Source organism: Leiobunum rupestre, chromosome 2 (assembly GCF_980474605.1).
Source record: "Leiobunum rupestre chromosome 2, qqLeiRupe1.1.hap1, whole genome shotgun sequence".
NCBI classification, from domain to species: Eukaryota; Metazoa; Arthropoda; class Arachnida; order Opiliones; family Sclerosomatidae; genus Leiobunum; species Leiobunum rupestre.
This window is the reverse complement of record NC_143385.1, coordinates 18,553,626-18,625,714: the sequence shown is the minus strand read 5'-3', so window position 1 is coordinate 18,625,714 and position 72,089 is coordinate 18,553,626. Positions and strand designations below refer to the sequence as shown.

At 35.5% G+C, this 72,089-nt stretch overlaps 1 protein-coding gene and 1 long non-coding RNA gene across 2 annotated transcripts in view; one reads left to right on the top strand and one right to left on the bottom strand.

Annotated features, from left to right (window-relative positions):
• Positions 1-40,167: 40,167 nt before the first annotated feature.
• LOC149956283 (uncharacterized) lies at positions 40,168-43,014 on the bottom strand. The gene is made up of 3 exons (XR_016478187.1): positions 42,912-43,014; positions 41,667-41,828; positions 40,168-40,300 (listed from the first exon to the last, which is right to left on the bottom strand). It is a non-coding gene; the product is annotated as an uncharacterized LOC149956283 (long non-coding RNA).
• Positions 43,015-70,831: 27,817 nt separating this feature from the next.
• Positions 70,832-72,089, top strand: part of LOC149956282 (uncharacterized) — a 1,329-nt gene continuing 71 nt past the window's right edge. The window contains exon 1 of the mRNA XM_090166830.1: positions 70,832-72,089. This exon is cut by the window's right edge and continues 71 nt beyond it. Within this exon, the coding sequence (XP_090022956.1) occupies positions 70,832-72,089 (1,258 nt within the window).

The window sequence follows — 72,089 nt, the reverse complement described above, 5'->3', positions numbered from 1 at the left end:
TCGCACGGTAAAATCTAAAATTTTTAAAATAATTACAAAGACCGGCGATTTACATTATCTTAATAAACTACCATTAATTGCAAAATCTTATAACGCCCGAAAACATTCTACAACGGGAATCGCGCCTAAAGATGTCAATAAAAACAATGAATCGGCAATTTGGAAAAAAAAATTATGGTAACCTTAGCATGATTTAAAGTTCGCTTAGCCGTTGCAAAATCATTATTTGATAAAGCATACAGGGGAACGTTTACAGCCGAAATATTTGAAATTCATAGAGTGATTACAAGAGATCCCTGTATGTATATTGTGAAAGATTTGACCGGCAATATAATTAAAGGGGGGTTTTACGCTCAAGAAATAGTTAAAATTCAAGTGTAGAGCGCTACAGTCTTTATTCAACATTTTGTTAACCATGGGTTAAGTACACATTTTCCTGGGTCTCGCGATCGTAATATTTGGTGTTAGTGCCACAATAGTGTCATCCGCGATGAAATTCAAAACACGAAGTCCCGAATATAGCCTAGACATTGGAGTTTGTGACAAAGCATACGATCTAGGAAGAAACACGTACCTCGTAAAATGTAACGAGACTTTCGACGTGCGACATTTTAAGAAAGAAGACGGAAGTTTGAAGCCATCTATCAGGGGAATCAACTTAACGAAAGATCAATATGAAAAATTATGCATTTTGACAGTGACGTGAAAGATGAACACTAATCAAATCCAATCTATACTTAAGTGTGACCCCCGCTCGAGAGAAAAATTTATCGGAGTATTTCCCGCTAATAGATTACCAAAAGTTCCAATTAAAAAAATCATATTGTTTCGTAATCAACACCGATCCTGATACGCTTCCAGTGTGTCATTGGACGGCTGTTTACAAATCGGGCGACACTGGACTCTTTTGTTCTCTAGGAAGATCACATCATGACTATGGATTTTTGCTAGAACGATATGGCAAGCGTATTCGATACAATACTCATAAATTGCAATCAAATAAAATCCAAAACTGCGGACCTCATGTAATTTATTTTCTAACCTCGAGATGTATGGGGATTTCTTACAGTAAAATAATTAACAAATTGTATAATTTAAATTTAAAAGAAATGATAGTTTAGCGTTGTTGAATATATGTATTCATTTGATGAAAGAGTGGAAAAGGAAATAAATCGATTTGTTTAGAATAAAAAAATGTATATTTATTTTATACATATTTATTGTTACACATTTTTATTATTTTTGCCAGCGAGTAGGAGGCCTGGTCTGTCTTTTTGGCCTGGGAGATTTTTTAGGCGATGGTGATTTTAATTTTTTTTGCGGTGATGTTAGAACGCCACCAACAGCACCCTCCTCCAAAGATAGCTCTCGATCCCAATCATCTTCCTTGCTTAATTGACTTCCAATATCGGTATTTTCTAAGTACTCTTCAAATATTTCATTTTCTTGATTTAATCGTTTATGCATTCTATCATCAGTAATTGTCTTTTGTTGCTTAACAATCAGCGTAGATGATTTCCTTTTCCAAGAATCTACAGTCTTTAAGAGACTCGGGAATTTGGCCTCTCCCCAAGTCTGTTCGTTTTCTCTCTCGCTGAGATAGTCTTTCATTTTGCGTGTCATAGTATTTATACGCAGCTCTGCAGCTTCGCCAGCGTTAACTCCCTCGGGCGTTTTGAAGGGTGAATAAATTTGCGAGGTGAACGGGGAATTTAATGGGGCAACAGGTACGGGTGCTTGAAAGTTTGTAATTTCAACTTTAGGTACGGGTATCGCTTTCCTCATTTCTCTGGCCTCGCTCAGTATTTTTATAAATTCTCGTAATTTGGAGCGGCTGTTTAAATTAGAAGTTAATATATTTTGCAGCTCATTATCTAATAAGTTATAATATGTTTCCTGGGGAGAAACAAGCTGTTTATTTTCTTGAGATATTTGTCCGACCCTCGATGCGGGAACTAAAATCATTTTTTTCATTTTATCTTTTATTGAATAAATTGGCAATTAAAGGAACGATAGATCCTAGTAGAGCTGGTATGAAGAATCCCGTACCTTTCTGAATTATTAAAGCACGCTCCCTTTTTTGTGAAATTTTCGGACTGGCCAAAAACCGTATTGTTTTTTTATATTTAGATAATTGTTTTTTTTTGGCTTTAGATAATATAATTCCACCCCCTTTCAAGTTTTTGCAAACGGTCTGTAAGGCTTTTAATTGCGTTGGAGAACTGTTCGCTAATTAATTTTTACGTATCCCTCCTTTAGATTTATACAATAAATTTAAATATGGATAGTGTGTTTTAAACCTGTCAGAGGGATTTGCAATAGGAGTCGTTTTTTTACGTACGGTCTTTTTTGGAGCCATTGTCTTTAATGAAGTTGCTAATGATATAGTAAATTATTTATTATTGGAAAAAACTACCATTTGTGGTCCGTTTTGATTAAATGTGTACGATCTTAATCGTAAGTTATCTGGAGTGGTGACAGATGTGTCTATAAATAGGGAATTGTAAGGTTCGCTAGTAGCCATATCGTAGGCCATTTTAATTATTTTTGTATTATTTGGAGATATTTAATTGGCTAAATATTGAACTTGACTTAAATCTCGAGGAGATTTAAACAGATTTAGATATGACATATTAAGAGAGATTAAACGAGATTGTTTCCCTCGAGGAAATAGGGTTTGTGAGATTAATACGACTGAAATTTCACAATGATGACTGTCGACGGTAACCAATTTAGCAATTTGGTCATTTTTGTAAAGTTCATCTGCTAGATCATCAATAATAAGTAATGAATTTCTATTTGATTCCCAAAACTCGCTGTTCATTGGAGGTAGTCCTTGAATAAACTCTATATCGGTTAAAAGTTGAGATAAAACCTGGTAACCTGATTGCCAAAGCGAATAACAATAAATAATTTTAATAGGAGGGTTATCGATTAATTCATTCCTCCATCTAATTAGCGAGTTCGTCCAAAATGATTTGCCTGACATAGTAGGCCCTGACACCATCATTCGAAACGGCGAAAGAAATTTTATATAAGACATTACTGTTTAAACAAAGACAACATACTACGTAGTTTGTTAGTAAATTGACTGTTTTATAGAATATATATAAAAATAAACAAACACATTTTAAATTTAAAAAATTATTTTATTAAAGTATAATATGTCTCTTATCAAAAACCATTCCTTCACCAGTTATATAAACTTTCAAAAAATAACATACAAAAATAACATTTTTGAATAAAAAATAAATCATAACAATTCTTTCACCAAAAAATTATACATTTATTCCCGTTTTTTAGTAAAAATTCAATTTTAGAAGTTAAAAGTTTAAATCTTAGGTTATTTAAAAATAAAGTATTTACTCGATTTTCGGAAGAGATTTCATTTACGATAATTATGTGATTGAATGCACCTGTTTTGCAAGTTTTTTTGTTACATGTTTTTTAGACTTATAATTAAAAGATGGTAATTTTATTTTACAATTCGCCATCTTCACATTCTAAATAGCCGTAGGGGACACTAGAGATATTCTCTTTTAGTACACGTTTACAAAATGTTTTTTTTGAAAGTTTTACTTAAGTTCCCAACACGTAAAAGCATTTTGTACTTATCTTTTATTACGTTAAAAGAAATTTTCACCTTAAACTCGGTATTTGGTACAAAAATCATCTGTTTAAAAGAATCGAAATGGATGATTTCTGAATTCTCCCTGGTAAGAGCTATCCCTTTTAATTTTATAATTATCTGATTATTTTCAAGTTGAAAGCTGTAACTTTTTGGCCCGGTTGATACGAATTTTGTTATATATGTATTCGGGTTCTCGCACGGAAGTTCACCGAAATTACCACCGAGGGGGGGGGGGTAGCCAATCGTTTGGTAGATGTGTAAATTTCACTCCGTCTGTGTCAAAATAAATTACACGCTTTCCCAACTTTTTAATTAACTTATGCATTAGAATACGCCCGTAACTGGTGACAAAGGCAGCAATTATTACATTACCTTTAGTAAATGTGGGTGCCAGCTCACCTTTTTTATATAACCTACCATGGCAACCTCGTTGTTGATTAGATGAAAGTCTGTTAATTTATTCGTTGTGTCTGCTATAATCTCGGTTAATTGGGAGTACCGATGGATGATTTTAGTTGTTGATTTATCCATTCTTAAGGCCATTCTTCCATATAATGAATTTTGCGCCAATTTCGCGAAAGTTCTTAAGGATGGGTTATCAACAATTTCTTCAGGTTCTAATCTTACTCCATCTGCTTCGTATATCGCGTCTAAATACTCGTTTTGCTCTTGATATGTTTTAATATTAGGTGGAAATCCTGAATTTTTAACTTTTGCTCTAAAAAATTGTCAATATATGGTTTGAAAAAATTGGTTGTAATATTGTAATGGTACACCTCGAAAATTTCTAACAGTTGGTAATTACACTCTTTTATTGAGTAGTAGATTTCCACCGAGGGTAAGACTACCGTTATAGCTCGTTCGTCAATACTATGGGTACATTTTTCATCATTATTTATCACACAACTACCACATAAAGGATAATAAAGTTTCTTATTAAAACGGTAGGGAAGCACGGGTAAGTAGAGGTCTCTGGGGGGAGGATTCGACCACTTATTATTCCAAAATAGGCGTCAGGTGCATAATCAAAGTTGTGTGTGAGAACTTTAACATTTTTACAACCATATTCCATTTTTTGTAAGCAATACGCATACAGACTAAAAAAGTCAAAATATCGGATTTGTTCTCCAACTGAGGGGTCTATTTCATGGTACAACTTAATTGTTTCTACACGCCCTCCAACTAAAGAACCTCTAGGGTTAATTTTAGGAATAATTTTAATTATATTAAAAAAAGCTTTAACTTCGACATTTTTTCTCGCAAGTCTAATATCTCACAATCAAAAATTTTAATATATGTGTGGTTTGGTAAATTTTCTTCTATAAATTCTTTTCGGTCTAATTCTCTTTCTCTAATTTCTTTAAATGTTTTTCCGATAATTGGATTAAAGCTCGAGCCAGAAAAATGTTTTGGACAACCGTGCCAGAAATCACCCATTACATCAATTACTATGGGTGGATTTTCACAGTAGCCATCTACGAAATACGGACCTACAGCCTGTTCCCCGGCCGCGGATCTGACCGTTTGCAAAATTAAATTATTTTCCTTCTCGTACCAAGATAAATATTTTAATGCAATCTCACTTTGATTCTGTCTACTTGCCAAACTTGTCAATAAAAACATTGTTAAGTGCCCCAGAAAGAGAAATACCCCCATAATTACTGATATCAATTTCAATTAGTTCTTTATATAAGATGCGAAATTTCTGCATAGCTAAGCGTAATAAATTACAATCTAAAAGACAATACGCTCTGGATTCTGATTTAATACAATAGACCGGTTCGAGCTGTTTGTGTGAATACCAATATTTAAATTCTCGGTATTCCAACTCTTTCATTTTATTGGGCTCAAAATATTTTTCGTCCGGAATTGGTCCTGAATAATTTAAAGTGTCTTTTGTCCAAAAAATATAGGGAAAATATCCTACATTTTAGGAAAATGTCTTAGTGGAGCACTAATGTAATTTAAAGAATCTACAAAACGAATGTCTACCCCTTTAATATAAATAGTAAGAATTTTGGCTCCATCGTAAATAACCTCGGGAATGACATGATTAATTAATTTAGAAATAATAAACATTCCGTCGAAAGATCTCAGATTATGGGCCATTACGATGAGGTTGGTAAATTTCGGTCTAATTGTTTTTCTTTTCCGTTTCCCTTCCGTAAGTAAAATAGTTTCATGTTGAAACAAAAAATTGAGAAAGTTATTTACACAATATTGTCCTTCAAAAACAGTGGTTTCCACAGGCTGATTTAAAATTTCACATTGTGCCACTAACAGAATAGGCTTATGCATATTATGCTCGATTATAGTCTCAATATCAAAATATACATAGGATCGTGGGTTTTTTTAAAGGTCGACTGTTTAACATAATGCTGGTTAGGAGGATATTCAATTTTACAAGATTTGCAAGCTGTTTCACATTTGTGAGTTTTTAAAGTTTCAAATTGAATACAGCATTTTTCGCATCTGTGGAAAAGCTTGCAAGTTTCATTTTTAAAATGAAAATTGTAACATTCACCTTGTTTTAAATACCTATTACAAAGTTTACAACGAATTAAAGGAATTTCTAAAATTTCCTGAAAATTTTTACTTAAACACCTTTTACATTTAATATTTCTAGTGTCAAAGCAGTGGTGTTTGTTCCTACGATCGGTGGAATAAAATTTTTTTTCACAGTCTAAGCACGAAGCTACTCCGCCCCAAATGGAATGCAGATTTTTAGGTAAATGAACGTGCGTGCCAATTTTTACAAGTAGAATTTTGTTTTCGGAAGGGGGAAAACCTTTGAAATAAATTTGAAAATTTTCCGTTGCGTTAAATATTATTATTTGATATTTTGGGGCTAAATATGTTTGAAATTTAGCTATTTCACCAATTTCTACAGCTCCTTGTGCAATTCCTACATCATCATGCAATTGCTTAGCGGCTTTAGTTTGTAATTTACTACGAAAGAATGTTAAGGCTCTATATTCTTTAAGAACACTTGTTAATGGAAGTTTTTTCTTTTTGTACTCGGCAATTTGACAGAGTTTTTTTTCGACTGTGAGGGCTCTCGCTACGCATAAATTATCGATGTTATTTATATAGTAAAAATTGGTTTTAGTTTTTAAAAAAGCATCAAGATCAATAATGTCTCTGTTTTTTAATTCTAAAACATTTCTACCCATTTTTTGTGGGGATTTCAAAAGAATTATACAAAATTTAATTTCTCCATCTAGTAGGAAATCTTTTTTCGATTGAGCAATGCGAGCTATATGGCTAAATATTCGAGAAACAGTTAACTGATCAATTTTAATAAATTTAATGTTAATTGGATGTTCTAAATTTTCCGATTGAATTGCAAATCTGAGGAAATCGAAACCTGGTGCCTCTTGTCTTACGGATTTGATAATTTTGGACAGAATCTTTTCAAATACTGTAAAAAATAAATGTGTGGGGATTTCGTTTAAATCTATTAGTTCTAATTCAAAATCAAGTTGTTTACATTTCCACTTTTTTGAATTTCTAGGGCTTAATTTTTTAATTTTATAAAACTTTTTATAATTAAAACTGTTTAAAGATGAAAAGTCTAATTGAGAGTCGGAATCGTAATCACTGGAGTCTTCCATATTCTAAATGTTGTAAAATGTTATTCTAATTACTATTACGGAAAATTAATTAATGAGTTTAACTTGCCTTCGTGGGTGGGCAAACAATTTTTCCTTCCGTTTGATCAATTATCTTTTCAGCCTGTTTGTTGAGTTTATGATTCGGATAACGTCCATGGATAGGGTGTTGCCTAAGAATTTCACTCTTTTATAATCACCCTTCCAGAGCTCATCTTGAGGAAGATGTTTAATGTTTTTATACGAATATATCTGAATATCTAGATATATGCCCTTGTCGCTCGCCTTTTTTCTCGGAGTTTTAGTTTCGTAAGAAACTCCACCTTTCTTAACTTTCACTGATTGTTCGATACCAACTTCTTCGATATTTGACATACGTCGTACCTCTTGAATAAAGTCCCCATCCGATTCGTCCGAATCTAATAACATCTCCTCTTCAGGCCTATCAAAAACTGAAACTGCTTGACTCGCGGAGCTTTGACTATTGCTTGTGGAAGCCATTTTAGGCTGTTATGTTTTAATAGTAAAATTTTGACCTTTTATACCAAAAGTATTTATTTTTTCCTTAATTTTTTTCAAAAATATAAAACCGTGAATATTAAAGTGTTTAATACTACAAGGATAGAACCTAGTTATAATTTATCGGTATGTAAATGGTATTTAAAATTGTTTGTGAATGCCAATTTAAATATAGACATGTATAAAAATATAAAATTATTAATTATTTTTTTGAAGGACTTCATATTTAATCAGTTTTTTATCATTGAATTTTCCGTGACAAAAAAGAAAACGCCCTAAGAGTTTTAATATTTTTGCTTTAAAAATCGATTATAGATGTAAGAATTTTGTTAATTACAGGGTTAGATGTTTTAAAATTTTATGGGAAGAAATATATTTCTGCAGGGTATAGAATTTAAACGAAGGGATAAATTATATTTCTGCAGGGTGTATTTGATAAAAAATTGTCTTTTGACTTGATTTTAAACAGGTTAAATCAGGATGTAAAAAATTAAATATTTCTAAAATTTTTCTTATAAAAAGACTGTCTTTACCGTATTCGTTTTATAAGTTTTGACTTTTTCCGGTAAGATTTCTCATCCTCTCGCTATTAACCATTTTTCACTTAAATATCTAGCATTACGCAAATTTAGGAATTATAATCTTTTTAAAATTAACGATGTTTCGATTAGAGTTGAAAATTACTGTATGAAAACAGTCTTTCTTGAGTGTCAAGCATTAGTAGAACCTTTAAAAAAAATCATTTTTGCGTGCCCCTTTATAAAAAAATCTTTCAAATTATCTCCGTCTGTTTTTGCTTCAGTTTTTTCCAGAAGAATCAATAACAATTCTTGTCTATTTGACGTTCATTCTAATAATTTTGTCTGTCCCCACGACGGTTTTGAGTTTGACGGCTTACTGTTCCACACTCAAACCACTCTTGAGGGCTGGTTTTCTTACGAAATTTTATGCTTAATTGGAAAACATATGCGACTATATCAAAATTTAAATAAGATCCCATGGTTTCGACAACATAGAAATCGTAGGAACCTTCAACACGACCTTTTAATTCTCTATCAATTACAACAACTTTCTTTCTTTCGAAAAAACAATTAACTATAACTAATGACTTTCGCCTAACGAGATATAACATCCATTTAGAATTAGGAACGATAGTGTTATTTTTTATTAATGATTTGGATCGACAAGAAGTTAAAATAGTTACAACTTTAGAGTAAGGAATACTAATTTTAAAAATAATTACAATAATTAAGATAAATATTTTTATTTAGTTGCAAATTATCTCCTCCAAATCCCAATTTAAACGATCGTCGGCGAATTTTACAACTACGACTCAAGGTATTTACAATATTTTTTATTTATTTATTTTAAAAAATTAAATTTATTTTTTTTTAAAATAGGACTCGAATCTCATAAAATTTTAATTTTGTAAATAGACATTTTTTATTTAAAAACTTTATTTGTGTTTTTTTATATTTTTATTGTTTTTATTTGTTGAAAGATATTAATTTTTGAAATGTTTTATATTTTTTATTTAAAATGTTTCCTTTTTAAAGGGTTTAAGATTTTTTTAAACATGTTTTCGAAAATAACTCGTTTTATTATTTTAATTCAGGTGGTGGAGGCTCTTTTTAATACTTCATAATCTACTTTTTCTTTTTTAACTAGTTTTATTAATTTAATGTTGGGATTGGTGTAAAGCCCTTTTTTCTATATTAAACATCCTTTGATTTCATCTCTTTTATACAATGAATTTTCAAGAAATTTTATTATTCTTATCTTTTTGACAGGTATCTAATTTTTTGGTTAAATTAATTCGTGGATATAAAGATCTTTTTTTTTGTTTTTATTATTATTAGTTTTTTTATATTTTATTTTATTATTATTATTATTATTATTATTATTTAAAAAAACTTCTGGAAAATTTATTGTTTACAACTAATGTAAACGAAGTTCATCTGGGATACAATCTATTGCTCATTTCAAACTACCCCTTGGTTATTTATTAATCTTTTTTTTTGTTTTTTTTTCGTCTTCTATATACTTTTTTATACTAATATCGGTTAAACTTTAATGTTTTATGTTTATTTTAGTAATTGATGAGTATATTAACTGAAATTTTATAAGTACATTTTGTACTAGGTTGTTTAAAAATTGAATATAATTGTTTTTATTAAATTAAAAAAAACTTGTTTGAGAAGGATAGGGATAATTAGTTAACCTTAGTTGTATTACAAAATTAATAATTATTCCCAAAGGAAATATTTTAAAATTTTAAAATATAGGTCAGGCTTAAATTATAAAATATAAATGTAAAGGATTTTTACCAGGAGAAATCTAGAATCAAGATGACTGGTGAATTATATCTAAAACCTGTACTTTCTTTGCCGCGATCTTTAAAATTTCTCTCTCTCTTCGAGTAGAATGTATAATCTTTTTTAAAAAAACAAACTATTTGTTTAGCTACGAAATTCTTCAATTATTTAGCAAATATATTTAGATGTTTTGTGGTGGAATCACAAGAATTTAAAACAGTTTGAGTCTAAACTTCACGTGTTAGATCAAATTCAACATGTTGGCATTGTACAACATAACGTTCGAACTGTTTTAATTAATTCAAACATTCTCGAACTGTATACTTCCGAAGCGATTAAGACCAAAACCAGTGTTTTTATTCGTGCGATGGTAGAGCAACAAAAAGTTAAAGAATTCTTGTGGTAAATATTTTTAGATATATTCGTTTTTAATAGATTAATTTATTTATATCTATAAATTCTAGCCTGAATTTCCAACCCGACATGTCGTTTTGTACCGAAGAGGAAAAATATCTTCTAAGACTTGATGTAATTATAATTATTTTTAATTATACACTTAAAATATTTTTAACATTGTGTTTTTTATATTTTTAAGCCTTCAAAAATTATTTATGCACCCTTCTTTAATACTTTATTATTTATTAATTTAATTTGTTAGATTATATTTTAGTTTTATTTGTAGTGTTTTTTGTGTTGTTAAGTGTTTAAAAAATATATTGTTTGAAATATAATAGTTATTAAATAATATAATAACTAATTGTTTTTTTGATTACTTTTACTAAAACTAACATTGTTTTAAAATAATAAAACTATTAAAATATTTGCGACAAAAATTAAAACTTATTTATAATAATATAAATTTTAAAGTATTTTGGGTGGGTCCAAAATTTGCCAAGGATATAAAGCGAAGGTCGCGAATTCGTTTCCCCATCTCGCAAATAACTAATTAGCGTTTTAAATGGCTAAAAAACGAAAAAAACGAAAAAAGTGACACCAAAAGTTAATTAACATAAGTATTTGGTGGGGTCACATATTACCGCCGATATCTCGGGCCGAGCTTGTTCGATCGTGTCCAAACTTGTTGGGGTGATAGACCGAGGCTTAGGGGTGGTGGACAGTGCTCGAGCGTCGAGGTCAAAGACCATCTTCAAGGTGAAATTTGAGATTGAAAACAAAAATATGTTTTTCGATCTTTCCAAGGTGAAAAACTGGTTTTTGGAAAAAAAATTTGGGGTTGTTTTGGCGGCCATCTTGGCGGCCATCTTGGCGGCCATCTTGGATTTACATGTTCATATTTAGTCCTTCTCTACTATGATCGACTCCTTCGTTGAGGATGACCACAAAGAATGGGATAGCGCACTTCAACAGTACGCGATGGGTCTATGGTCTGCCGTTAACGATAGTACCGGTTTTAGGCCGGCTACCCTAATATTTGGTCGCGACATTCGAACCGCGATGAGCATCCAGAAAGATCACGAACAAGATTATTATTTAGACAATTATGTGGAGAAGGCGTATGGGTTAAGGGTACTCCCCAAGGTAATTGAAATCTTGCCGAAAGCTCGCGCAAATATAAAGCAAGCCCAGGTCGTTCAGAAGACCCTTTATGATAAGCGCCATAGGGAGTTCGAATTTCAGTAAGGTGACCTAGTCGCCAAAGAAGCTCATTAGCTTTCCAGTGTGGCTGATAATTTAGCAGCCAAACTGGCGGAGAAATACGACGGTCCATTCAGAATAACTCGAAAGCTTTCGAAGTGGACCTATAAGTTAGAAACGATGAAAACTAAGTTTCTGCCTGGTACTAATAATGTCCGGCAGTTGAAACCATTCATAGAACGCTCAGCTAATATATTGAGTTATTCTGACATAGATCAGGGTGTGGGCCAACCGTTGACTGATGTATTGGATGATGATATCGAAATCAGAAATCAAAATTTTGGTGGTCGAACATTGCGACCCACAGTGAGACGAAACGATAAAAAAGTAGGCGCCGCGAATATCTCGAAACCTGTTTTAGGTAGAAAATTGAAATTTTCAGGTCGCATACAGTGAGTAGGGGAATACCTACTATAAAAATTTCGATGACCTTGAACCATGTCTTCAAGGTCATCCAAAAATTATCTCAAAACCGTTAGAGTTACGAAGATGGTTTCAATTAGAAAAGTGTTCCACGTCCTATTCTAGGTCTACATAGCTTTGATATAATCGGATTTGCACAACAGAAAGTCGATAAAATAAAGATCAAAAATGCAAATTGACTAATAAAATGGCGCTCAATTTTAAATCAAAAGCAAAAAGCTATAATCACCCTAAATCACGCGCTGAATCTTTCTACATATTTTGCTGGCCGCTAGAAATGTCGCTTGTAGTCTCTATCGAGTTCAAATTCTTCTATAGTTGGGTGAAATAGGATACGCGATAAATGAAAATCGTATTTGGACGTTTTTCATAATGTTTCACGGAGACATTGTGATTTAGTGCTTTATCTTTATAATTTTATTTGTCCTACAGAGGGACCCGGATGGATATGGGTTATTGATATTTATAAACTAGAATACTACTAGAATCGAGAAATATGACTACTTGTATAATATTATTTAATAATTTTTTTAAAATCTAAGAATTATTCGTATCTTTACACTTTTTAAGAGCAACTAAGATTTTAGATGTCCATAGACATAGCAAAATTTTCTTTTTGAAATTGGAAAAATATTAGATCAATGCGTCAAATAACAGAGACTAAAAATATACATAGATAACCTAGAATTAATTGGTTTTAATTTATGGTTTTTGTATAAAAGAATTAGTAAGGATGACAAAACATATACAAGTTTTTTTAACGAGTTTAGTCACTTTAACAGGTGCTATGGCCTCCACAGAATAAAATATGACTTGCAAACCGAAATCTCAGGTATTACAGTATGCTATCGATATAAAGTCATCATAAAATACCCAAGAAAAAAATTTTATTTTAAATTTGTCCTCAAATGCCCATTTTTTCCCCGTTTCGTCCCACTGTGCGACCTCGCGACCCAAAGACTGGAAGGGCCCAAATCTAGTTTTGTGGGATTAAAGATTTAGCGTTTAGCTTATTTTAAGTGTTTTCTAAATTACACCCCGGGACTTTAATTTTGGACTATGTCCACACTTATTCTTATAGGCCTTATTATTTAGCTTATTGTGGTACCTAGCCATTTTCTTTTTCCAGGAGTTTCAATATACCCCGAAAGTTAAGCGAGCAAGCCGGGAACCATTTAAAGAGTTAAAGAGTCATTATCAGCTAGGCTAATACCCTTGGCACCACCTTAGGCCTAAAGGCTGTCACACACTATGTAGTTTCCCGTACCGGCAACAGTTGCTGGTACCAAAACCGGCGCGGCTATCGGCGATGTATATCGCACACTATGCGAGTAAAATATGAGGCTGATACCGGCGATCACGCGCTCGGACGAAATCCGTCACCCGTACCGAGTTCAACTAGCCTGAACTTTTTGTCACTCCTCTTGGAGAACCGATCTGACGCCACAACAACTTTTGTAAGAGTTTATTTGTTATCCGTATTCGGTCAGTAAAAACATGGCAGAAAATGATATTATGTCCATTTTATTAGAAAATGGTAGGGATGTGACCGATTCAACGTAATATTCTTATATCCATAGCAAATAATTTAGTATATTTTCTTACCTTAGTAAATTCTAACTAGGCACCTTTATCAAATAAGAATGTTTCACCCACATTATGTAACAATTTTACGTCTAGAAAATCAAATTAATACGTTAAATCTACAATACGAAAAGAGCAAAATTGTAATACTAGAAACCAAAACAAATGGATGCGCGCTCACTCCCGGTCTCGTGTATTTTGTAGCAGTGCTTCCTCCTAGTGTGCGACTGGGTGAAAAAATTCACCGGTATCGGCAGCAAAATTCCCCGACGCCGATAACGAAAACATTTTACCCACAAAAGAAGTTTTGATGCCAGTACCAATTTCAAGATTTTTTCTGTAGTGTGCGACAGCCTTAAGTCATCAAGCGACTTTTGAAGCCGTTATTTCCGGTGGCCGGGTTACAATGCGTATAGTTTAAGATATGTGAATAAGCTTATTGAGCCTAACGTCCTCTCTTTTACGTACCCGTCCTTTTGGGCCTAATGCCCACCTCTTACGAACCGAATAGGCTTATTCATTGTTAAATTATAATAATTTAAAATACCTCTATAAACGTCAGTTTCTTTATGAACAGTTCTCAACATTCTTTATTCTTAAAATCAGCAACAAGAACTTGCTAGTTCAGACAACATTTCTATTTTGCTCAAAAATTGATAACACTAACCAAATCACAGAATGTTCTTTTTAAATTATACAATTGCGTTAATTAAACAGATTAAGCCATACACGAACGTTATTACTTTTTAAAAACTTTTCAATTTAGTTATATAATTTATAAATTTAAAGCCTTAAAAGAGTAATTTCTACTTCAAATGTTTTTGTCGAGGAATAACAAAAGAGCCGCGGTTTCTGCACAAACACATATGGGCCCAGTAAGGAAGATTTCTATAGTGAAAGAGAGTGATTGTGTGGAGTATAGAAGTCCAGGGTATTTATTAATTTTTAGGGCCTATAAAGGAACTAAATATGACCAAGCTGAAAATTTCAGGATCGAAGAGGTTTATGGTCCTATATAACCTCCCAAAAATGCCGAAGCGTCCACCTATACGGTTCACCGCCATCTTGAAAATTCTAAGCAAATTTTCCAATTTAGCTGAAATTAACAATTTAAATTGGTCATCATCGCAGAACGTAAGAGAACATCCTTAACGAAGAACAGTTAACAAAGGCGTACGGAAGAAATACACATTATTTTCAGGAATTTGGCAAATCTAATCAATCGTTGGCCAAAACCACTCAAATATACAAGTAACCAAAACTTAGACTATACTTAAGAATAAAAAAAGATATCGAAAAAATCTAACCCTTACTATGGTAAGGCTTTGAAGTGTATCGTGATGTTTTAAATCTGGTGTGGAGATAAATAATTCGGGTTGTTTTAGTTCTTGTAAATGCATATTTTATGACACTGGCGCATGCGCAGTTTACATACCAAACGCAAAAATGAATTTTTTTTATTCAGTGCTTTAACGTAGGTTTTAGCAATTTACAAAAAGAAATAAATATTTTGTTGTAGGGGTTTTTGTTTGAAATTTCTTTATACTGTTTTTATTGCTGCAATAAATTATTTAAAAATTATAATTATTTAATTTCATTTAATTGTTATTAACTTTTTAATCTGCTAGTTCTTAATTGCTAATGTTGCGCAAATTAAAGATACGTACACAATCATTTAAAAACGTCCTTAGATATAAAAATTGCTAGTACTAAACTAATTATTGAATGTAAGTTTTATTATTTTCCGGTAAGTACTAATAGTTTAAACTTTATACCAATTGTTAATAATTGGAAATTGGCACCTCTAATATCATCTCTTCCATAAGCAGATTTCATCCGAGGTGATTTTACGAAATGAGGAACCTAAGCTGTTGTTTCTTATTTTGACAAATATTTAGCTTTGTGATTTTATATGTAGTTTAAATTAATATGGGTTTCAGTTTATTATATTCAAAGTTTTCAAATAATCACTCCCGACTATTTATAAAAATTTCCAATTCATGTCAATGAAAAATGACATGGTCGCAGCAGATGCTGCAACCTCAGGTATTTGGTGTGGAACACCAACGCTTGCAGCTCTGGCCGCTCAAGCCTTTGGCTTTAAAAATGTTTGGCGCCACTGTACAGAGACATTTGAAAAATTGAAGGGGTCTTCCATAAAGATTGCTTTGCAGGTTATATTCCCTTTAAGGTAAAATTTGAGCTAACAAAACATATTTCATGCTCAAGTATTAATTTAATATGTCCTTTTGGGTAAAAGTGGCTTTTCGAATATATATTTTCCAGTAAAACACTCAAATAAGAGTCCTTGACAAAATTTTCTTCCACGAGTCCAAATTACATAATTATTTTTACATAAAGGTGAATCCTAGTTGTGAGTTGCGTTCACAAATCACCAAGATCGGTTTTATCATGTAGTATAAGTGATTTATTTTAAATTTAAAGTGATATATTTTTACATTAAGCGATATTGTTTCACATTAAGTGATATTATTTTTACATAAACCAACATTGTTATCACATTATGTGATTTATTTTCACATAAAGCGATATGGTTTTCACGTTTATCTATATATTTTAACATTGGGAGTTCGATTTTATTTTTAAGCGATTTATTTAAACAAAACGTTTTTTGTTTAGCAAAATTCATTTTCATTTCGTAATATACCTCTTTTACTTTAAACGATATAGTTCGTTAACATTAAGCACTATTGTCAAGTTTGGTACATTAGGCAATACGTTTTATAGAAATGTATCAACCTTTTTAAATTTTAGTTAGAGGTTTTCATGATTAAGCAATTTTTTTCCTATACTTTTAATCAATGTTCTTCTATCAATAAAATCAAATACATTTTTAAGGCTTTGCAAATATTTTAATAATATTTTAAATTCATATTTATAATAAAAAATATGCATACGTAATTACCTCTCCGAGGGAACTCTGTCCCCTAGGACCCTTCCATAAACAGCAACCTTGTACCTCTACGTGGGGGAAGGCAGTAACAGGTAGGGTGCAACCCTCATGCTAGCCAACTAAGGCTCTACTTCTTCCTTAGGCCAAGGTGTAAGGTATCGTGCTGAGGGCTGAATGGTACCGGGGAAGCGAAAATACGGTATCGTGAACGATCCCCTCGGGGAACCAGGTGAAACCCTGTTGTAACTAGCCTTCCACCCGGACAGAGGATTAAGGGCGGTGACCTTTTTACTTTCATCTTTTCTCGTGGGACCAAAATGGACAAACAAAATCAACAAAAAAAAACAAACAAACCGGGCAAGGGTACGAGAGAACCCGGCCCTAAGCAAGGTGACTGATTGAAAGTACCCCCCCTTAAGGAAGGGGGACTTTCCCAAAACAGTACCCGGCTTAGCCTTCAAGGGCCTGCCTCTGGCAAGACTTAGCTGGCGAAGCAAGGGATCAATGGGGAAACTTCCTGAAATAAAAACCAAAGTTGGAATCGACGCCGCCGGGAAAAGCAAGTCGGGGAAATCTCCAATCAGGAAGATTTCATTATTTACTTAAATATTACTTAATTATTATGAAATTCTACTTACGTTTTTGTTGTGATGATAATTTTATGTGCGTTGCAATTTCTGGCAAAGTCCGATCCGCTATTATATGAGTGAACCACGACCTAACTCAAAGAATATAAAGCTTCATATTCTTTGGTAATAATATTAATCTTTATATTATTTTTTCTGCTACCTCAACAAGAGGGCAAGTCATAGGACTACGGCTAATTCGGTATTAATATGTAACAAGTGCGCTCCTTAAACGAGCCTTAGATGCAACATAGATGTTCCATGTTCAACAGATGTTCAAGGAACATATAGAGTACGCAATGGATCATTTAGAGTACACTTTAAACACCTGCATTGCATTTGTATCTAAGTCATACATAAGGAACATCTGTAAGACATATGAAGGCATTTTAAGTGTTCAACCAATGTTTTTAGGTGCTCTTTAGAAATAGTTTGATTGTTCGTCAAAATAGCCAAATTTGGCAATTTTACATTACGCTTCGATAGAAATTAGTATTAACCACTATTTGCTTAAGCTTGTTAATACCACTATTTGCCGCGTGGCTTAAGCAATCTCGGAGCACTGATTATGGCTCAATTAAAAATTAATTAAATGCCATTGAAAATTTACGGAAGTTTCACAGGGACTCATATGTGCGAATTTTCATTCGGTGGTCTAAAAAAAGACCCTTTTTCTTAAAATCACTGAACGGCATTGATATTGTTAGCTAGAAAACCTTTATAGTAATATAATTATGTCTCATTTAATTGTTAATTAAGTGACATTGAAAGAATACTAAAGATTCGCAGGAATTCATTTATGCATATTTTCATTAGGGGGTCGAAAAAATACCCTTTTCAAAAATCACGGAACGTCATTGTTATTGTTAGGAAGAAGGGCTATACTAATCTAATTATGCTTCAATTAATAATAAGGTTTTGTATGTATAATTGTCACCAATCAATATTGGGAACCAACAATTTCGGCACCAAACAATGTGTGGTCCAAACCATATGAGGACCAAGTACTAGTGTCTCTTGTCGGAAGTGACGTTTTACTGTCCGTAGGCCTCGTTTGGGGGCGCAACGTATTAATGATTTTAAAATTTGAAGTGTTTATGAGTGTTATGAGTTTCTTTTAAGAAAGTCGTATTTCTATTTCTTACGTCGATATGAGGACCTCAGGTTTTTTTTAATAAAAATTTAATATTAAAATTTTTCGGAAACTTTTACGTGGGAAATCTTTGAAATAACTTATTTCGTAGTTTTACTGTAACAAATGATAAATTTATCCAGTTAATTATGTTCTTCCCATTTTAAAACATTTTGATTGTTGGGGACCAGGGTTTTGATCCCGACAAGTGAGTTTGGTCCTAGTGCTGTAGGTTAAAACCAGGGACCGATCCTCACAACTTATGTAATGTAGGTACACAGACATAACTACCCCCACACACACCCACGTACAGACACGGTGATTGTAAAACCCCTAATAGGGGACATTATTATTATTATTACTGAATGGGGTGGCAAGCCAAGCACTTCGACCTGAGGACCATTGTGCATCCGCAATCTAGATGATTTAAATAAGTCCCAATTCTGACACAAAGCTTAATATCAGTCTGGCCGTGATGTTAGAGACGTCATGCGTCTCCAACTGGTGCATACCCGAATGCTCAAACCTCTGGGCCGCATTGTAATCGCAGCTACAGAGTACATGTGAGGCGGTTTCCTCCTCAGCTAGACAAGCTCTTCAAATTGGGTCACCGCTGACCTTATTAAGAGTTAAATGTCTGTTTAGATGGCAAAGGCCTATAAGTAGGCCAATAACCACTCTAATTCTAGCTCTAAAGAGCGATAGTAGTTCTCTGGCCCTTTCCCTAAAAGGGCCCAGAGTAAACTCTTTGGCCTGCCGTTGACCCTCCATCTCAAATCATTGTCCGAATTGACGATCCAACATAAACTTGGGGATTAAGCCGCGTACAAGTCCCTGGGAGATGGGGAGAGCAGGTTCCGGTGAATTGAACCCAGCCCTCGCAACTTCCCAAGTTGCCCCTTATGCCTACACGCTAAGAAAGGTTGGGTCAAATTTGACCCAAATTTGGTCAAATTTGACCCAGAATCTGGGTCCGTATTGCACCAGTCCAAACTTTTGGGCAAAGAAAAATATTACCTAATTTGGTTCAAATAATAACCCACCCTTGGGTCAAACAGAAATTACCAAAAAATTGGGTGCAGCAAATTAACCCAAAAAACTAGTCAAACCACAAAGTTACCCAGCACAAAAGGGTTGAAGTTTTTTTGAACTCGGATAATTGGGTTAATGTGTTTGCCCATTTTTAGGGTTAGAACTCAAATTTGCAAAATAAAATTTTACAAAATCTGACCCAAAAGTTTGGTAATTGCAGTTGCCTAAATAGTTGGGTACTACAAATTTTAACTTTTTTTCCATGTTGGTTCAATTAAAATGTGTTCAACCTAAATTTTGGCCAGATGATGCTCACGGATGAGTAAAGCTATTTTAAATGCCGGCATTTGGTAATTTCTATGTAGAAGTATATTTCACATGTATAATGTATATGTTATTTTAAGGAAGAAATTTGGCATGGATATTTTTGGAAATTTGTAAAAATAACCTGGGCCAGTATTTCAAGAAATATATATGCCAAATTAGTGCCTTAAAATAATCCTGGCTTAATTTGTAAGTCACCTTCACTTTATGTCTGAATTACCCATCTATGCTATAACTGATTCAACAATATAAAATTTTAATTAAGAAAGTTCAAAATACTACAAATTTCTATTTTTCTCATTTTCAATTAAGTAATATTTTTCAGACAACATTTTAGTCAGAGAATGCCAGTGGCGTATCTCACACCGAGTTGGACCGACACGTTTCCGTGGGCCCCCAAAAGTAAGGGCCAACAAATCGATGAACTAGAAAGTAAATTATTCTAAATAAAAATAATATGTAATTCTACAACTTCTATCCACCCAGGCACCACACATTTATTTTCTTCCTATTTCTTGCTATTCTAGAAAATTATATTTCAAAATTACTAGAAATGCTCAGCTTAAAAATGTGTTGGTTGGGGCCCTTTTATCAAGTTGAAACTCAGGCCCCAATTCCTATAGTTGCGCCAATGGATGATGCTCACAGATGAGTTAAAGTGTAACTAATCTTTAAGCATCATCCATAGAAATGACAAAATTTCTATTTTAAAATAGTGTAACATTTTGTCATTTCTATGTACATTTTCGTTTTGAACATAGCCACACATATTTTTAATCTTGTTACCCTACATGTACTTAATCCTAGGCTTAGCTTCTTATAGGCTTACACAGTAATAATATGATAGTTATATAAGTTTTGATACAATAACAGTAAATTTCACAAGTTTAGTTTTAATAAATATAAACAAAAGAAATGTCAAAGAGAAGAAAACATATTTACCAATCAAGCTATTTGGCTAGCTGCTACCTATGCTTTAGGTACCATGAAATGTTAAGAAATTTTGGCGGTGAAATAAGCGGAGTCTTTAGTTTGAGCGGCAAATACTATCAAATGATATTACAGAATTTGAAGTTGAAGAAACTGCAGCAGACGATCAATTTTATGCAACTCAAGTTTTGGGTAATTTCTACCCAAGCTGAGTTAGTCATGTTTTTTTCATATTAACCCAAATTCATAGAGTAAAACTGAGCAACCCAAATTAGTGAAAATAACCCAATTCGGGGTCAAATTAACCATATTTGGGTAAAAACAAAATTTACCCAAAAAATTTAAACCAACCTTTTTTAGAGTGTAGTTACCTAATAAAGATTAACTTTATTGTGCAACCCAAGAGCCAAGATTAGATCTAAGCAGTTACAAACCAGTTTAGAAATAATACTATACTTGCTGAGAGCTCTAAGAACGGCCTGGCTATCTGAATAAATCTGGATAACCTTCCAATGATACCCCTGATGTAAGCAATAAGCAACACAGGAGCAGATAGCAAAGATTTCTGCCTGGAGTACACTAGTGTGTATCCCTAGGCTTTCATAAATGCCAAAATTATTAGTAAAGCAATACATCCCAACACCAGTGCCATAGTGCCTTATTTCCGCTTCGAAAGCAAACCTCATTTTGACTTATCAAACCTTTGGGAAGCAAATACCAAAAGGTAAAAACAAGATATTTATTTATTATTTCATTATCTTGAAAGTCACAAACTGAAGTTTCTTTAAATACTTGGTCTTTCGTGTCGTTTAAATCTGTTGTTCTTCCAATGCCGTAAGAACATTGAAGAGGAAACTTTGTTTTAAAAAGTGTGTTAAAAATACTTGAAGTAAATTGAAACTTTTTCCATAGACCCAAGCCGTCGTTTGAAAACAGTATTTTTTAATTCTTTATTGTAAGGTGTTTCTGTGCGCCAATAAAAATATGTTAATTAAAAGCTTAAGGTGGGGAGGCGAAGTGGTTAGCTCTATTGCCTCGCAACAGGAGGAGCCGGGTTCGATCTCATCTTGTGGTACTGGGCAAAACCTCAGAAATTATCCTTTTGCGTTGAGTTTGCAAGTCATCTTCCCACTAGTTAAAGGGGCTTTCCCCTGAGTTCTTCGATTTCCTCAATTCATTTAAAAAACTTGTAGAGGTTAACGGTTATAGTGAGTGTAGGGAGCTGATGGCTCGCGTTGCATGTAGGACTTGCCACCACCTTCCTACGCTTTGTAATCAGGTTACCTGTTTAAAAGGCTTTATAAGTCGCTAAATAACTTGGGCCTAAGGTAGTGCCTTGGGTATAAGCTTAGCTTATTATAATTAATATTAAAATTTTCTGTTTATTATTTTGATTATTGCTTTTAAAAGTCGCTCGATGACTTAGGCCTACCTGACTATATATAAATTTCAAATTTTTTTTAAAATTATCATTCTGGCTAAGATTCAATGAAAAAGAGGTGGTCGCAGCAGATGCTGCTGCTTTTACGGTTAAATAGGAGCTAACAAAATACATTTAATGCTCAAGTATTTATTTTATATGTCATTTTGGGTAAAAGTGTCTCTTCGATTACATATTTTCCAGTAAAACACTCAAATAAGTCTTTGGCCAAATTTTCTTTAACGAGTCCAAATTACATAATTATTTTTACATAAAGGTGAATAATACATGTAGTTGTGAGTTGCATTCAAAAATCACCAAGATCTATTTTATCATGTAGATTTAGTGATTTATTTTAAATTTATTGTGGTATATTTTTACATTAAGTGATATTGTTTCACATAACGTTATATATTTTTTACATTCACATACATTGTTTTCACTTTTAGTGATACATTTTTACATTAAACTATATCCTTTCCCATTTAGTGATATTTTTTTACATTAAGTGATATATTGTTTCACATTAAGTGATATATTGTTTCACATTAAGTGATTTATTGTATCACATTAAGTGAAATAGTTTTTAAATTAACCGATATTGTTTTCACATTCAGTGATATATTTTTATATTCAGTGATATATTTTTACAAAAGCGATATTTTTTCACGTTGATCGATATATTTTAACATTGGGAGTTCGATTTTATTTTTAAGCGATTTATTTAAACAAAAAGTTATTTGTTTTACTTTAAGCAAAAATTTTATTTATTTCGTAATATACATCTATTACATTAAACGATATAGTTCGTTAACATTAAGCACAATTATTGTCAAGTCTGGAACATTAGGCAATACGTTTTATAGAAATTTTTCGACGTTTTTAAATTTTAATAAGAGGTTTTCATGATTAAGCAATATATTTACTATACTTTTAATAAAAATTGTTCTATTAATAAAATCAAATACATTTTTAAGGCTTTGCAAATATTTTAATTCTATTTTATATTTATGTTTATAATTAAAAATATGCATACGTAATTTTCTTATTACGGTTGATCATTTTAAAATGGAAATTAAATATTAATATTAAAGTAAGATGTTTAAGTAATAGTAACAGATTCGATTCCAACTACAACTTAAAATTCTTCAGTCAGCTGCCGAATATCCTATCAATATTTTTATCAATCTACGCAATTGTTATCTTTAAAAAATGAAATTACCATGTCCACAATCAAACCAATTAAACGTTAACGTATCTTATTTTGCATTGTGAAATTTCCTTAGATTATTGTTCTTCGGTTTAAATAAATTGTGCAAATTTGGTTTGTAGTGTGTAGACATTATAAGCAATATTAAAATCAGCGTTGATTTGGACAAACTAGAGCAAACGTGAACGAGCATATAATAATATTGGACAATACCGTGCAGACGTGTTACGTCAAAATGTGAACCAATCCGTTCTGGTCAAAATCGTCAGAATTTATGATACTTGGGGTCAATTATTTCAAATATTGTTTAATTCCGTCTGATTTAGTTTCAAATTTCAAAAAAATCATTAGATTAACGCACACAAACTTTCCTTTTACATTTGACATGTATAATTTTGATTTAAAATATTTAAATTTTACGAACCAATTTAACTTCACATTTTATGTAACATTTGTTTTGTTCTTGGATTATTCCAAATATCATTAAAATATTCCATTCGTCATTTTTGAAAATACTAGGGGACAAACGGCTTTGCTTTTAAGTCTTAAACTAAATCATCATCTCCTGGTGCATGTTGTTACTGACGCGTTCTTACAACATTATCGTCAGAGCCGTCTAGAATATTTCCTGGGGAATGGGCATTTGGTAATCTTATGATATTTCAGGTATTTGCCATTCTGGTTGGATATTTAACAGTAAAGCATTTTTCTTCAAGATTTATTTAAATAAAAAGCAAGCTCATTCTTCAAATCAGTAAAAATAATTGTTAAAATCTCGATTGTTTTTAATCAAGATACCATCTAAATATTTCAATTTAAACGGCTTTTTGTGACCAATTACATTGCATATAAGTTTTTACTATGTCTAAATTGTACATGTTGAAATCTCTGAATCGTTGAAACTTCTTTATTGTTTTTTAATAAATGCCCTTTATTAAAGTTTAGTACAAAAGAAAATTAGGATGGGTAATAATTTTGCTATACAATGTCTTGTAACAATTTGTGAAAATATCAGTAAATATCGAACCCAATTTGTGTATAGGCTCTTTTAATGTCGTAGATTATTAATGTGCTTTTCCATTTTAGCTGTATAAGGAATTTAAAGCTGACAAATATCAGTGACCACGGATTACATGCCATTCAGCATACGGTGTCAAAGAACTTTGAATTATTAAAACGAAGAAGGAGATCAGTAGACCAATTATCAAAATGACCGAAGCGAATAAAATATTTCCCATGTTGAGGACCTTGATCGAGTGATCTTCGTCTTTTTCAAATGCGTGCGCGCAGATTGGTTCTTCCTTCATTTGCTTCAGAAAGTCTTTCTCCGGTAAACCAGCTTCAACGTACCGCTCAATGCTAAAATGAGAATGATCATTTTATAAAATTAAATGAAATGGTTTATTTAACAATGCCTTAGTACCTTCAAGTATATATTTACCGGAAATTACGATATTAACAATGAGTTTTTAAGTTTTACTTTTAAAAATATTGAATATGAACTATTAAACTCAGCGTTATCTTGAAACAAATACAAAATTCCCTCAGGACACGACAGTGATACACAGGAGCACATCGATATTAATAAAAAGAAGATTAGGAGATAGTTCTACTTGCTATTCAAAAAAATTTTAAATATACTTTTTTTGTAGGAGTATTCATTACATGTCTCTTGAAATTCGTTTTATAATTTTAGACATCAAGAAACAAAAATATGTCGCGTGTATTTGTTTGGTAATTGGAATATAATAGATTGTATATTTAATGAATTGTGGACTAGCAAAGTGTTTTTTTCGAGAATAGATTTAATTGTTCTTTTACAAGCTTAAATAGTTCAGTAAAAGGTCGTTATCGTAACTCATGCAGTTTTAAAAGTGAGTGTTTGCCAGCTTAATAAATTTAATCTGATCCTTTTAAAATTTTTGTTAAAAGGTAATCAGCGCAACCTCCCCTGACAAGGGTGTTGAAAGTCAGCTTTAATCTTACTAAGCTGAGGTAAAGTAGGTTGAAACATTTCACAGATTTCAGTCTTTGAAAAGACATATTATACCAAAGAGCTATCTTCTGATTACTCTAACTGCCCTTGCCACGAATACTCGGTAATAGAGGTTTGAGTCCAGAATGATGCCTTAGTCTTTTCAAGTGTCAGTGTAAGCTACTGATTCGATATTCATTTGGTAGTTAATATGGTTTGAAAAACACTTCAAGCCTTTTTTAATTGCGAATAAATACTTTTTAAGTTTCTTTATTTTAATTTGGCAGAAATTAATCCGAGTTTTTACCATTAAACATAATAAGAAAACACTATTTAAGACCCTAGGAAAGGCAGGTTTTAAAAACACGTTGAAAAATCTTTTAAATTGTTAATATCACTTTTAATTTGAATTTCTAACTTTTAAACAGTTTTTATCAGATTTAAATTGTATTTATAAATTCAAAACTGTTTTCATCATTTTATTACTGTTTAAAACGGTTTTTAATTTAAAATATATTTTATTAATATAGTTTTTATTTAAATTTATTCAAAAATGAAGTTAAGGAAATGTGAATGATTTAAAAATTTTTTTTAAATATTCTGTGATTTTTTCTCCAAACTGATATGAAAAATAATATTTTCCTTTTTAAGAATTTCGTTGGGAAAATAACCTAAATCATAAGCGGGCCTATTTAAGCTTTAGCTCCAGTTTTCAACAATATTTTAAACTGCTTTATTAATGTAGAGTTGTCTCACTAAAAAGTGTGCCTTTCGCATTTGTCACTTGTATCGGTTATGTTACCTAAAATTAAATTTAATTGATTGAACCATGTTATTTGGATTTCTTTGAGTTTCAAGAAACAATTTTTAAATGAGCGCATTAGTTCCAATAAATCCCCCCATAAATTTGTTGCTCTTTTTGGAATTTTAGTTTTCATTCGCTATTCTAGACAGCTAGATAAAATATTGCAGAATTAAATGAGAATGTGTTTCGATTGGAATGAGCAGATTCTAAACTTAACTTACATGCTGAAAAATGCGTTTTTGAACTCCTCGTCGATTCCTCTGCGCACCATAAAGTGGTACAATTCTCCAATTACTTCTTCCTTCGAAAGGTGTCTTTGAGGAGTTTGTTCATGGCAACTCTCGAAAACCAAAACTTCGAGCTTTGAGGTTTTTTCCGGCTTAATAAATACAGCGGATCCTTTCCTTACTGATTGATTGATTTCATCCCACGGCATTTCCTCCAGAGATTGTATTCCGTTGCTTTGAACCATTTGTGCGTAAACATTTTGCTGAGTTTCCAATTTACTATTCTTAACGATGTATAATAAAACCAATGTCATCAAGATATAAGAAACACAATCGACACTAGGTAAAAGCACTTAGCCTGTGAATGTTTCCTTCTAACACCTCTGTGTAAAAAGTAGTGGATGAATTAGCAATTTATTAATTAAGATAATCAGATAGATGCTTGAATTTTACCATTAAGTGCATGCAAGCCAATTTCGAAATACGAATTTCTAATAATACCAAGAAAATGTTTTATGACGTTAAAAATTACTTTAAAAGGCATTGAGCGCTCAAGTTCGAAAAATATTGCTTATTATTATAAAATTGATATAACGATTCAATAATTAATTATATTTTGTTTATGTTATAATTTTTAATTTGATTGACGACAGATAAATAATGAAAGAAAATAAGGAACCATATTAGGACTCTGATGATGAACTGTTGTTACTACAACATATAAATAAATTATTTAAAAAAAATGGAATGACAACTGCAAGTGGATTATACAAACAAACCATAATAAGATAGAACCAATATATTACAATGAGATATAAAATTGTAGTTACATAGTCGCGAGCCCCAGATCCAATGGCCCTACAGAGTACCATTTATATATGGTATAAAAGTGCATGGTTAGACCCTTTTATTTACATACAGGGTGTTTTTTTCCTGAAAAAATGATTGTGTTCAAAAACTGTTTTCTAGAAAGTTGAAATTTGTACTGTGTACATTATACGTGCCGGGGCACACTTTCCATTGGGAGAGTAGTGTAACTTAATGAAAACAGAAATTTGTAAATTTGGTTTTTAATGCAATAAACGCCGGTGAAAAATCGAGGAGACAATGGCGAAGAAGGTATTACACGATTTAATTTCGTTGTATAAAAAATGCGAATTTTTTTAAAAAACTAAGAGACATTTTATTTATCTACTTACAAACCAAATTTATAAGTACGTTTCGAAAATACCACCTTCGGCTGCGATGCAGGCTTCAGCGCGAACAATCATATTGTCGAAGGCGGCTTTAATCATTTCCGGGGTAACTTCCCGGCCAGCGCTTACAATTCGTTGACGCAGCTCTTCAAGGGTCTCAACCGGAGTCGCGTACACCTTGTCCCTGACGAAACCCCAAAGAAAGAAATCCAACGGAGTCAGATCGGGCGACCTTGCTGGCCAGTGTACGGAACCGTATCTCCCTAACCATCGTTATGGAAATTCGTTGTTTAAGTAATCTCTCACGGCACTGTGGTAAAGAGGCGGGGCACCGTCTTGCTGAAACCACAGTCTTGCTCGTTGCGCCAACGGCAGTTTGCCAAGTTGTTGTTCTAGCTCATTTCTCAAGAAATCAAAATAACTCTGGCCATTTAGATTTTGCGGTAAGAATACTGGACCAATTAACCGGTTTCCAACAAGACCAATCCAAACATTCATGCGCCAAAATTGAAATTGCTGATGGTGTTCATATCCCCAGTGTGGATTTGTGTCTTCCCAAACATGATTATTTTGGTGATTGTAAGGGCCGTCTCTTGCAAACGAGGATTCACCCGAGAATATCATGTTGCGGAGGAATTATGGGTCGTCGTGCACGGAATTTAGCAGCCAGTTGCCAAAATCGTGCCGTTGTTGGCGTCTCCATCTGGCACATTGGCCAGCAATGTCGCCAGATCTTACGTAACTTAAATCACCATTAATAATTTAATTAATTAATTTAATTTATTCGCCATTGTCTCCTCGATTTTGCAGCGGTGTTTATTGCATTAAACACCAGATTAACAAATTTCTGTTTTCATTAAGTTACACTACTCTCTATGGAATTCAAAAAAGTTATTTTAGCTTGCCCAACTTGTCACTTTTTTAAGTCGTATTTTGTCATTGAAAAAGAAGTTTTTTTTGGGTGGGCCAACGCTATTTGCACATTTTCGGTGACGCTCTACAATTTTCTCATTGACAATTTTCTTATAGCACCTAGCGGTTAAAATTTAAATTTTCAAAAAACGTTAAAATATTTTTAGATTTAGATGTAGTTTAGGTAAAAAGTGTCCCCCGGCAATTATAATGTACAGTAAAAATTTCAAATTTCTAGAAAACATAGTTTTAGAAAATAAAAAACTCTTTTTCAAGAAAAAAACACCCTGTATATAATAGGTCATAGAGATTGTTTACAAGTCGTTAAATATACAACCACAGTTATAAAAGAAGTTAAAATGACAAGTAATCAAACTAACAAGGTCAGTCACACGTGGCGCGAAGCTGATAAACCTTTTATAATAACTGACTAATGAACCATATTCTTCATATCGGGACATTTTGTTTAAATCCGCTACCTAAAGGTTAAAACAATTGCCGTGAACGTTAGTAACAGGTCATTGATCTATAAACGTATTTAAAACTTAACTAGTTTTCTTCCTGCCCTTGGCTTCACTTAATTTCCAAATATAAAAATTCGGTGAGGCCCTAAATAATATTTCCTCATCGGGCAGAGCTATTCTACGTGTTTTGCCAAATAAAAATCAGAGGTAAACTTTGCCAAATTTTTGGACAAAGAATTAAGGTAAAGACTCACCTCGAAATAATAATGCACTTTTGCATTTTTGTAAGTAAATACCCATAAATCTGGTTTGAGCAACAGGTCCTCCAACGTGTCGTAATATTTCACTGACTTGGGTAAAGTAATAAATGAAAAAAGTATGCTGAGGAAACCCGATGAAATCACAAAGAACGACAATATCCAAATGGCCCAATAAGCAAAACGGCGATACCACGCTACGGCATTTAGAGCATAGCCTAAAAATTAAGAAAATACAGTGGTACATGGGTATGTTTTTAGGTGGTGAAGTAGGCTTTTAGTTTCTCAATGAAACCTTGGATTAATAAAATAACCTTCGCTTACGGGATATCACATTCTAAAACGGGACGCATAAGCTGAGAAGTCGGTGGCAACTTAGCGGGCGAGATGGCATTTTTTGGGAAAACGGTAAATCATAGGGTACAAGGCTAAGCTAGGGAATACACTGTAAAAGGTTAGCAGCGTGCTTATCCACAATGTAAAAGTGATTCTAGGGTGAACCTGGTATGTTAGGTGTCATATTTGTTATTTTACCAAAGCCAATAAGAACTCCTGAAATTTGGCTTTGGTCCCATTCGACCGAAATCCCATTCGTTCGAAAACGATTTAACATTGAGTCCCAATCGATCGAAAATACTCCAATTGTGCGGTTTGCAGCCCAATTTTGCACGTTTATATTATTTTGTATAGTACATCAAATTTCGTTTTTATGAGACGTTTTTTAAATAGGTTTACTTCTTATATAAATAAGTGTTGATAGTCTTATTGGAAAAAAATCGAATGAAGAAGTCGCGTTAGCCTTACTCGACGCAATTGCTACAAACTTAACCATTCACATTAAAAAAATGAAATTGTTCGAATTATTGTATTCTTGATATAAATAAAAAGTTCAAAGCATAAATATATTTATAAAATCGCGCCACCCTAGGGAAGTGAGAGACTAACCTAACCTAACTTAACCTTACCGTTAGTACACCTGTAGCAATTTTGTTTAGGTATAACATTTTTTGCGTACCCTGCTATATCTCTGGGCAGAAGTAAAAAACCAAACAAAAGGTCCCAATGAACCGAATACGCCTTTTGGGCTATATTTCGGAAACATATTGAATTCGATCGAATGGGATTTCGATCGAATGGGAATATACCGAAATTTGCATTAAGTGCTTCACACGGTTGAGGGCGGTAATTTACTTTTACAAATATTACGAAAGAAATGTATCCATGCTCTCAACATCTTTTTGGGGGACAATTCAGTGCCAGCCCGAGGCAAGTTTTTGGATGGAGCGAGATCCGATTTTGGCGCCCCCCTTGCTTGCCCCTAATATAAAAATATTTTTCCCTTTATTTTTCTTTACCACTGAGGTGCACCCTGACACTTGGCGCCTGGAGCGGCCGCTCCGTTCGCCCTATGGAAGGGCCGGACCTGGGGGAAATGGTCCTTCTAAAGAATACCCTAATCCAGTTCATCAGGTAATATAAATTTTATTTACTAAAATTTAATAGAAACATAATCATTAAAATGTAGTAATAAATATTGACTTACTTTCTCCAAAATAATAAATTTTGATCATTCTACAATTTAAAAAAAGAACTCGCGCTTTTCACGCGTAATTGTTTGTCCCACCAAATCGGTCAAGCCGGTAGATGGCGCGCTAAATGCATATCAGCCAAAAAAGGAGTGCGATATCCAGTAAGCGAAAATTATATATTTATACAAGGTGAAACGATAGCACTGTCTCGCGGTGCTTGCTTTCTCCAAAAACTAATCATGGAAACTTAAGTTAATTTTACTATAATAGTATTTTTAAGACTATAACGAAAGCTGAAATGCTTTAGTACACGAAACCAAACTGAAATATTAAATTTAATTACTTGTTTTGTAAACTAACATATTATGAAGAAAAAGCAGAATTTTTATTTTAGAATAGCGGGTACTATATTTTGCCTGTTCACCCGCAAACTCTCAAGCATTTTCGTCGAAAGTGTAAATCAAATTGCTTCGTTTTTTCGAACTCTAGTCTTAAACTGCGCTCACCTGTAACAAATTTGATGATAAACTACGGTTCAGACTCTTATTTTAAAAAAAATATATCTTATCCGTTGACAAAACAATTAAGCGCAGTTCACATTATACAATTATTTGGGCCATTTAACTGTATCCAACTCATTCTAAACAAGAAAATTGTACAGTGTGAACAGACAAATTGTAACAATTGTTCCCACTTTTTATGTTCACACTATACAATTTTCTTGCTTACAATTAGTTGGATACATTTAAGTGGCCCACTTAACTGTAAAGTGTGAACTAGATTTAAAACTAATTCTGAAAAGTAATTATGGAAATGCTTAAAGGGCGGCAAAAAGGTTATAATGAAAGATTTCAAATTCACCATAAGAATCAAACTTACTAAGGGCAATTGAATTAAGTTATAACACTAACTGAGAAAAATGAAATAAAAATACACGCGAACAATAAAATAATACAATATTATACAAGAAAATGAATTGAGGTAACGTTGCACGTGTTCTTCGCGGGTGTGTTTCCCTTGCTTTAAGCTAGCTTTTCTTTAGCTTATATTTTAGTTAGCGATTATCTAGTGTATCTTTTCTCCGGCTTTCTCTCGATATAGGTGTCGACCCTGTGCGTTTGTTCTACGGTGATTGTTTTATCTCTTTTTAGTCTTACACGAGCCGTATAGGTTCTTAGTAAGACTCCTGGTCTCGCTCCGTTGTCCGGCGTCCGCCGCCGCCGCCGCCGTAGGCATGACACGGCACAGTAGAAATCATACTAAACTTAGAAGAATCCTCGCACGCGATTGCGAATAACATCCACGCGAGGAAATCGGCCTCTAGAAGTAACAATCAAAAGCTACAAGAATCTTCCTACTACACACAAGAGAGGACGCGGGAATCGTCACTACGTCTAGACTGGCGCTGGGGTAGAGCTGTACCGCGAAATGGCTGAGGATAGGACGCGGGAATCGTCACTACGTTTAGACCGGCGCTGGGGAATAGTAGTTTAATAAATATATGTGCACTCAAAAAAATCGTCGTGCTTATTTATTTTTGGCTTAGTTTAACTCACAAACTCGATACAGTAACCTCGTTTAAGACTATTATTTGGGTCACGTGACCCACTTGTTAATTTGATAAGCCAGCTCCTTATTTTGGTGTGTATCGGTCTGCTTCGGCTATTTGTGCGACGCGGCTATTTTCGAGACGTGTCCGTCCGATTACCTGTAACTGCCTTCGGTCTAGTGTTATCGTGCGATCTGGTCAATAATATATTACATATTCTGTGCATCTAAACTGCTGGTTATCATTCTGGTTAATAACCCCGCTACTGGCCAAAGCCCGTTGCTGCTACGATAATCTTAACCCATGCGTACCAGTGTTCACTAGTTCTGCCTCGCTCTATATGCCCATTGGTCCGGTCGTATATATTTTTCGCCACATTTCTTTTTGGCCCACACTCATGCCACATTGTTGTTTAAGGCATTTTATTATTATTGTACATAATTACATTTTCTTTTTAGTAATGGTTTCTGTGTTTTGTGGGTTGTACCAAAGATAATATAACTACATACCCTAGATTCGAAATCTCGGCGTTTCTCGATAGCCCGTTTTCTCGTGGGGCTTTTACTGAGTTCGCACCGGAAGTCAGAAAAATCGGGCTCCATAGCACGGTGATAAATAAGGAATTTCAATAGATAACCCAAAATTATATTACTTACTACTCTTGGTCTCTTTACTTGTTCGCGTTTTTACTCCTCACTCTCTAGACCATTGGCGGTTCTCGTGTTTTATATTACTCACCTTTAGTTTTCTTTCGTTAAGAATTTTTTTTAGAGCTACAGGTATGATCCATTATTGTTTTAAAACAAGATAACGCAAAAATATCTGGTATCTTGAAAACTGCAAGTAAAAAACCACGGCGCAACAACATTATTACATTTTTGTTTTAGTGATGGTTTCTGTGTTTTGTAATTGTTTTTGCTTTTTGGTTTTCCTTTTGGTGCATTACTAAATTGTTTTATTGGGCTGAACTCACGACCAATCTATTTTTTCGTGATAGTGTGTAGTAACTTTTACATTGTTCGCGCTGCATTCTTCCTAATTTCGCGTTTGGTGATGTCTTCGCAAGAATCACAACCTTCCTTAAGTCTTTGCGGTCAGTGTGACAGGTCGTTTAGAAGTTTGAATGGTCTTTATGGCCGTTCGTCCACGTGTTCGAGGCCCCTATCCACGCCTCAAGTCCATCCGCCTTCTACTTTATTGCCCGCGGAGGGTTGTTTAGATATCGTCCGTCTTCTAGTGAATTTAAAATCGTCTCGGTGTTTAATCCGCCGTATCCCGAAAAACGCTCGGTATATGGCTGCGATGGCCCTTTCCACAGTCATTTAAAAGTCACGTGGAAGGCTTTCCTATGTTTCCCCGCGGCCTGTTTTTAGGCGCCGATCGCCCACGTGGGCAGGACAGTTTCGTTAACTACTGCGGTCAAGGCGAGTATCCAACGATTCGAGGCGGACCTCGACTTCACCTTCGAGCCTATCGGGAATACGACGTCAAAGAAAAAGGGGCTCGCCAAACGGGATGTTGGCAAGATCGTCTAGGCGAAATCGCCGACGGCGATATCACCGGAGCTGGGCGTGTAATTTCCTCGGAGGTTTCTTTCGCGCCCAACGATTCTTCGACCTTGGAAATTCTCCAGAGCAAACATCCTTCGGGAGACGACCACCAAGACTTAAGTTACGAGCCCGATACCTGGCCCACCCTGCCGAATCTTAACGTCACTGACTCTAACGTCCGCAGCGCCATCATGGCCTTTCCGTCGGGTTCAGCAGGGGGTTCGGACGGTTTGATGCCGCAACATTTGAAGGATTTGATCGGTCCAGGAGCGGGTGCAGCTGGCGAAGGTTTGCTCAAATCCCTTACCAACCTTTGCAACCACATGCTCGCGGGTCAAGTTCCGCCCGAGCTCTGCCCTATCATATACGGCACCTCGTTATGTGCTCTCAAGAAAAAAGATGGCGGCGTTCGGCCTATAGCTGTAGGCTGTACAATTCGTCGCCTGGTTGCCAAGCTCGCCTGCTCCCACATCATGCCCACTTTGGGACCTTCGTTCCGTCCGATCCAGCAAGGGTTTGGAACCCGTGGTGGTGCCGAAGCCGCAGCCCACGCAGCGCGTCGGTATGTTAACCACCCTCACGCAGACCCAACGGTTCTTCTCAAAGTTGATTTCCTCAACGCTTTCAACATGATTCGAAGGGATCGCCTTCTCGAATGCGTTTATAAGGTACTTACAGAGCTTTATACCTTTCTGCGCCAGTGCTATAAGAACTCTACGCACCTCTCGTTTGGCGACTCACTCATATCTTCCGGGCGTGGCGTGCAACAGGGCGACCCTTTGGGCCCCGCTTTATTCTGACTTGTATTTCAACAAGTGCCCTCTCGCATGGCTTCGGATCTGAATATTTGGTATCTTGACTGTTCCTCGCTGGGTGGTAGGCCCACCATAGTCCTCAACGACCTCATCCTTCTTAAAGATCTTTCGTCCGATGTTGGTCTAGAACTGAATCCATTAAAATGTGAACTCCTCGTACTTAACCCGGCCGATTGTGATGAGGAGTATTTTAAATTTATCTTCGACGCAGTGGCCCCTGGCATCAAAATCGTGGACCGTTCGAGGTACGTCCTCCTGGGCGCCCCCTCTCTGATGAGGCGATTCCATCGTGCATGAGTGATAAAACCCAGGCTTTGAAGGTCATGGCTAAGAATCTCCACCAGGTGTCGGCACACCATGGGTTTTTCCTCTTGGAAAACTCTTTGGCTATACCCAAGCTGTCATACCTTCTCCGAAGTGGCCCCGTTGGGCTTTGTCAGGAAGACCTTATTTCTTTCGACGATACCCTCCGCTCGGCTCTTCAAGAGGTCACCAACACTTTACTGGACGAACCGGTCTGGGTCCAGTCGTCACTTCCAGTCTCCATAGGTGGCCTCGGAATTCGCCACGCTAACGAACTCGCTCTTCCCGCCTTTTTATCTTCATCCTCTAGTGTGGCGTCTTTGGTGCGAGACATCCTTCCACGCTCTCTCATCGGTCAAGACCACGTTCTAGACGACGCTCTTTTGAGATGGAAATTCTTAACGGGGGCAAATACCCCTCCCCTAGATCACCAGGGCTTTCAGCGTTCCTGGGAGAACCCCGTCTTCGAGCAAACCATCAGGCGTTTAACGGAACTCGGCTCAAGCGACCGCGATATGGCTCGGCTCCTTTCGTTGAATTCCAAGGAATCCTGCGCCTGGCTGAACGCGCTTCCTTCGCCTTCTCTGGGAACTCATCTCGACGATCATTCTTTTCGCATCGCTATCGGTCTTCGCTTGGGCGCTCATATTTGTGTTGCGCACAACTGCAATTATGGTGCCCATGTCGACTCGCTCGGGACTCACGGTTTGATCTGCCGTAAAAGCGCTGGTCGTCTATCCCGCCATGCCGCCGTCAACGACATTGTCAAACGCGCCCTCGTGTCCGCCGGTGTGCCTTCCATCCTCGAACCTCCGGGTTTGCTGCGGAGCGACGGCAAACGTCCTGACGGGATGTCGCTGGTCCCGTGGTCCGGAGGGAAGTCTTTAGTGTGGGACTTCACGTGCACCGACCCTTTGGCGCCTTCATACTTGGCTTCTTCTTCTACAGCCCCTCTCTGGGCTGCTACCCAGGCTGAATCGAAGAAAAAGGCAAAGTATTCAGCTCTCGAGCATCGTTTTCAGTTTTGTGCTTTGGCGGTTGAAACCCTTGGCTTCTTTGGGCGGGAGGGCTTGGCCTTAGTACACGCGATTGGCCGGAAATTACGCGAACTGACCGGAGAGCCGCGTTCTGTGGAATTTTTGACACAACGTATCGGCATTGCCGTGCAACGGGGTAACGCGGCCGCGGTTATGAACACTTTCCCGCCTGGCTACTCCCTCGAGGGAAATTTATACAATCTTTAAGTGTTGTTTTTTCTTTTGTTTTTAAATTATTGTAAAGAATATTTGTCTTAGTAATAAAATACTAAACTTGTAAATGATAAGATAATACTTAATCCCCAGGGATTAAATACAATGTTCGCTAGTGCACTGCGATTTATATTTTTTAGAATAAATAGCCCGTCAAGTCGTTAGATAGTTTTTAGCAATGTCTCGAATTTACACTTTTAGAGCGCTGATATTGTCTAATGTCCGTACCTTAGCGAACGACTCACTCAGCGTCACGAAGACACTGTGGCTCACTTACCAGGACTAACCCGTTTCTCGTTCCGGTACTGTTACACATTAAGTTCAATGTTAGTACATATCTACGGTTCCGCTCCAACGCAAATACGATGGCATGTTACTGCAGCTGATCACGAACTTGCTTCTCTAGGCTCTCGTTTATCTAACTGCTTAGTTCGTAACTTCGATCTTAATATGGCAGAAAGCTGACTGGAGAGTGTAAAGAACATAAAGATGTTCGAACATCTTCGGAGACCGAATATCGTTTTCTGTCAAGAGCGTCTCTTCGACTGTCCGAGCTTCTATTTTGTGAACCCTCCTTCACTTGGGTACACCAATCACGTGACACGGAATTTCACAATATAGGTAAACTTGTGTAAAACTCTCGAACGGAAAAATTCCACCACTTCCGAATATATACTAGCGATACAAACATGTATAAAGAGAATCAGCTTATATTTTAGAGCTCATGCAAGGTTTTGAAATCCTAAAAGCTCAGCCACCCACGGGAGCCTTACCAAAAGGGGAACGAACCAAAGAGAGTAGAATGCAAGACAATGCCTTTCCCAAAATAATATCTTTCGTTGAAATAGGCCTAACAAGAACTAATGGAGCCCCCTTTTCGAGCCTCAAGTATTTCGAATTAAATAGCCAAATAGAAGATGTGGTATCACACCAAAACTCTATGCGATAGTGTTGATTCGTGGAAATAGGTCTATGTTTTAATTAGCATAGATTTCTTACAGAAATTGAATTGCTTAACGAATTCTGTAGTACGCTTGCAGATTGTCAGAAGCTGGACAATCATTAATTAAACTTGCAGATCATATTCTACATATTACGAAAGTACTAAAAATTGGCCTATTTTTGGGGAAAAACAAAGGTTAGAGTACCAAAAGCGGTTTGATTTTATTAAAAGAGTTTTAGAACTTCGCGTCTAGGTAATTGACAAATTATGTCCTCTACCTTATTTATTACGTGTCTGAATATAATTCCTCGGCTATCATTTCTTTTGATATTTTAGGTGTTCGTGGTAGAAAGTTTTTCCGTAATTTCCACATTCAAACACTACTGTTTGAGTCTATAGTATATTTGACTGTGACCAAATTATAATTAAACTATGTACATATTATAAATAATCGATTTATTGTACATTTTATTTTAATTTTTTTAAAATTACATCTGGCCTACCGGTTTTTCATGCCAAAGATTCAGCATTAGGGAGGCTAGCGGCATTATTTTTACTGTCAACAATGAGTGTGTAACACATTAAAATTGCAATACTATACAAGATTTACTCGACAGGAAATAAGAGGATACTAATAGCTTTCCTTCATAGACACATTTTGGACACGTCTGCTCTCATTGGCTGGGAAGTTCGTGAGCTGGCTGCCGTGTTACAAAAATCCAAAATAATATTTCGTAAAGCATCGCCTCAAACTAGTTTTAAATCTTTTCAGTGTACATAAATGTATTTATTATAAATAAATTTGGTTGAGATGCATTTATTTATGCGTAAATAATTATTTAAAAAATAAAATAACCATAATCTTGTTTAAATTAATTGTAATCAACATTTAAAAACTTTAGCCTTTGCACCCCTGTACGTATACGGTAATAGCTTTTTTATACAGGGTGTCCACTAAAAATGAACCAGGGCCAATATTTCAAAATCTGTTTTAGTTACGATTTTGAAATTTTCAAGTCGTATACAAGATGTAAGGGGAAACCTTCTGCGAAAATGTCGATGACCTTGAACCATGTCTTCAAGGTCATCCTAAACCTAACTCAAGAACCGTAAATGTTACAAAATTGGTTCCAATTAGTAAAGTGTTCCACGTGGCAATCTTAGTACCAATAGCTTAGACCTGATCGGATTTGACCAATAGGAAGCCGAGAAATGCTAGATGAAAAACAAGAAGTTCGTTAAGTTGATAACGTGTCGAAAGCGAGGTTCGGGAGCTGATAACTCTAAAGATACTCGTGTTAGAGTACTGAAATTTGCTACACATCCTCATCAGGATTTAGGGTCTTGAGTTTAACAATTTCAATGACCTTGAACCATGTCTTCAAGGTCATCCAAAAAGTAAGGCGAGAACCATAAGTGTTAGAAAGTTGGTTCCAATTTGAAAAGTGTTCCACGTCACATTGTAGGTCTAATCCGCGCGTGTATTGTATTTGTTCTTAAGCCTAATTTGTAATAATGAAACCTTGAGTTGACTCAAAAAATGTTAAATGTCCGTTTTCCACCAAACCAATTCCATTAAACTTTTTCTAAAACCGTTAACACTTTCACGATTTTTCTGAAGTTTACAAATACAAACGTACTTCCCCGAGAGCGTACATACTGAAAATTTCACATTTCTAGAAAGTATAGTTTTTGAGAAAAATTTCTGAGCCGATCAAACGAAGACACCCTGTATATACAGGGTGTTTTGGGGATCTATTTCACAAATTATTGAGCGTATACTTTTTGTCATTCCGAGTCAAAAATGTCAAATGAACATGGTCCCAAAGTTTTTCGTTTCAGAGATATGGGCTTCGAAAAAACTACCCCACAAATCCGGGCACAGCATTAATTCTGGCAAACGATATTCTGCCTCGAACCCAATTGTTTTCACTAAATGACTAGTTGTTTTTAATCAGTAAGGCGATAAAATTTATATCAAAGTAACAAAAGTTCATTATTGTTATTTTGGATGGCATAAAATATTTCGTTACACTTATGATAATACACAATTCGGGAATTTTTCTGTCTATAAAATATTAACACAGTAGAGGAAACTTCTACTAAAGTTTTAACACATACAACAGAGTAAAATACTAAAATTTAGTAAACGTTTTTAATATTTATTATAATAATCATGATAATTTCTGTCGAAATGTAAAAATGGAAGATTTTTATCAATTTTACTTATATATTGTTATTATTGATAGTACACACTGCCGTTTTATATAAATATAACACACAGCGGTTGGAATTGTGTGTATTTTAAAACTGAATGGGGAGGGAAAGCATTTGAAGTTATGCCATTAAAGATAAGTGCGCCATTGAAAATTAAAAAATGGTAAAGTATGTTTTCGTATGATTTTGGCCAATTAGGTTTGTCCAAAATAAATATGAATGAGCTAGTTACAACCATTGAGTGGTTTTAACAATGTAGCAGACGTCAATCGGATTGAAAATCAACGCCAGAAGCCCAGAAATAAGCTTTTCGTTTGAAAAATATGGTGCCGTATCAGGCAATGTTGCCTACTTCGTATTTTGTCTTTTTCTTTCTAGATTTTGATCATACAGCCCTAGTATTTTATACATTGCTAAATGCGCGTGATTTTAAAAATCGGTTTAAATATTTCGATTAGAATAGAAAAAATTCAGAACTAAACACGCGTACTCCTTTACAATTTAAAATAATCTCAGTTTACTGTTACAGTTTCAAGGCTATAATTTAAGGGAAGGGTTTTAAAATATGTAAAAGGTGAGGAAAATCAATGGAAATTATTGTATTAAAACCTTAAACATTTTCAATTGCTGCGCCTTCGTACATCTCAACTACTCCCCCTTAAATCAATCTTTCAACTGCTTTGATAAAAGCATTTTGTATTTAATATGAAGTTGGCTTTGTATTTCGGGATCAAATACCATCTACTGGAAAATGTCTAATAACAAATAAGGCAGAGGTTTTACTTTTAATTTGGTTCTCACTTACAAATATTTATTTTCGGTTATTGAAATTTAAGTGATTGACCTACCTTGCTGCAAAATAATCCCTAAAATGTTGGTGAAAACCTGGATAAATGTAATCTTCGAATTCTCAAAAGTGTGTTTTGTAAGGTATTCATAAAGAGACACGGACACTAATGAAATCAAAAGAAGAATCCAAATCTGAAAAAGAAATTGATTACTGGAAAACGATATATCTTATACATTTATATTTCTTCCAGCCTTTAGGTTTATCTTTTGTCAATGTTATAGTTAGCTCTCTGACCACTAATCAACAGTGATTGTTCTTTGGCACTTTCGTTTTACAGAAAGAGGAGACGACTTCTGATCATATTCGTTGGTGAATTGTATTATAGTACGGTTTCAATTACACACTTCAACGCCTTTATGTGACTCTTATGATAAATGATTTAAAAATTACTTAATTTTATCAATAATATAGGTCATTTGATTCTTGTGTAACACTCGGGAAATCTTGAAGGTTCTATGGTTAGTTTATAAGAAAAGCAATTTTTCTAGAGGGTGAATTAAAAGCATATTCTACCAGATGGGGTTTATTACGTATTTGCTTTAAGCTAACAGATAAATTAGTGCATGGATCTAACGTGTTAATTTCATTGCTCAAATGCACAAGCTTTGGTATTGTCAAGAGGGAAAAAATCATTAAGAAATAATGTTTTTTTCTGTGTTATGGAACTGCTTTATCATTATTTAGCTACGCTGGTGTTGTGTTGAAAGTAACTGCCCTTTTTTTCGATATGGACAAAATAGATTGTTACAAGCACAGAACCTTAACTTCTCGTTAATGATTTTTTGCACCCAAACTGAATTTCAGTCTATCTGCAAAACTCTTGCAGGTCCACCTTTCATTTTAGATAAAACAACAAATTATATAATATATAAACATCATATATTTACTGTCAAAACTATTATATCGAAGAAGATTTTTGAAATAAGTAAAATCCTGAGCTGGTAAATATTGGGAGTGAAAAATGTTACCCGAAGTAATACCCACAGTAAAAATATTTATCAGCACCATTTGTTGAGTTGATAAATAAAAATCGGGCCCAAAATCGGATGCGACACTTCGGCGAATTCGGTCAGATGCCATAAATTTTGTATAAGTGTTGTAAGTCGGAAACGTTTTTCCGGAAAATGACCAAGGCCTATTTCCAGGCCTATTTCCCAGAAAACTTTCCGTATTTTTCCGAAAAAAAATTTTTAAAAGTTTTCATTCCATGATTAGTTTAATATTATTTGCAAATTTAAATAAAGCGTAATTTTCGCCTCATTTTTTCGAATCTAAAAGTAAAACTAAACCTTTAGACTAGCTTTAAACTGATTAACAATGTAACACTGGTAATGTTTTGTAGTATGTTTACGGTTATTAGAACTTTTATATCGATCCAAAGTTAAAAAATTAAAGTTTTTATTTTTCCGATTTGCGGAAACCTTTCAGGAATGGTTTCTGTAAATTTTTCCACATTTTATTTTTCCAGAAAATTAACAACACTTTTTGTATACATACGTAAACATCAAATAAACAAACAACATCTAAAGAACGGGAACGTGTAAATCTAGGCCCTTGGGAAAATATCCTCCAGGATTCTCTGAAACTTCCCGTTGAGTATTCCACGTATTCGAAAGCCTGATGATCCGTTGATAACGGAGACAGTGCCACGTCTGAAAGCTGAACAAATATCATTGAAAAAAAGATTTTGTTCTTGGAATTTTTGTACGCTAAAGTTGGTAAATCATACATTTTTTTAATATTTAATTTTGTAAACGTTCATGGCTATATCAAATTAATTTTTAAGGTAGAAATAATTTTAAACGTTTACTCAAACATAATCACGGTGATTAATTTATTTCCGTATTTAGTATTTAAACAGTTCTTGAAAAATATAGGATTAAACGGTTTAAGTCTATTTGATCGATTCCCAAATGATCGAACGGGTCCCATTTGATCGAATTTCCATTTGGTCGAATTGCATTTGTTCGAACGAAATTTGATCGAAAGCTACTGTAGGGTAAAACTACTAGTTTTTGGGAGTAAATCGAAAAGGCAACATCTAGTTAGAATGAGATACAGTAGACTCTAATACAGAAAAAAAAACCTGAGCGCAGTGACGTAGAAAACAAAATATTATCTCGGACATAATTAATAGAAAGACCTATTAAAAAAACGAACTCTGTACCTAATTGTTTAGCAATAGAAGGGCCGTGAACGTGGTCAGACCCCTCGTATACAACGGTGCATACGCGCCTACGGCGCCCGTACATTAACCTAACCTAACCTAACCTGACCCTATTTATATATATGAAAAACAACGGGCCGTTATCGTCGATTTCATAAAAAATTCCATCTACATATAGGGTATAAAGTAAAAATCTCTTCATCTTTGTGACTTAATACAGTTAAAGCAATGAATTATTCCATCATTATTCCTTCTGCACTTAAACAATGAATTATTCCATCATTATTCCTTCTGCACTTCATATTGACATTCGGTAAAATAAAAACATACCAACTGGTACTATAAATACTTTTGAATTCGATCAAATAGTATTCGATCATTTGAAGGTTCGATCTTATGAAACAAATGACAAATGGGATTCGATCAAATGGAATTTCAATCAATTGCAACGTATAATGATCGACTGTCGATCACATATTTTTCGATCAAATGGACCAACACCGATTAAACAGTGGCTTTAAATCGAAGACAATTAAAGAATTCAACAGGAAGAGATGTCTTTTAATTTAACTTACATTTTTTACTAAAAAGCCAAGCATTCCCGATGCACTAAATGGACCCGTAACTTGGCCTAACTGAAAAAAGCCTTCCGACGTCGAAACGTCATTCCTGAGAAGACTGCCAAAAATAAAAACATAAATTAAATTAAAAGATGCTGCTTAAATTTTCTATGACTCTGAGAGAATTGATTTTAAATTTTTGAGCTTACTTACGTTATATTTAATTTCGTCACGATCAACTGGTATATACTTGATAGCATGCCACTAACTTGAAAAACACCATTATCATCGCCCCCGTATTGGAACCACATTGGTATCTACAATAAAGATATTTCATTTCTTTAAATTTAAGATTAACTCTGGTTTTCATTTAAAAACAATTTATATTTCCTTAAGATAGTATATTTAAAGATGTACTAATAGTTTATCGATGAAATGTTAATTTCAACTATAGTTTAAATTATTATAGGTTTTCGGTAAAAATTATGTTTTAATTCTGCAAACCCTCTTACATGTTTTATACAGGGTGTTTCAGAGAAGTCTTGTTTCATAGTGACCACGTCAATTGAGAGAAAGTTACTTTTTGAATTTCGTTTTTGTTCTTCAAATGCCATTCAAGTACAAAATTAACTGAATTACAAAAACTGTACAAAATGATCACCTGGGGCTAAAGCAAAATAATTCTTGAACCCGTTCGAAGATTTGAGGCTTGTTTCAAAGTGGTGACCTAAAACTATGGTTGTGCTCCCTAACGACGGCGGGCGGAACTACTCGTCGGAGGTGAAATTCAATGCACCTTGGAAGCTAACAAGTTAGAAACTTAATCAGACGCTCGACGTAATAAGACCCCTTATACGGTTCGACACCGTTGCGTCATCTAGACCCGTTTCGGTCGCGAATAGTTTTACAGCGTTTAATAATGCGTATTCGTTCGACGTCAATTTTGCGATGTCCCTAGAAAAAAAAGTTGGGTATGGGTAGAAATTCGTGTTCTTTAAGTAACAAGGAGTGACAACGTCTTATGAGATAACTGAATTAAAATTTCTACTAGCAAAAGCCTAAGCGTTCGCATCTAGAAACATGCTATCCTTAAGCCTGGTTTTCACTTGGCGGTTTTTTCCGCCAACGTCCACCGAAATTGGAAGAATTTTACCGCCGACGCTGGGCGTATTTTCGGTTGGGTGTAGCGTTTTCAAATTCTATTTTTCCGCGGCGTTTCGACGGATTCGTGGCGAGTGCCCAATCGCATCAGCCTTCATCGTGACGTCAGCAAGCGAAATCCGGTTCCGTTTCAGATAATCCCTTATTTTTGTGCTTTCTTCAAAGTAAAGAGAGTGGTATTTTAGGCCTAGGCTTTTCGCAACTATTTGCTCTTTAAATTTTTTTATAAAGCCTGGTTTTCACTTGGCGGTTTTTGGGCGAAAAAGCCCGGCGTCGACGGAAAATGAGCGAACATTTCCGTCGACGCCGGGCGGAAATTCCGTCGGTTTTCGGTTTTGTGTGGCGATTTTCATTTCTATTTTTTTCGCTCAGTTGGGTGATTTCGCTCTTTTTCAACGAATCAAAAACCATTTTCGAAAGGTTACTGTGACGTCAGGGGGGATGGTTAATTTCCCGCTTCTTGCATCCGGAACTCGGCCACGTGCTTTTCTGTGAATTTCGGAACGTGTTTTTACCTCTCCGAGGGGACTTTATACCCTAGGAGGGGTTATACAACCACCGTGTCTGTCTGTCTGTCTGTGGGTCTGTCTGTCAGGCCTGCGAACGCGTTCGCATTTTCGGGGCATAGGGTAATCACTGCGTACGCAGTTTCTTAGAATCAGGGAAAAGGTTTTTTCAAAAGCGCACTCTTTTTGTCATTGGGTGTAGTATAATTCTTTAATCGGACGGGATTCGAACCCGAGCTCTCTTGCACGACAGGTGAGCGTTCTACCGCAGAACCACGGATACAGTTACGCTTTACTGAAAATTAAAAACTCTTCCGAGGAGAGGTATATTTTGGCTTGCCAACTTGTTTTTTCTTGATACCCTTGTTGCCTTCTTTTCCAGTATGTTTCTTTCACACAAACCGATCTTTCATGACTTATATTTCTTTGAACACGATAGATCATGTAAAATAACATTAAATTTAAAATGCTTACATGAGCTTTAATCAATAGTTCACTATTATGATCAGATAAATCATCCATTTTTAGGCCTAGGCTTAAATCTCCACTATCAGACGAAAACCGACGAACTCGCTGCCAGAAAAAAAAATCGGTTTATTTCCACCCTAAAATACGCCAAGTGAAAATGCTAAAACTCCGACAGTTAGCGAAACGTCGAAAACCATATCGCCGACGTCGAACTTTCTGTAGGTGATTTTCCGCCAAGTGAAAACCAGGATTAATTCATAAAAAGTGAAATAAAGTTTATGAAACTGTAGTGAGCGCTTATTAACAGCATTTACTCATCGTCATCTATCAAACCGGCCATTTTGAATGATTCATATGCAGACGACAAAAAAACGGCAAACTAAACGCTAACGCTAAAAGTGAAAACGTAATGTCGCCAGCGGTGAGCGGAATACGATTTTCGTCGTAGCTCCGAATATGAATTTTCCTCTGAAAAACCGCAAAGTCAAAACGATTTAAAAGAATGACAAGGTGATTTAAATATCCATGAGATACAATAAAAAATACATTTCTTTGTTTTATGGTTTCATGCACTGTTACATAATAATATCACATTGATCATTGGATTAACAAACGTTATACGAAATGGTCCCAATTGGCGTGTAGGCAAGCTTAGACACGTCTTCGGAAAGATTCTCAAACACGACGAAATATTTCTGGCGTGTTTCGGATTGTTTCGCAGGGGTCAATTTTGCGTTGACGTAGGACTTTTTTTACTTCATACTTTTATACCAAAATCTTGATATGATCTTAAAGATAGAAATCCCATGAGTTCAAAGCAGGAGATCTGGCTGACCATGCAACAAATCCTCCTCGACCGATCCACCTCCCAGGAAACCTAGCATCAAGATGAGCTCTAACCCGAAGGTTAAAATGAGGTGGTGCTCCGTCGTTTATAAACCACATTCGTTGTCCTACCGCTAACGGTACCTCTTCAAGTAGCTCTGGTAAAGTGTCTTGTGGAAAGGTTAAGTACGACTCACTAGTTAGTCTTGGTGGTAGAAAATAAGGTCCAATTAAAGGGTCGCCAACAATTCCGCATCAGACGTTGAGACTAAACTTTACATTATGTGCCCTATCTGAAACCGGTTGCGGATTTTCTTAATGCCACTCATGACTACTTTGTAAATTGAAGATTCCCTCATGGGAAAACTTAGCCTCGTAAGAAACTATTAGCGTAATTACCCTATGCACTCTTTAGTCTGCTCCTGAAACCACTGACAAAACTCGACTCGTCTTGGTTAATCGGCCGCATTTAAAGATTGAACCTCTTGTTAATGGAATGGGTGGTACTGGTATCCTCGAAGGATACTTCGGAGAAGAACACGGTCGACTCGCAATTGACGTCCAATTTGTATCGTTCTTCTTGTAGGATCCTAGCCGAAGAAAGTAAGTTTTTGCTCTTCCACGTCTTCTGGAACGTCTCCTTGTGCAGTATCAGGTCCCGTGGCTTGTATTTTTCCAAGTTTCTCTTAAGCGTCTGTCAACCACTGTGAACGTTTGTTGATTTGGGAGCTGTCTTTGTGAAAAGTGCTATTGATACAAGCGCCGTCCTTCGACCACATTTCCTTCAGCGAGTCCATACATTAGATGCAAAAGGCGTATTCTGCAATCGTGAAGTACGCCATAGCATAGCATGTTTAAAGGAAAAGTCCAGGTTGGGTAAAACTTGGGTCTATTTGAAAGATCATGTTTAAATATACTCAAAAATATCAGTCGTAAAATTGTATCTTTTTTTAATGACGAGAAATTAATTTTTAAACGAGCGAAATTTACCGCCAAGAGAGCTGCCATTTTCTTTCGCCTTCCCTCCGCAGACCGCACGGGGAGCTAGCGCGCGCGGGGAACAGAGCGCTGTTAAAGCCGGTTATAGCGCGAACAGCGCGTGATTAAAGTCCTAAAACGTCACCCCGATACAAAAAATGGCAGATCGCTTGGCGGTAAATTTGGCTCGTTTAAAAATTAATTTCTCGTCATTAAAAAAAGATACAATTTTACGACTGATATTTTTGTGTTTATTTAAACATGATCTTTCAAATAGCCCCAAGTTTTACCCAACCTGGACTTTTCCTTTAAGATAAGAAATGTTAATTTCATTATTGAGGGCCCTCTATTTATTAAAAATTTGAGCTTCTTAACAGTCCCAAAAACTATTAAAACATGTGTTTTAGACTAAACATGTAGACTAAAAACATTTTTTTAAGGGTTACTATCTAATGTGACCATTAATTACACAAGACAAAACTACATTTACAAATTTTCAGTGTACTTGTATTCGGAAAAAACACGGAGATGAGCTACACAGAAAAAACAACGTTTAGCTTTTAAACATTTGAATTACAATTTACCGCGTTATAAATGTAAATGGCTACTTTTGCCGTTGATTCACTAAACACCAAAATGTTTAAATCCAAAATGGCTAAACAACTAAACACGAGGAGCATGCGAAAATCTATAAAATCGCATAAAAAACCTAGGCGTTTAACAAAATCAACATAAACCTAAACACCTGTGTTTTAAAGTGTTCAAAATGGTTCCTCTGGGATATATTTTTGAAACGGCTTCTGTTATAAAAGCCAAAGTTTCCGCTAATAACGCGTTAAATCCGACTGCGCCGATGTAACCGTTTATTTTGATTCTTTCCTATTCTTATGTCCCTCACATATTTAGTTATAATTCGTAAACGAGTTATCCTACGGATTTGCGGTCGGTTACATTTGGCACTAAACAATACGTAACATCCGAAAGTATGGTTGGTCTTGTCCAATATTTAGTGAAATTTCGAGAAAACCACGTTTTTGAGTGTACTTTTGGTCATAACTCGGAAACTATTAGTACTAGCGACCCGCGTTAACACATACTACAGAACGATACCCAACTCGACCAGAGTTCTAAATTTAAAAGGTTTTTTTCATATTAGAGAAAAACAACCACGTAATTCAGTACAAATTACTCGGAAACAGTTCATCGACGTACAGACCTGTGGTTTGTCTCATTCGACTCAGCGTGAAAACTATCATCGGGCTCAACACCAAACGCGCTCCAATTCGTTGAACGCAAATTTCGGGGCCAACTGCCTCCTATTGCCTCCTTTGCCTCACCCCCCAAAAACTATGTTCGCCACGCCGCATCGCTGCGGACTCATCATCCTTAAAGTAGGCCAAATTGCAAGTTGGGACGAATTTTGCCGTTGAGCTACCCTCTAGGTAGGGACGGTTTGCAGCCGTATATTTTATTATACCTCTCGTGAAAAACGTTCGTTGACAAGCCACCCCCGCGTCCCCCGGCTAGAAATTTGGTGATTCAATTCGGAAACGACTTAGTTCTTAACGTCATCTATCGTTCGGTTTTTAAACAAATATACGGAATTTTACCCGCCAGAATAGTCAAGTCGTCTGCTAAGTTTATATATGTTTTATAAATGATTTCTAATTTCTGACGATACATTACTTTCCTGTATATCATTCCAATGACTTAGATTAGTAAATCTCACTAGATTATCATCGCTGTCATGTTTTTTAAATAGTTTAATTAACTTCAGTATCCCAATGGCCAAGGTCTTAGGCCAAGGAATAAAATCAACATATCTGAAAAACTAATTCCTTTATCATCACAAGGTGTTCTTTTTTAATATTCCCTACATTTACAAAATAGAATCAATGGATGTGGATCTGATGTCTGCATGGCTCCAGATTATTATAGTTGCTAGCAGACTTGCGTAACGAAAATTTAATCCTAAGTTAAGCTTGGATGTTGTATTGTACTATTTTCATGAATACCAGTGCTAGTCTGCCTAATGAAATCTAAAGCCAAACGATTATTAAATAAAAACTTAAACATTTTAGTTCAAAGCTAATTATTAATTCGTTAAAAAAATTAATATTAAATTCAACAATGTTATTACAATTTAGGGAAGACATTAATTATAAATGCTGGAGGTAAAGTTAAACTAGCAAAGAGGTTAAAAGTAGGAAGGGGTAGTCCAACGGGGTCTCGATCGAGAAACGGCTTGAAAGAATTTTTGGATTGCCTCCAAAATTCGTCTGTTGCCGACGTCACCCAGATGAGATCCCATTGATTTTCAATTGGATCTCATCTCAGTGACGTCACGATGTTCGTTAGCAACGAAGTTACCAACCTTAGCCCTTAGCAACCACAGCGTATCGAGGCAACCTTTTATAGCCTAAAATTTACTAACCTTGGGGGTAGTCTAAAAATTATACTTAGAATATAATTATTGGCAAATTGATATTATCGAAGTGAAGTAGAACTCATGAATTCATTGCAATGTGGTTTAGACATGAAGCTATCTCCATTACGATAAAATTCTTATTAACTTGACCCCCTGACTCCTAGTGTCGAAAAACATGGTGGTAATAAATAAAGTCAGTACCATTGCGGAGGGGGCGGTTCGATCTGGGCTGCATTTTTAACGTGAGGCAATTTCATTTTCACCGTATTTTGGGTTCGGTACAGGACCGTTCTTAGAGCGCTCGTGGCCCCGGGTGAAATGCATGGGCGAAACTGAGTGTAGAGGCCTTCCGGTATATACATCCCTATGGTAAAATTTTAAAAGCCCTGAGTGACCACCCGGCTCCCCCCCCCCCCACCCTTAAGTACGGCCCTGGCTGTATGTTGGTATTATAACTGTCGTCCAAATTAAATGTTAGCCCAGGGCGCCAAAGCCTCTATTTACGTCACAGAACGAAATCGTATACTTGGCGCTATGAACCCATAGTGTTTGTAAACACGCAAATTTATCGTCTAAATGATTATTGGGGATCTTTCGTTGTAGACACACAACTAACTAAATATTGTCCACGCAGTTCAAAAGCTTCTTTATGAGCTCTACCTCACTTCACTTCAGTTTGGTTGGGTCAAATATTAAAGAAAAACAAAAAATTCAGTTTTAGGAAAGAACATAGCGGAACGGGTTCGAGAATGATACGAGCCCGAGAAAAAGACCAAAACGTTGTGGTCATTAAATTTGAGCCCGAGATGAGACCTTTATATTATAGCGTATTTTTGTGTGCTCGAACTGAAACTATTTTAATATAGCGTATATTTGTGAGCTCGAGATGAGACCATTAAAATACAGTAAATTACAGTGAGCCTTAGCGGAGTCCAATATAATATCATGTACTACTACGAGTCCGAGCTGAGACCATATTTTTTTAAACAGCCTTTTTATTTTTAAGAAACGGGTTTGTCCGTTTTTGCACGATTATATTTCCCTTGGCCACTGGGGAGCGCTGCGGTCCAGAGCAAGAGTAAGTACTTAATGATCGGTCCCCGAAATCGTCATTTGTTAAAACCACCAAATATTTAAAATTTGTGGAAGAACATCATATTGATATAAAATGTTTGATAATCAATAAAATATTTTTTGCAAATTAAAATTTTCTTTAGAATCAATTTTTCCTTTGAATAATCCGAAACGTCTCAAGAACTCGATACGTTTGGAATTCTAATGTTACGGGAAATCGCCGCGTTTGAATCTTAAACGTTTCAATTAAGACAAACGTTTCTTAGGACCTTTTCACTCCTTGTTACCCAAAGACAACGCCTGTTAATTGGAGCCAAACGTCTCTGAACATCCGGTTAAAGTTACACTACACTTTACTGCTTAACATATACTAGAATTAATCTTAAATTTTTAGGTCGCAGACGCTCTTTAAAAAAAGGCATCGAATTTTTCTTTAAGTGACCATTAAATAAAAGCCTTTGAAAACCCCAGGTCAACCCAATTCTCAGGGATTCTTATCAAACACTTTTATCGAACATTTCTCATTCCCTTGCCTGTGGTCGATTAAAAAAAAAACACACAATAATAACCTATCGCTATTCTTTACGTTTTATCGCATTTAAAATAAGAGGATTACAAACCACATTTGCGCAAAAGCGAATGTGAGAGAAATTCGCCATTTGCTTGGTTTTTTTCTGAAAAATAATACAAATAATAATTAGTTATAACCCAGTCGAAAAATTAAAGTGGCCTCAATGTTGCACAAAACATTTATTAACCACGAAGCCTCTGAAAGTAGTAATTTATTATTAAGAAACTTAAAATCACATCAGAGAGGAAGGAGTAATTCGGCTTAAATATTAATATTACTAAATGAAAGCTAAAATTTTACTTTAAAATTAACAAATTTTATTTAATATTTTTAATACTGTTTTTTTTTCTTGAACATATTAAATTTGCATAGGTATAGGAAAAAGAACCAAGAACATATAACTAATATATGCCGTTATTTTATGGCACTTGAACGCTTTCTAAATAATTATATTTTAATTTTAATGGTTATTATAATAAATATTATTCTTTTATAATTTTTTTAACCTCTAAAGTAAACGCCGTTTAAAAATAAAGGTAGTTAATAGATTTCGCTAAAGATTTTCAATAAAAATCAATAAAAGATGTAATTAAGATATTTTAGATTTTTCGCAAAATATTTTTAAGGTATGATTTTATATTTTCATATTTATATTAATTTGTTTAAAAATATTATCCCAAAATTTGAACACACCACTTCGAATGAAGGAATCTATCAAATATGATTTGAATGACTCAAAGATAAGTTACAATATTAAATCGCTTACAACCGAAGAGATGCAAAGTACTTCTATCGGAAATTGGGTAGGGCTAAAACAATTTCATCTGGTTTTAATTTAATCTTAAACTTAATTTATTATGTGATACTTTATTTGTATGTCTAGATATTCCAAATATGATTTGAAATATTAAGTTTCATCTGTTTTGGGTTAAAAATTTAGAGGTTAAACAAAGATTTTATAAGTATTAACAGGAACTAATAAGCCCTTTGATGACACCTCATAACCTACGCAAGAAAATGTTTAGGAAATTTCCACGTTATAATTTACAAAGATCAGTGCTAGGCCTCTGAAATATCCCGGAAATCAGTTTGTTAACGATAACAAACAGAGACAATCCCGGAAGTAAAAGGCATATTATTATCCGTTTTCCATTTTGATATTTATCCGATATTATTAATGGACATAATAGAAAATTTATAAACCAAATATTTTCTAGAGTAGGGGAACTCTAATAAACGAAATGTTATTTCGAAAAATAAATTAATAAAACCAATAACACTTATGTTGTGATTTAATTTAACAGTCTCAGAACTATATTGATTTCCTGGTTGAACCTAAATAAGCTGATCACTTGACTGCTGTATATCTCAATCCTTTCAAAAAATAATACTGTATATATTAAAATAAACTATATTATGGATTATCCATTAAGTTATTTACTTGAATATTTGCAACTTTATCGATTGGTCATATTATCTGTGTCCTGTTTCTATGTTCTTGTTAAGCCCGAATTTGTAGAATAACATAGACTAGGAAACCTTTTTAATTAACTCAAAATCAGTTCGTGACAAACTACGAAAGAATTAATTGAAACGGTTTTCAAAGATAAACACAAACTCTATTCGAGGGAGCATTGAGGTTGGTATTTTCCTAGAAAAAAACGTTCGTTTAAAGCCTAACGGAAATGGTTTTCGTTTAAGTTTACCATCGTAATTATTTTTTGTTTTTATAATCTAAGCAATTTATAATTTTTTTTATACAGTGATTTTCGTGTCTACCTTTTTAGACGCCTTAAGACTGAAAATTATTTTAGAATTTTAGTTTACTTAGGTTTGTTGAATCAATGAACGCCTTACTGCCAAGATTTGTCATCTCAAAATCCTTAATTGATTTGTCGATTAACCGTTCTTTTTCCAACTTAATGCTCTTTGGATAATTTTGGACTAATTTTGGCTAAAGTTTATTTCGAATCTAAAATCGTTCGATCTATAATATTCAATAATTTGTGAACAAACCGATTTGTTACTAGATAATTTTAATATTTTGACGAAATAAGCAAGTAACTTTTATGTACTTTATTCATTTTTGGAGAATTAGGCAATATTTTAAAGTTTTGGTTTTTTTAGTGTGTTAGTCGTTGTTGTCTAACTCAAAAACCTACAAACAAAATTGTAACGATTGCAATGAGCTATTTTACACTGAAATGTTAGGTCACCCAAAAATAGCTGTTTTTAATGTTTAATGTCCAATCTTTTGTATTAACATTTGTCAACGAAATTAACGGCCTAAAGATTTTATTTATTTCAAATTTAAAAAAATCTATGTGGTTCACCTCACTTGCGACGTGGAAAATAAATCTAACTTAGAAATATTGTTTGGATCCGGCCTTTTCCAAGGTCAGTGTTACATTTGGAATTAAAAGCAAAAGCTTATTTTATAATCATAATTATTTATTCATTGAAATAAGTCTGCTCTATTCTTGAGATAATTATTATTTTCTGAATATTTCAGTAGACCGACGCACAACACCATTCTTGAATTGTTCGCGATTTTAACCACACCGTCAAAATCATGCATAATGGTAAAATACACTTAATATGATTTAAGTTTGTTTTTAAAATACGATTTACACAGGTACGGATGGAAAAACTAACTATTACAAAAATATTTTTTTTAAATAAATATGATTTGTTTTGTTATACCACTTTTTCGGAGACTTCAGAGTAACTAATGGAAAAACCATTAAATTTTGTTTAGTTATAAAGAACTTACAGCAAAACAAACGAAAAATATTAATAAAGTGGAGTCATTGAATTACACCAATTTCACAAAGGCAATAAGATCCAGAGTTTAAAATATTATAATAACTTCTTCAAAATGAGCTCTGAATTAAGGAAATGCTACCATCTATAGCTAATCAATAAGCACTTTTTTACTAAAACATTTATGCTTTCTGGCTGGAATGTTATTTTGACAAAACTTCCAATGCGATTTGGGAATTTCTTTTTTAAATCTTTACCTGAATAATATAATACAGTCCTATCAAAAATAAACATTCCTAATTTTTAAATTTATTAAAAATTTAAAAATATTTTTAACATTTTATTTTGAATTTTAAGTCTTAATTATAAACTTAAATTGATTTTTTTAAATTGCATTTTATGTTTTTGTGGATAAATATATTTAACAAGGGCATGTTTTTTGACAACAGTGTCTCTGGTAAACTACAACGGATAATCACTGGGTGGTTCAATTCGTTCATGCATTTAGATCCAGCCTTTTTCATTGAAATATTTCAATTTCAGTTTCACAGAAATTGTATAGGCTACAGGATGTTGCGTTATCATTTAAAAGGAACGGAAGCTGCATATCATTCCTTTTAAGATAACACCACCAGCATCCTTTAATCTTGTTAATGCTCAATCTAAATCATGCAAGTATATTTATAACAATCAAAGATTTGGCGCCAAATAACAATAATCATATAATGCCATATCTTATAAGAATGTGTATTGCAATCAGCTGATACGTAAAACATTTGTTTCAAAATTATTCAATGGTAAATTCATTATTTTTTTAAACAACAGCACATATTATATCAGGTAAACTAAAAAGATAATAAAGGTAAAATCATACAGGGGAAGCTCTTCGGCTAGCAACAAGGCCAAAACGTTCTGATAATTATAGCGCCAAAACTCACTTTTCAAAGAACAATCACGAACTTTTTCCACTTTTATAATTTTTATCGGGTAACTCATAATAAAGCACTGACCATTTTTTAAAACCCATTTGGTTCAGGGAAGAATAAAATTCGTCTGTACCCGATTGTCAGATTGATTTGAGAAACATACTATGCTTTTAGTTTGGTCGGACAAACGATATTGAAGGAAGATATCATGTAATAAGTATAACATAGCTACGTCTAAAGCGTTCTTAACACTCACCACTTTCATCATCATCGAGCCACACTCCATCACGCACCACACAATGGAGACACGCAGCACTGGTACGAATTCTGCAACTGCCTTAACATCATGGAGCCCAGATGAAAGCCAGGATTTTCGCTAACAAGGGAAGGTATATTTATCCAGCGGAACAATAACGTGTGTTTTGTTCCGCTGGAAGAAACGGAGTGCCAGCTCACCAGCACCATGATCAGTAGAGGTGCTAAGGTTTTTTTCAACTTGGATTGACCATATTTCGTAAAATTGGTGAAATTGAAAAAACCCAAAATTTCCTGGGAAGGTCGTTTTATTGTCGCGTTTTCTGGACGCCCTACTGACCTTGTATCCGACCTGGAGGGAACACGTGCATGCCCAGTGTATTTCCCTAAATTCCCTTAAGCCCCTTTCTTTTCTTTCTATTGTCCATTCTCCTTTCTCTTAATTTCTGATCCCTTCCTGCGAAATCTATCTTTTTATGGTCTACTATCTTCTTGAGGAAACGAACTGATTTTCAAATATTTTTATTCCAGAGAAACGTTTCTTGGCAATAGAACCAATTTCTAGAGTTAAAGAAAATTCATAAATTCAAATATGTGCCCCTCTCGGAAATTCAGGGGGACTAAAGCCCACCTCAGCCCACTCTTAGCACCGCTATTGACCATGATGCCGTGGAGGGTCTCAACAACGAATTCCCAAATCGATGGATAGGAACGAATGACCCGTTCCTGGGCCTCTTAGATCCCCGCACTTAACATTTCTAGATTTTTTCTAGTGGGGCTTCGATAATATTTTGGTCAATTTTCGAATAAATGGAATAAAAAGCTTTTGCTTCCTACGACCAGCTTATTTTTTCACAACCTCATTATATAGTGGAAAATAGGCGTATTTTAACCAAACCAAGTTTATTCTTGCCTTTTAGAGTGTACTCTTTCTGGGCATGGACAATTTTTTTCAAAGCGGGCTGCAAACACTAAAATATCCAGTTAGTGGTGTGCTGGTGAGGTGTGTACTGAACGCCTGTAGTAGCGGGCTTCTTACAACCGTGCCCATGGGCCATTTTCGACTTGACCCCGACATATTAGCCTACTTTTCCCCCTCTGTACGGCCTTGGCCATTTTCGTTTCCTTTATTTTAGGCTTAAAGAATTTTTTAAGTTCATTAAAGGATACTTTATTTTCTAATTTTAGTTATTTGTAAAGACTTCATTCTTCGCAGTCCATGTTGCACCGAGAGCTATAGTAAAACAACGAAAAACGAAAAATAAATTGTCTGCTAATAGTTACCTTAAATATTCGACAAATGATAAAAACCGGTTTACTATTTAAAAAAAATTACTTTGAGAGGCGACAGGTCCAGCGAAGACAGCAACATTGGCAAATTTATTTTATGGAACACCAGTTGATTCAATATTGTTAATTTAATTTATGTGTACATGATAATTTTTTAAAATTTTATGATTGAAAAAAACGGACTCTGGAGTCTTGTATCCCTTTCAAAATCTGTAATGAATGCTATTCCTATTTCCTTTACGTTTCAGGGTTCGGAAGCTGATAAAAGAATAGGGATGAAGAGTAAGATATTTGATCAGCATTTGATCGCCACCTGCTCGGTAGCCTCGGAAATCTTTTTAAACAGCCTAATTTCAAAACAAGGTGCCCTTCGGTTGAGGCGTTTTATAATCTCAAAAGTGTAACTTTATTGCTAGACATCTAATGGACGATAATATAAAGCCGCGTTCACACGTAAGGGCCAAAACATTTTAAAGCGGTTTGAGACAAGTTTCAAAACGATTTGGAAACCGATTTAGGTTCGAACGTGAGATCAACGATGCGATTTTGAAAAATTGCTTATGCGGAAATGACCAATATTGAAAAAGTCTTCTACTTCAGCGTCTGAAACTCTGAAAAGTAAACAAGTCAAAGAAATGGCTCCTATCTCAGACGTTCTGCTTATCTATCGCAATCTAATAAACAGACAAAATAGATTTAACAAAAGTTTTCGACGAAATATTATTCAGATATTTAGAGAAAGTTGTAAACGTTGGGTTATTGAGTTTACACGTAAGCAGGAAGAAAGTAGAGAGCTTTTTATTATAGTGTTGAATCTAATTTCCAGGAATGAAAAGCTAAGCCTAGATCCAGGATGCATGTTGACTTCTGAGAGGATAGAGTTTAAACAACGTACACCTAAAATGGAATCCAACAAGATTTTCATATCACTAAAAAGTCGGTTTTGAAAATTTGCGACCTAATGAGAGACCGCTTAGACGTAAAACCCATGGTGATGAGAAAGCCATTGACTGTTGAGAGGAATTTAGCTCTAACACCAGTTTAATTCCTTACCATCGGAAATTTTTTAAGTGTTGCTAGGATCCCAGCTTGTGTGGTTTTTGAAATCCTCAAAATTAATTTTTGCTACTGGAGATGATATTTTCAATGGATTGCATAATGAATTGAGTTTCCCTCAATACGACGGTGCAATAGATGGAACTCATTTGCCCATTATAGTTCCGGAAGAGTTCCTAAAAGATTATTTTGACCGAAAAGGATTGCAATTGGTTATAATGATCATAGAGGATGTAAGCTTATCAATAAATGTACAAATATTTTTTTACCGATTAATAGGTATTTGGATACATTCAGGGTGTTTCAAAAGGTGATGCAAATATTATAAGAAGTTGTAAGGGGTGAATTGAGAAGTATTCCTGTTTTATTCCACCATTTTCCTACGATGAGATAAAAAAGCGCCAGAGAGCTTCAAAGTGTGGCCTACTAGCCCGATAAAGTAGGCTACTACAAGCGCAAAAAAATAAAGGAATCCTTCAAATATGATTTGAATAACTCAAAGACAAGGTACTTTATTAAAATGCTTACAACTGAAGATAAACACAGTGGTTCTATCGAAAATTGAGTAGGGATAAAACAATTTTATATGGTTTTAATTTATTCAAAAACTCAATTTATTATGTTATACAAGTTTATTTACTTTATTTGCATGTCTAGATATTCCAAAAATGGTTTGAAATAGTACGTTTCATCTGTTTTGGGTTACAAATTTAGAGGTTAAACGAAGTTTTTATAAGTACAAACAGGAACTAATTAACCCTTTGATGACATGTTAAAACCTACGCAAGACAATGTTTAAGAAATTTCCACGTTATAGTTTACAAAGACCATTGCTAGGCCTCTCTAAAATATTCTGAAAACCAGTTTGTTTACGATTACAAATTCCGGAATTAAAAGCCATGTAATTATCTGATTTACATTTTAATATTTATCCGATATTAATAATGGACCCTTTGCCTTAGATTAATCTACATAATGTTTATTTCATATTGTATTGTTAACATGCAGCCATTGTTTTTAATATATTAATATATCTTATAATATGGATTTTCCATTCAGTTGCTTTACTTTAATATTTGCAACTTTATCGATTGGTTATATTATCTGTTTCTTGTTACTTGGGTTCTTGTTAAGCCCAAATTTTAAGAATAACATAGACCAGGAAACCTTTTTAATTAACTCAAAATCAGTTCCTGACAAACTACGTAAGAATAAATTGAACGGTTTTAAAGCTCTAGTCGAGGGAGCATTAAGGTTGGTATTTTCCTAAAAAAAAACTGTTTTACGACAATTGGTCGAAAACGATTTCGTTGTACTCTTTTGGATAAATGGTAATTTGTTGTAGATTACAAATGGTCGGGATGATTATATGGAGGTGGCGTCAATTGGGTGTACGCGTCATTTTGGGGTAAGGAAATTTGGAGTACGACAATTGATAGTTAACGAAAAATGGGTGAACGTTATTTGAGTGTTGGCACTTTTTTCTAAGATGAAATTTGAGTGGGTAAAATTTGAGAGGACGACAAATGGGAGGACGACTTTTCGGCGAACGATAATTGGATGAATAAGGCAATGGGGTTTTAGCGATAATTTTGTGTTAAGATAATTGAGAGTACGAAACAAATTGGTGGGCGATAATACGATGGACGATAATAAGGTGCATAAGACAAATGGGTTGCGAGAAACATTGGTGAATGTCAGTTAGGAGAATGCGGCAATCGGGTGGGTGACTATCAGTGGAACGGTAATTGAAGAACATAAATTTGGTTGTACAGATATGATAACGGAAAAACCCAAAACGCTGTAAAGGTCATACGCTTTCCAATGTGAGGATATACTTACTCTAATCAAGTCACCGACAGTAGTGAGTCGCTGCTACTTACATACCAAAGACTAAATAAAAAAGTTAAAAAATTGCGAAATCCTTACAAAAAATGAAAAGGAACCGGCAGTGGCGTTCCTTTTTTACAATTTATCTTTTTTTTGAAAAAATCAGTGCACGGTTGGAATAAGTGAACTTCGAAGATTAATTTTTTTATTTTTATAATCGAAGATAATATTTTTAGGGGGAAGCTCGTGTAATATATAGCACTGATATTTCCAGAGACGAGCACATGAAGATAAGTTTCGTGACCAGACAACAGTCTTGACTTTGTAATATCAGATGGCGGAGTTCGTAATTTTCAAACATGGAAAACAAAAATTATTGTTTGAGGGCTTCGGCTATATTTGCACACGAGATTCGGTAGATAAAACTTATTAGCGATGTGAAAAACGCGAAATTTGTAGAGCCAGAGCACATACAGTGATAAATCCGCAACCAGGAGCTCGTGTTGAAGTACGTTCAGAACATTCACACTTCCCGGACGCTATGAAGAAGAAAAGAAGTCCTCAGAGCGTCGAACCAAGCTAAAATTCAAGCTATGACGAAGAGAGATTCAAACCAGGTCATTGTGAATAACGCTGTCAACAGCGTCAGTTTGGTCGCCGCTCTTCGATTGCCGCACGTATCTAAAATCAAGTGAGTAATTCAAAGATAAAGACATAGAAATGCTCCCGCACAGCCAGCTGATCTCATTTTATTGAAGATTCCCGACGAATTCAAAAGAACAAGAGATGGGGTAGTGTTTTTGTTAGAATTCTAATATTTTTGACCAAAGAAAATTAACAGCTATTGGAGAATTCTTTCAACTGGTTTGCAGATGGGACATTTAAAGTTACACCGAGGCTATTCTATCAGCTCTTGACCTTTCACGCTTATGTAAGACATCAAGGAATACCATTGATCTACGCATTGTTCCCAAACAAGCGCCAATAAACAAGACTTTTAAACATTTTAAAAGGACTACGAAATTTTCAACCTACGAGCGTCTTATGCGATTTTGAACACGCCGCGATTAATGCTTTTCGCCAGTATTTTCCTTTGATTACACTGCATGGCTGTTTTTTTTACCTGTTGTAACGCTAAAATTATTAAGTATTCTTTTTTAGAAGGTCAGATGATTTTTTTTAAAACATTTCTTACAATCCTAAATTTATGGCTCTGTTTACGAATTGTCTTCCGCGAACTCATCTACCTACCGGGACGCCGGTCGTCCAGGTGACAGGCTAATGAGCTTACCCCTTCCTTTCTAACCCCCCCATTCTTATTGAAAGTCGTTCGGGGACTACTGGCCATTGTCAGCTTCATTTTTCCTTATCTATGTCGAGCCGCGGCACCGACTTTATTGGGCTTATAGTGTTCCCCCCTTCGTTAGCGTTAAACGGTGAAGACCCAGTGCTTCATATTTTCCCGTTGAGGTTTGCCTATATTGTTGTCAATATATTCCTTTTGCCATATTTTATATTTTGTTAGGGTTCGTGGAAATCCCACTACCCATTCGGCAGGGCGAAAATATAATTGGTATCGCCCTGTCAACTTATTTTCTTTTGGTATTGTTAGTTCTGCTGAACTTCGTAAATTTATGATGGCCGCCACTCTGGCGCCATCTCGCGTCATAAATATTTTTGGAACGGTGTGTGATTGGAAAACGTTCCAAGCGCGGGATTCTTGTGAACGGTGAGGATTGGTCCGAACGAAGAACGTTCAACAAGGACCACGTGACCTCCGACCTTAAAACCTGGACTTCAAAATTTTGTTGGAGAGAGAGTCAAAAAATGTCTTCGAAAACGGTAACCGTGTACTAAGGACCGCGATCGGAAAATGTATCGTGAGATCAGGGCTTCGCCGCGCTACACAAAGTTTCGACGCGCAATGTGCGACCATATATCGGACCATCTCAGCAACCAACGCTAATGCGAAACTATCGTCACTAACAGCGAGTCTTCGGATCGCCGGACAATGCCGTAAAATCGTTCTGTATATTTTTATTTTATAAATATTTATTATTTTACTCTTATCATGTGTTTATTGACCCGTACGTTTTAAGTTACCCGTTAATGGGAACTTTTGTTTATCCGTCTATGACGAAGGTAGTCTACTACCCTAATAATAGTATTCTTGTAAATTGGCAATGCTTTTATTATCTGTTTTAGTGTTATTATTAAATGTTTTATTTCCATGGCAAACCTCAACCAGTTGTAATTTCTATTTTAAGCTTACCCCTAGACACCATAACTGACCTTAATTTATCAATAATAAATCCCCTAGACAACCTTAATAATTATATCGCTCACCCCAATAAAGAAAGTGACGCGGTTCCCCGGGCCAGAGTCTTTGTTCGACGAATGTAGTGTTAAGTTATTCCAAATTTCGAATTATTATTATTGATTAGGTATAGGTAGGGATACCCTAGCGCTACACTGTCTCAAAACGTTTACCGTTGAACCAAAGCCGAAGGACACTAGAAACTCTACGCAAACGATGCAGAATTTGCTTTGAACATACAAAAGCAGCCATCTCTTTCTTTTGTACCACCCAACCAAGTTCTGGGGTATAACGACGAGCTGGTTGATACTTTCCCACCAGAGGCCAGGGTAGTAGCCAATTATTTTAAAGACAACTACCTACGAGCACGTCTTAACAGGCAAGGCCGAAGAGACCCAACATTTCCAATTGAATTGTGGAATAATTACGAGATGGTGACGAACGATCTTCCCAGGTCAAACAAGCTCAGTAGAAGAGTGGTATCGTCAGTTCAATTCTTGCGTTTCCTGTGAACATCCAAATATATGATCTCTAATCAAAAACCAGGTCAAAGAAGAGGCGTATTTATCTCGAAGTGTTGAACTGACCGGCCAAAAATTTCCACGAAGAAAAAGGATACAGTTATAAGTGACCGCATACGTAATAGTGTCTCACAATATGAAGTAACTCCTCCAATTTTGTACGTAAGGGGAAAAGCACATGATTTATCTTAAAATAGTCTTTATTGTACAATTTATTAAAATTTAGTTTTTGTGTTATGACGGTTGTGGGTGTTGAGTCTGTGCTTGTTGAGTCTGTTGTGTTTGTTTGGGCGTTTTCTCTTCAACTTCTCCTTATTAACTTTTGGAACGTACCGAGTGCTGAGTGTTAGGCAACCTCTAAATGTCCAATGGCAGGGTTTCCAGCAAATGTTCACGGTATTCGTCTAAGTATAAATTTACGATTTATTGGCGCCGGCCAGGAATCGAACCCGGGTGTGTAGTACTTTTTTTTTTTAATTTGCGTTAGTATCGGACAGAAATCGAACCAGAGCCCTCCTGCACGACAGGTGAGCGTTCTACCACAGAACCACGGATACATATAACGATTCACTGAAAATAAGAAACTCTTCCAAGGAGAGATATATTTTGACTGGCCAACTTGTATTTTTTTAATGTGTGTTCCTTCTCGTTTACATCCAGTTTTATTAGCACATAGTTCATTTGCTTTATTCCATTATACATAAGTGACGTTAGTTTTTTACTAGCTCTACATTTTTGAAGTTTAAAGAGGTTTTAAGATCTTGTATTTATACTTTTAGTATCGACACTAACAAATTGTTTAGAACAATGATAATCTTTATACAGGAATAATAAGGAAAGGTAGTTAAATAATTTATAATTATAATTATTTATTATTATAAAAAAGGAGCTTTGTTTATTGGGTGAATTATACGTTTTTGTAAAGTATATAGTCGGGTGATATTATTGGTGAACATATTGCTCCAAATACAGAAACAGTATCTTAGTTTTTAATGAAATAATGCATAATATAGGTTTTTAAGTGTTTTGTGGGAAAGAATACTTTTATTTTTTTTTGTATTACGCCGCAAGTTTTTCTAAGCGCTTTGCATAGATTGTCTGTGTGTTCATTCCAGGTTAGATTTTGGTCAAATATAATTACTAAATACTTGAGCTTATTTACTGTCGTTAATTTAAAATTATCTATATAAATATCCATTATGGGTTCTATTACCTTTCCCCGGTTACTAATAACTAAATACTCAGATTTGTTTAGGTTTAGATTTAAATTATTATACAGATTTTATTAAAAAGACGATTAGTTTCGGAAATAACAATATTTAAGCATTTGCCCCCGCATAGTAAAAGAGTGTCATCTGTGTATAAAAATAGACATTTTTATCCCCTCGGTTAAGTCATAAATATAGAGATTGAATAGTAAAGGGGAAATAACTAATCCCTGCGGCACACCGCTTTTGAGGGTTTGAGGGTTTGAGGGTCCGATAATTTAATTTTTAATTTTGGTATAACACTGTCTATTCGAAAGGTAGCTCTCTAGCCAGTCCCCCGCCTTTCCTCGAATTCTTAATTTATACAGTTTAATAATAAGACATATATGTGGTATGGAGTCAAAAGCCCTTTTTAAGGTCTAGGAAAACTCCAATACAGATACACCCTCCATCTATATGACCCATGATTTCTTCATAGGCACCAGAGATAGCATTAATGGTCCCCATTCCCACCCTGAAGCCATATTGAACATTCGAGATCATGTTGTATTTCTGCGTGTAGTTAATTAGTCTGTTGTTAAACGCTTTATCAAATAATTAAGACATAAATGGAAGTATTGAAATTGGACGATAGTTTTTACAGTCTGTTGTTTCTCCTTTTTTAAAGATAGGGACAATTTTAGTTTATCTGGGTATATACCGGTACTGAATGAAAGATTTAATAGGCATTTATATAAGCGGTAAGATTGTTTTCATGGTCCCAATGTGGAGGTCAGCGTACCCGCATCGGAATTTGTAGAAATCGGCGAAGATATGGAGAGTATTTCAGTGGCGGAGGTCGGATAGAGAGCCATGGTATGTTGATTATTTCTAAAATCATTACAATTGCTTGTCGTTTGAATAGGAACTTCTTGGGTGAAATAGTTATTGAGCTCATAGGGAGTAATAGGTATATCTGCTGAGGATGTTTTATTTCTTACTAGTAAAATGTTTACGTTTTTCATTTTTCTTTAGTAATTTTACTATTTTTAATTTTTTTGCGAAAAGTAGTTGTTTCTGGCTTTTCGAATTGCGTTGTTGGTAGTGTTTCTAAAAGTGGTCTAGTTATAGATATAAGTGGGTGTTGGATAGAGCTCTGCGTAACAGATAAATTAACTGACCAAATTTCGATTTTTCGTAAATATTTTGGTTAACTATTTATTTATGGATAAAAATAAAATCAGTGGTTAACTTTTATCCAAACGCTGAGCGTTGAATTAAGTTAAGATATTTTTTGAAGCCTATGTTTTTCTTTTAAAAGTTTTTTTAATTTAATAATAATAATAATCTGCATTAATATTTTCCAAGGTATAAAGGTTATTCCAATCAAATCTCGATATCTCAGTAGCAAAGTCTTTAAATTCGTTTTGTTTATATTTCTAAGTTGTATTTCTTTTTTTTCGCTCGATATTTAGCGTCAGGTAAGTAGGTGATGACGTGATCAGTTACCTCAATATCTTCAATTGTTTCTTCGGAATCAAAGTTTAGAAAAATATCATTATTATTATATTCCGGGTTTGTTGGAATACTGTTTGGTGAAAGTTATAACTAAGGAAAACGTCTAAGAACGAGTTAGAGCATGGTGTAGATTTTAGTAGATCAATATTAAAATCGCCCGTTACTATTATTTTTTTATTTTTGTAATTATTTATAACGTCTGTTATTAACGTTTCGCAATGGTTTAACAAATTATTGATGTTTGCTGAATGTGGTCTATAAATAACTGTTTAAAACACATCTGATTTAAGATTTTTTATGGTATATGATTCTATGTCATCTCTGTCGCCAATGTCACAAAAAGAGTCATCCCTAAATCACGTTTCCGTTAAGGCATTAATTTCTGGTGTAATATTTAGACTTAACAAATTGGCGTGTAGAGATGGAAAATTATGATGCGCACTACAAGTATTTGCGTATATAAGTCTCATGAATTGTATTTTATTGCTATTAAAGGATATACTTAATTGAGACAAGATTTTTTATTCTTTCGGTTCAACTTAATTTTTTTATTTCGTTACATATATATTTCTTATCGTCAATTTCTATAACAAAGTTGTATATGAATTTACCTCGACCATCGCTATTTTCTTCTAAGTATTGTCGTAAGAAGTATCTTGCTTTTTCTTGCGACGGAACGAAATCGGGAGATACGGATATTTTCGAGCCTGCAAGTTTGAGAATATCAATTTTTAATTGTGGATCACCTATATTAATAACGATTCTTCTTGATTGTCCCTCTTTTAAACTGCCTCCTCTTCTGTACGTTTGATATGGTTTGAAATTGCTGTTTGTTGTGTGTGAGTCCAAATAAATTCCACGTCTTTTTTGAGCAAATGTCGTAGGGGCTCGCTCAGTGTTGCGAAATTCAGGATGAATCAAGTACGATAATTTGCTAATCCAAGGAAACTGCGCAATTCAGAAATGTTACGAGGTGACGGTACAGATTGCAGGGCTTCGACCTTCTTGGGATCCGGTAAAATTCCATCAGCTCCGAAGATGTGACCAAAAAAGTAAGCTCAGATTTAGCAAATTCGCACTAGCCCTTAATCAAAGTGAAACCAGAGGACAACATTCGTTTCAGCACTTCTTCTAGCTTGATGTCATGGTCAACGACCCCACGTCCTCCTATAGTTATGTCGTTACTTGTGTTTAATGTGTTGGGAATATCATGAATAGCGTCTTCGAACGTTTTTTGAAAAATCTCAGCGGCTGAATTTATGCCAAATGCTAATCGTTTGTAACGAAATGGACCGAAAGGAGTGAGTAATATTTTTATGTCGTGAGATTCTTCATCCAGTTTGATTTGGTGACAGCCCTTGTTTAAATCTAGGGGGGGGGGGGGAAAGGCGGTCATGCCGTTCACAGGGCGTAGATTAAATCTTCCATTTTGGGTGGAATGTGAGGTTCGCGATTGATAGCGGTGTTCGGAAGGCGCATGTCTACGCATATTCTAATGCCAGAGTTTGATGTGGGATTGCCGGTACATTGAGCGTTTAAAGTTCGTTTCTTTGGAACAATGACTAATGTTGATAGCCAACTGGTTAGACCAACAGCTCGTTCGATGATATCTAGACGCTCCAGTTCTTCTATGTCACGTTTGACTAGGTCCCTGAGATGAAATGGTGTGCGTTAATGATGGATGGAAACGGATGGTATGGACGAGTCAATGTGAAGATGAACTTTCAACGTTATCAATTTACCAAGTCCTGATAGTTCGAGAGAGTGGGAAATATATTTGAAGCTTGAAGGGTCGAGGCACCCACAATGTTGTAGGCTGACTTCTCAGGGTGTAATTGAGTAATTGATTACGTTAACACACGCCCCTGTATCGATTAGTGCTTTAATGTTTGTCCCACCAATATTGGAGCCGTGAATCAATTGGTTTTGGACTGGAGATTTCAATTGCGGAAGAAGAGGGCAGCATTGATAACCGTGGTCTGAATATGGTGTGAGGGTACATCTAGTGATGTATCTATAAAATCATTGTCTGGTCGAATAAAGACGGTAGTAGAATTGCTTGAATGCCTAGTGACCATTTCGTTTTGTTTTGTTCTACAGAATTTTTCGAAGTTTCCGTATCGGCCACACCATGTTTATTGCACGTTTCTCACCCGACACTCAAAGCGACCTGGTGGACGTGGAAATTGATCCCTACAATTGAAGCAATAATGAGAATGTTTGCCATGTTGTGGTTGGGTGGTTTGGGGCCTTGGAAATTGACGAGACGGAAGGAATTGACGTGGTGACATAGGTTTAATTTGACAATGATACGGTGTTAGAGTTGTTTGTATTCCATCACCTGAGTTTGTCTGATGCACGTGACAAGTCGAGGTGGAAGAAATGGTGTTTTGAACGGCTACTACGGATATATCAGAAATTGCTATTTTATTGGCGTTGCTTTCAATTTTGGATGCTTGCTCGTCGGCTTGTTTGTTTAAAAATTCGTTCAAGGTCATGGTTGGATCTGTGAGGGCTATGCAACTAAGGTGACGAGACGTGCAAGTTTGAATAATGTGTCGAATCAGGTTCGGTGAAGCCACAGGTCTTGGACAATGAGCGCAAGCAAGTTTGATAGTCATCAATACATTCGAATTAACGTTGGCGAGCATCTCTAAATTTGAAAATTGCGTAAGTGTAGTATGACGCCGGGGTAATAAATTATCATGAGTGCCTGGACCGCAATGTCGTTTTCGTCTGGAGATGGGGCTTTGCTTGTGGTTTTGGTAAAGTGTCGTAGACGTCCTGAACTTCTTCTCCAGCATGTAAGAGAAAAAGCGATTTTTTCCTAGCAGGGACGTTGATATCAAAAGCGACAAGAAATGTACTGAAACGGCAAAGCCACTTTTCACATCAAGAAGAAATATGAACTCGATTTTCCTCGATGGAAAATGGTGGTAGACACGTTCCAGCAATAAACAGAGAGTTACGGATAAAAATGTCAAAGATGCGTAAGCCTGTTCTAAGAGTCCCAATGAGTGAAAATGTGGGTTAAAACTGACCAAGTTTATTCTTCCCTGAACCAAAGGGTTTTAAAAAAAATGATCATTGCTTTCTTATAAATAAACCGTTACCAAAATATAGAAGTGGCAAAAAATCGTGATTGTTCTTTTAGAAGTGATTTTACGATGATTCTCTAAAATAGTATCGTTAATCAGAACTATAATAATGTACAGCCACGAAACAATTTGAATTGATTCACACTATAATCTGCCAAGTTATTATAATTATCAAAATAATTTCGCCTTGTTGTTCGAAGAGCTTCCCCTGTATGATTTAACCTTTATTATATTTTTAATTTTTTCTAATATGATATGTGTTGTAGTCTCAGAAAATAATGAATATCATTGAATAAATGTCGCATGATGACTAAGGCCTAAAGTGTTTTATTGTTTATAGCCTAGCTGATTATTATTTTTATTAATATTGAAATAATGTTTTAACGTATCAACTGATTGTAATACATATTCTTATAACAGATGGAATTATATGATTATTGTTATGCGGCGCCACTAACTGCAGAACGTGGAATAGCCATTACAATTTATAAATTGGCAACTCCAGTATAATTCAGCACTTTAGGTAACCTATTTAGACAGGCAAGAAATGCTTGCGTTGCTCTCCACCAAGTAAGAAATAGTATTCTAGCTACCAGAATTCGTATTTAATATTTGACTACTTGTTCAGCTTTGTATTAAAAGCCTCTCATCAGTAATTGCCTTTCCCACTGATTGGTTTTTACATATAGATGGGACACACATTCCCGTAATTTCCCCAGAGGAATTTCAAACGGATTATTACAACAGAAAAGGGAGAAATTCTGTTGAAATACGAGCAGTATTGGATCTTCGAGGAAGGCGAGTTGCTGACTAATTTAAAAATAAAGAATTTTAAGTATTTTAGATATAAGAAAATTTGGAAACTCAATTATTTACAAATGGGTAGTCGTTGGAAATCTCTTTCCCCAGGTAGGCTTTTTTAATAAACATTTAAAAACAAGGTGTATTTTCATTTATATTTCGTAGAAATTTTTATAGTTTATGGCACAGAGATTCCACTTTTAGTGAATGGTTAACCTGCATACCCTTTGGAACCGTAGTTCATGAAAGTATTCTCTATACGACGTCCAATCTCGTTTACGCTCCTAGCTGTAAAGTCTGCTCGATGCTCTACATCGGTGATACTGAAAGACGGCTCGCCGACAGGTTCAGGGAGCATCTGAGTGACATTAGAAAGACGCCAGCAAAGAACCACGTCACCCAACATTTTAACCACGTTCACAAGATCAATGACTGTTCCATCCGCGTCATGAAAACTACCAATCTTCCCACGAAAGGCCACCGCACTGAAGAAAACCGCCTTATTTTTAATTTAGCCACAGAGTTTCCGTCGGGGTTAAACATTAAATTAGTTTTTAGCTAGGCTGGTTCGTTTTTAGGGGGTATTGTTGTGTTTTTTGCGGTCATCCCGACTTCGTGTTTTTCCCGCCCGCGTTCGACATTGCTCGGTTGTCGTCTTTTTCGAACGAGGACGGTTTTTTGGTTGTCGGGTAGGGGTTTGTTCGCAAGCATTTGATGTTTTGTTCCCTCTCATCTCATTTTTCACTCGTCGTATTTTCCCCCTTTAATTGTTCATCAAACTTATTGCGAACATTACCCTTTTATGACAGTCCTTTTAAGCTTTTGTAGTACCCCCCTTCTTGTCGCGTGTTTGTTTTCTCTTTTTGTTGTCGCGTGCTAACGTCTCGCGCCTCGCGTCTTTAAAATATTTTTTAAACATTTTCAAATTGTTAGTCTTAATAACGTTTTTCTCCTTGAAGGCCTATCGGCCGAAGTACCGCATATTTTTCCCCAATGAAGCTTAGTTTTCTCCCCCACTTCTTGGTCTATTTACTTGTTCACGTTTTTACTCAGAAATTCAAGACACCACCAGGAACGCTCAATAGCATCATGTCCCGGGTAACTCAAACCCAGCTCATTGTGCTTCAAGATGAATTACTGCCAAAGAACTGCATCGACACAAATTATGGTGGAAGGGGCCAGAATTCTTGCATTCCAATTCTCACGATTCTGAAACTCCGCCGATTATGGACTCTCCGGAATGTCGAATCGAAGAAAAAACTCCAGCCGTAATAGTAGTGGTCGGTCAATTGGACGCAACGCTCTTGACACGTTATTCTTCACTTAGCACTCTTTTACACGTGACCGCGTACGTTCTGAGATTCATTCAAACGTAAAAATGAAACCAAGGTCGCCTTATAAGTCCCCAGGTCCGGATGGGATTCTTCCCATTTTGCTGCAGGAGGGCAGCGATATTCTCTGCCCGCTGCTCTGCAGAATCTACAGGGCTTGTATTGCCTTAGGGCATATTCCAAGCTCCTGGAAGCTCTCTAGGGCCATTTTTATCCCTAAGCCCGGTAAGTCAAACTACCTGGAGGCTAAGGCATTTAGGCCAATTAGTCTTACCTCTTTTCTCCTAAAAATTTTGGAGAAACTGGTAGACTGTTATATTAGGGAAGAGGTTATTTCCAAACGCCTCTCTCTACTGCTCAGTATGCCTATCAAAAGGGCAAATCTACTGAGACCGCCTTACATGGCATTAGCAATTGCCTTGAGAGAGCAATTGAGTTTAAAGAAATCGCTCTTGCGGTTTTTCTCGACATTGAAGGGGCCTTTGACAAGGTCTCAAGTGCAGTCTTGATGAAGGCTGCCAAGAGGTTTGGTATCAATGACACAATTTGTCTCTGGATCAAATCTATGCTGACGAACCGAAGGGTGACATCCCTCCTGCTTGGCGATTCCCTGACGGTCTCCACTAGCCGTGGGTGCCCACAGGGGGGGGGGGGTTCTCTCTCCCCTGTTGTGGTGCCTCGTGGTGGATGAACTGTTGAGGAGGCTGAACAGAGGGGGGTGCCGCTGTTTTGGTTACGCCGACGATATTGCTATCATTGTCACAGGGAAATTCCCAACGACAGTTAAGGATGTTATGAGGAGAGCTCTTGCATCGGTAGAAAACTGGTGCAATGAAGTGAACCTCACGGTTAATCCCAGTAAGACGGTTCTGGTTCCCTTTACCCGTAAAAAGACAAAGGGAGCGTTTAATGGTATTTCCTTGTTCGGTACCAACCTGGAGGAAAGCACTGAGGTGAAGTACTTAGGTGTTATCCTTGACAACAAAGTAACATGGAAACCACATCTTGACTATATTATCAAGAAGGGAAAAATGTTATTTTGGAGAATTAGAAGTACGGTCAGCAAGTCCTGGGGCTTGAGTCCTAGAGTTGTTTACTGGCTTTACACAATGATCATCAGACCCATACTGTCCTATGCAGCTGTGGTCTGGTGGCCAAGGGTTACTCTCAAAACGGTGCAGTCAGAACTGCGCACTCTTCAAAGGCTAGCTTGCGTTGGCATAACAGGAGCTATGAGAACAGCCCCAACTGCTTCTCTAGAAATTCTACTGAATATACTTCCTCTTCATTTGTTTATAGAGGAAGCTGCTACTTTTGGTGCCTATAGGCTAAACCAAAATGGGTGGTGGATGGCCAATAGTTGGGAAAAGAGCCACACTACGCTTATTAGGGATATTTCCAGTCGGTTACCTGTCCTCTCAATGGGTTCTGACAACATGGCTGCTGAACTTCGTTTTAATAAGCCTTTCGGCTTGTACTTCCCTAGCCGCACGGAATGGTCAAATGTTACCCTCGGTACCAGAGGGGAAGTTGTCTGGTTCACCGATGGGTCTAAAACCCATCTAGGTGCGGGCGCAGGGATGTACTGCCTAACGACCAATTACGGCTTCTATGAAAGCCTTGGAATTTACGCAAGTGTCTTTCAGGCAGAGATTTCTGCTATCTGCTTCTGTGTTGACTTCTGTCTGAAGAAGAACTATCGCGGGAAAGTTATCCAAATTTGTTCGGATAGCCAGGCTGCTTTAAAAGCTCTAAACCAGTCTAGTGTTTCTTCTAGACTGGTTCTTAGCTGCTTGGATCACCTTTTTAATCTCGGGACGCTTAATAAGGTTCAACTTTATTGGGTCCCTGGACATGAGGGGTATCATGGGAATGAAAAGGCTGACGTCTTGGCCAGGGAGGGTGCGACGGCTGGGTTCTGTGGACCAGAACCCGCTGTCCCTATCCCCCGTGGCTTGATACGCAGCCTGGTCTCCAATTACATGACTAACCGTCAACTCGAGATTTGGCTCGAGATGCATGGCCAAAGACAGGCTAAGGAGTTTATCCCTGGCCCCTCTAGGCAAAGGGCGAAAGAACTGCTTTCGCTCTCGAAATCTAGTATAAGGTTGGTTACTGGCCTGCTTACAGGTCATTGCCAGCTTAATAGACATTTAAATCTTATTGGTATCAGTGATGACCCACTATGTAGGGCCTGCAAGGCCGAGGAGGAGACTGCCTCTCACGTTCTTTGTAGCTGCGACTTTTATGCGGCTCAAAGACTAGAGCATCTTGGGATGCATCAATTTG